Source organism: Oncorhynchus masou, chromosome 24 (genome assembly GCF_036934945.1).
Source record: "Oncorhynchus masou masou isolate Uvic2021 chromosome 24, UVic_Omas_1.1, whole genome shotgun sequence".
Classification (NCBI taxonomy): domain Eukaryota; kingdom Metazoa; phylum Chordata; class Actinopteri; order Salmoniformes; family Salmonidae; genus Oncorhynchus; species Oncorhynchus masou.
The window spans coordinates 36,485,749-36,557,837 of NC_088235.1; the positions used below are offsets into that span (position 1 = coordinate 36,485,749).

Sequence of the window (72,089 nt, forward strand, 5' to 3'; positions counted from 1 at the left end):
ATGTTTAAGCGGTGAGGTACCATCACCAAAAGCGACATTCTGAAATCAACCCAAACGAGCGATGGAGAGGTACCAAAATCACTGCCCAGCCATCCCTATGTCATCGGGCCAGTCAATTTGGCATTCCTGCATGATTTTTATGGCATGACAAATTGGTGATGGTGAATGCCCAGTTAACCATATGGCAAATGCACAGTGACTTTGAAAGAGTGAGAAAAATCACCAAATGGACATTCTGGAATCAACCCTAACGAGTGATGGAGAGGTACCAGAATCACTGCCAAGCCATCCCGAGTTCATCGGGCCAGTCAATTTGGCATTCCTGCACAAATTTTCAGTGACTTTGCAAAAGTAAGGAACATTTGCAATATGTTTTAACAGTGAGGTACCATCACCAAAAGCGACATTCTGAAATCAACCCAAACGAGCGATGGAGAGGTACCAGTATCACTGCCCAGCCATCCCGAGGTCATCGGGCCAGTCAATTTGACATTCCTGCATGATTTTTATAGCATGACAAATTGGTAATGGTGACTGCCCAGTTAACCATATGGCAAATGCACAGTGACTTTGAAAGAGTGAGAAAAATCACCAAATGGACATTCTGGAATCAACCCTAACGAGTGATGGAGAGGTACCAGAATCACTGCCAAGCCATCCCGAGTTCATCGGGCCAGTCAATTTGGCATTCCTGCACAAATTTTCAGTGACTTTGCAAAAGTGAGAAACATTAGCAATATGTTTTAACAGTGAGGTACCATCACCAAAAGCGACATTCTGAAATCAACCCAAACGAGCGATGGAGAGGTACCAAAATCACTGCCCAGCCATCCCTATGTCATCGGGCCAGTCAATTTGGCATTCCTGCATGATTTTTATGGCATGACAAATTGGTGATGGTGACTGCCCAGTTAACCATATGGCAAATGCACAGTGACTTTGCAAAAGTGAGAAAACATGACCAAATGGACATTCTGAAATCAACACAAACAATGGCATGACCATAGTGTCCAGACTGTGCCGAGTCCAACGAGGTGCCCCGCTTGACCGTAGCTCGCTCGGTCTGAGCGCAGCGACCATGAGAAAAATAGGCCCAATATGAAGCCTGCACCAGTACGTCATTTGATTTTGGGTGACAGCGGCGGAACCGTTAGGTTTAGAAAGACAATTCAACCACAGGACTGTTCCTAAGGTCCTCCTGATCTGTCCAAGCCTATCCTTGACCGTGTGACATTAACCCTTCACAGTCAAAAGAAGGTGTTTACATAAAAACAGTGTTCATTGACTTCTCTCCCCATAGGAATACATTGGCTGCTCCACTAAATACAACCTGGAGTCTATATGGGTTATGAATGTTGTATGAACCTGTCTTCGGTACCAGTCCATCAGACCACTATAAGGTCTACCTGTGTCGATTCTAGGCTTCCTGGGCCAACCGGAAGTGCTTAAAATCACCCTAAAAGTGTATATCCATACACTGCCTGCAATTTGATGGACATAGTGCATTGAACCCTGTGTAAATCAGTCAATTCTTAACGTAAAGACTTAAAACTCAGGATTCTGTAATAGAATACCCCAATGAGGATGTGTGTTGAGTTATAGCTTCCTGTGCCAACCGGAAGTGCAATAATTGGTGTCTCATGTGCTGTTTGGAGGGGTTAAAAAAATCAGATCTTTCCAAAACTTCATATATATGATTAGGCAACCCCCATGAACTGTAAATCAGTCATTTTTCCCATAAAAATTCAAAGGAAAACTAAATCACTCAGATTCACAACTTGGATGGAGGGACGTATTGGGGTGTGTAGAGACTGAGAGTGCCTCCAATAGTTAGCTTTGTTTGAGCTAAAAAAGAACCGTCAGACCTAGAGTTCCGAAACTTTAGAATCCTGTTCTAGACCTCAGGTAGATAGTGCGTGGTGAGTTACGGCGCTCTAGAATGTTCTCGGACCGAGAAACAGCGTCGAACATTTGCAATGACTTCAATTCATTTTGACCATTACGAAAATGGCGACATTTAGAAATGTCCCAGAGACACAAGACCAGGTGCATTGTGACCGTCTCGGCCCATAGAGAGAGAACCCAACATCTCGGTCCGATAGCTCATTCAAGGACCCCGTAGCAAGGCATTGAAAAAAGTGGATTTTCAGCACCAATTAGGCTTTTACTCGGACACCAAATGACCTATCGAGCCGAAACTCGGGATTCGGGGTCGCCTCACATAGGACTACACATAATGTCCGAACTGGCCCCGCAGCTAGAAAGTAACTGTGTTTTATGGTTTTTTTAATGTTTTGTACCGAAGGCCTTGTGAATTTTGGGCCAGCTCTGAAGTATGTTATACTTGGCTCCTAAACGAGTTGGGAAAAGTGGGTTTGGTGTCAGTTTGTATCAGTTTGGTGTCAGAATGATATCAAATTGACTGATGGACGGTGACTTGCAGGTGACTCTTGTCCATTAGCAATATGTTTAAGCGGTGAGGTACCATCACCAAAAGCGACATTCTGAAATCAACCCTAACGAGCAATGGAGAGGTACCAGTATCACTGCCCAGCCATCCTGAGGTCATCGGGCCAGTCAATTTGGCATTCCTGCATGATTTTTATGGCATGACAAATTGGTGATGGTGACTGCCCAGTTAACCATATGGCAAATGCACAGTGACTTTGAAAGAGTGAGAAAAATCACCAAATGGACATTCTGGAATCAACCCTAACGAGTGATGGAGAGGTACCAGAATCACTGCCAAGCCATCCCGAGTTCATCGGGCTAGTCAATTTGGCATTCCTGCACAAATTTTCAGTGACTTTGCAAAAGTCAGAAAACATTTGCAATATGTTTTAACAGTGAGGTACCATCACCAAAAGTGACATTCTGAAATCAACCCAAACGAGCGATGGAGAGGTACCAGAATCACTGCCCAACCATCCCGAGTTCATCGGGCCAGTCAATTTGGCATTCCTGCATGATTTTTATAGCATGACAAATTGGTGATGGTGACTGCCCAGTTAACCGTATGGCAAATGCACAGTGACTTTGCAAAAGTGAGACAACATTTGCAATATGTTTTAACAGTGAGGTACCATCACCAAAAGCGACATTCTGAAATCAACCCAAACGAGCGATGGAGAGGTACCAGAATCACTGCCAAGCCATCCCGAGTTCATCGGTTCAGTCAATTTGGCATTCCTGCATGATTTTTATGGCATGACAAATTGGTGATGGTGAATGCCCAGTTAACCATATGGCAAATGCACAGTGACTTTGAAAGAGTGAGAAAAATCACCAAATGGACATTCTGGAATCAACCCAAACGAGTGATGGAGAGGTACCAGAATCACTGCCAAGCCATCCCGAGTTCATCGGGCCAGTCAATTTGGCATTCCTGCACAAATTTTCAGTGACTTTGCAAAAGTAAGGAACATTTGCAATATGTTTTAACAGTGAGGTACCATCACCAAAAGTGACATTCTGAAATCAACCCAAACGAGCGATGGAGAGGTACCAGAATCACTGCCCAGACATCCCGAGGTCATCGGGCCAGTCAATTTGGCATTCCTGCATGATTTTTATGGCATGACAAATTGGTGATGGTGAATGCCCAGTTAACCATATGGCAAATGCACAGTGACTTTGCAAAAGTGAGAAAACATAAACAAATGGACATGATGAAATCAACACCACGAGTGATTGAAAGGAACAACAATCACTGCCCGGCCATCCCGAGTTCATCAGGCCAGTCAATTTTGCATTTCTGAAGGATTTTTGAGCATGTCAAATTTCTTATGACATTTGGCCCCCACAAAACATATGCCTTATGCACAAGCAAAAAAAACAAAAAACATTATGATAATAAAATATGACTAAAGTATGTTGATACAGTTCTTATACGTGTGTAACTGACGCAAAATTATTTCGAAAAACGGTCCAGAAAGCACTTTTTTAGGGGTGTGTGAAGTTTATGAAATTTAATAATTTTTGACTTTTGACTTCTGACTTCCTATGAAATCATATTGCAGATGGACAAAACATATGCAATAATGCGCAAGTAAAAAAATTATGATAATAAAATTGGACAAAAGTATTTTCATACAGTTCTTATACATGTGTAATTGTCAAAAAAAGCGAAAGAATTTCGAAAAACGGTCCAGAAAGCACTTTTTTAAGGGGTGATAAGTTTTTTTCAAAAAATTCATTTTTTCAAAATTTGGCTTTTGGATGTTGACTTGGAGTCCAATATCAATATGAAAAACCATGGTGGAGCGCAATCGCCACCTGTTGGATTTTTGAAGTGTTACAACTGGCAATAGCCATATGGCAATTGAAGTAAACTTTGCATGAATCAACGCCGCTTTGGGTGGTATTGGCCAATGTGTACATGGTTTGTCCTATGCCAATAATTTGCCATTCATTTTTGTCCACTACGGGGGTGAATTCCCTTACAGAGGTCAAACGTTTTCTGTAAGTCTTCACAAGGTTTTCACACACTGTTGCTGGTATTTTGGCCCATTCCTCCACGCAGAACTCCTCTAGAGCAGTGATGTTTTGGGGCTGTTGCTGGGCAACAGACTTTCAACTCCCTCCAAAGATTTTCTATGGGGTTGAGATCTGGAAACTGGCTTGGCCACTCCAGGACCTTGAAATGCTTCTTACGAAGCCACTCCTTCGTTGCCCGGGCGGTGTGTTTGGGATCATTGTCATGCTGAACGACCCAGCCACGTTTCATCTTCAATGCCCTTGCTGGTGGAACGAGGTTTTCACTCAAAATCTCACGATACATGGCCCCATTCATTCTTTCCTTTACACGGATCAGTCGTCCTGGTCCCTTTGCAGAAAAACAGCCCCAAATCATGATGTTTCCACCCCCATGCTTCACAGTAGGTATGGTGTTCTTTGGATGCATTTCAGCATTCTTTGTCCTCCAAACACGACGAGTTGAGTTTTAACCAAAAAGTTATATTTTGGTTTCATCTGACCATATGACATTCTCTCAATCTTCTTCTGGATTGGGAGAATGTCATATGGTCAGATGAAACCAAAATATAACATTTACTAGGTGCCCGCTTGGTGTCCTCCGTCAAAATTATTGCGTAATCTCCAGCTGCATGCATGTTTCCATTTTCTTCAGAGGAGAAACACAACTGCCACGAATGATTTATCATCGAATAGATATGTGAAAAACACCTTGAGGATTGATTCTAAACAACGTTTGCCATGTTTCTGTAGATATTATGGAGTTAATTTGGAAAAAGGTTTGGCGTTGTAATGACTGAATTTTCGGGGTTTTTTCTTAGCGAAACGTGATGAACAAAACGGAGCGATTTGTCCTGCACAAATAATCCTTTTGGAAAAACTGAACATTTGCTATCTAACTGAGAGTCTCCTCATTGAAAACATCCAAAGTTCTTCAAAGGTAAATTATTTTATTTGAATGCTTTTCTTGTTTTTGTGAAAATGTTGCCTGCTATATAAGTTCTGTTATAGTCAGACATTATTTTAACAGTTTTATAAACTTCAGTGTTTTCTATCCAATTCTACCAATTATATGCATATCCTAGCTTCTGGCCTGAGTAACAGGCAGTTTACTTTAGGCACGTCAGACAGGCGGAAATTCAGGAAACTAGCATTACTCGCAGAGAGGTTAACATGCATGAAACCAAGTCTTTTTCGGTTACAGAAGTCAACAAATGAGAGTGCCTGGGGACACGCGGGGCGTGAGTTAACCTCCACATCACCTGCGGAACAGAGGAGGAGTAGGATGAGGGTATGGCTGAAGGCTATCAGAACTGGAGTCTAGTGTGTTGGGGACAGAGAATAAAATGAGCAGATTTCTGGGTGTAGTAGAATAGATTCAAGGCATGATGCACAGACAGGGGTATGGTGGGGTGCGGGTACTGTGGAGGTAAGCCCAGGCACCGAGTGATGATGAGAGGTTGCATCTCTGGATGGGCTAGTTATGCTGGGTGAAGTCACCGCATGTGTGGGAGGTGGGACAAAGGAGGTATCTGAGGCAAGTTGAGTGGGACTAGGGGCTCCGCAGTAAACTAAAACAATGATAACTATCTTAAACAGTGTACAAGGCATTTTGACATTTGAGAGAGACATAAAGCGAGGCATAAAGCAATCACAGGTGTTGATTGGGAGAGCTAGCTAAGACAACAGGTAAGACAACAGATAATCAAATCAAATTTATTTATATAGCCCTTCTTACATCAGCTGATATATCAAAGTGCTGTACAGAAACCCAGCCTAAAACCCCAAACAGCAAGCAATGCAGGTGTAGAAGCTCAGTGGCTAGGAAAAACTCCCTAGAAAGGCCAAAACCTAGGAAGAAACCTAGAGAGGAACCAGGCTATGAGGGGTGGCCAGTCCTCTTCTGGCTGTGCCGGGTGGAGATTATAACATGGCCAATATGTTAAAATGTTCATAAATGACCAGCATGGTCTAATAACAGTAATCACAGTGAACAGGTACGGGTTCCATAGCTGCAGGCAGAACAGTTGAAACTGGATCAGCAGCACGGCCAGGTGGAATGAGGACTACAAGTAGTCATCATGCCAGGTAGTCCTGAGGCATGATCCTAGGGCCCGACACAAACTGCTGCAGCATAAATACTGGAGGCTGAGACAGGAGGGGTCAGGAGAAAGTGGCCCCATCCTATGATACCCCCGGACAGGGCCAAACAGGCAGGATATAACCTCACCCACTTTGCCAAAGCACAGCCCCCACAACACTAGAGGGATATCTTCAACCACCAATTTACCATCCTGAGACAAGGCCAAGTATAGCCCACAAAGCTCTCCGCCACAGCACAACCCAAGGAGGAGGGGGTGCCAACCCAGACAGGAAGACCACGTCAGTGACTCAACCTGCTCAAGTGACGCACCCCTCCTAGGGACGGCATGGAAGAGCACCAGTAAGCCAGTGACTCAGCCCCTGTAATAGGGTTAGAGGCAGAGAATCCCAGTGGAGCGAGTGGAACCTGCCAGGCAGAGACAGCACGGGCGGTTCCGTTCACCTTCACACTCCTGGGCCAGACTACACTCAATCATAGGACCTACTGAAGACTCATCTCTTCAGTAAAGACTTAAAGGTTGAGACCAAGTCTGCGTCTCTCACATGGGTAGGCAGACCATTCCATAAAAAATGGAGGTCTATAGGAGAAAGCCCTGCCTCCAGGTGTCTGCATAGAAATTCTAGGGACAATTAGGAGGCCTGCGTCTTGTTACCGTAGCGTACGTGTAGGTATGTATGGCAGGACCAAATCGGAAAGATAAGTAGGAGCAAGCCCATGTAACGCTTTGTAGGTTAGCAGTAAAACCTTGAAATGAGCCCTGCAGCATTATGTTGTAGGGGTGCTTTGCTGCAGGAAGGACTGGTGCACTTCACAAAATAGATGGCATCACGAGGAAAGAAAATTATGTGGATATATTGAAGAAACATCTCAAGACATCGGTCAGGAAGTTAAAACTTGGCCCGAAAAATGGGTCTTCCAAATGGACAATGACCCCAAGCACACTTCCGAAGTTGTGGCAAAAGGGCTTAAGGACAACAAAGTCAAGGTCTTAGAGTGGCCTTCACAAAGCCCTGACCTCAATCCTATAGAACATTTATGGGCAGAACTGAAAAAGCTTGTGCAAGCAAGGAGGCCTACACACCTGATTCAGTTACACCAGCTCTATCAGGAGGAATGGGCCAAAATTCACCCAACTTATTGTGGAAAGCTGGTGGAAGGCTACACAAAACATTTGACCCAAGTTAAACAACTTAATGGCAATGCTACCAAATACTAATTGAGTGCATGTAAACTTCTGACCCACTGGGAATGTGATGAAAGAAAACCTTTGCAAGTCAAGTCATAACCGCTACACACAGCCTACATAATTGTCCCCATATTAGCTGAAGTAACATCCTAGTCAACATAGCTAATATAACTAATGTGTTAGTAAACCCACTACAATCATGCAGTAACGTTACAGTGTATAGCCAGTAAGCAGTTACACTGTTGAGCCCTGGTGGCAATACATCAATAAAACCAAAAGCTTACCTTGACTTGGAAGAGTTCCAGTATTGTGTTGGATAGTCATAGCATCCCTCTGGATGTCGATTAAGGCTGTCCCCCGCACCTCTAGGATTCTGAGGAGTTGGGTTAAATGCATTACACACATTTCAGTTGAAGGCATTGTTGTACAACTGACTAGGTGTCCCCTTTCTGTTTAAGCCAGCTGCATTTGCTAGCTAAGGTAAGTGAAATAAAAAAAACTTTACACATTTTTCTCCATTTTTGAAATGAATTTGTTAACTGTTCAACTATGCTCTGAGTCAACTACTCACATTTTATGCACTGCAGTGCTAGCTAGCTGTAGCTTATGCTTTCAGTACTAGATTCATTCTCTGATCCTTTGACTGGGTGGACATGTCAGTTCATGCTGCAAGAGCTCTGATAGAGGACGTCCTCCAACATGGTAGATGTCATAATTACTGGGTAAATCTATGGAAAGGGGGTGAGAACCAACAGACGGAAGCTAGGTTGTCCTCTGGCTACACCATGGAGCTACTCTACAGAGTGCTGTTGAGGCAAGTGTAGACCATTGCAAAACAGTGTGTTTTAATCAAATATTTGGTGGCATGAATATATTAGTATAGTTAAAAGAGAAAAAAATGCAATGTTTTACAATTTATGAAATTCACTGAGGATGATCCTCCCCTTTTTCCGATGGGCCGCCATGGCTAAAAACACATTCACTTTTAGGTTACAAAGATAGTCATACACCCACACATGGTCCAGTTCAGTTTATGGGGTAACTCAGTGTATGAGCTGGTTAGAGTAGTAAACACTAAAACTTCAGTTCGCCTCTCAATTGTCCTTCAAGGGAAAATCCACTTAAAAACTATCTTTAGGTATTTTTTCATTAGTCCACTGTTGATATGGTCCCAAAATGTTCTGCATGTCAGCAGTCAAGTTTTCAAGAAGCAAAGTGTCACCAGCCACATCATGAAGAAAAATATATTTAAGTGGATTTTCACTTTAAGGCTCCTCCAGGGATCGCAACACTCCACACACACACACACACACACACACACACACACACACGTGTATTCAATTTCAGACACACCTGGCAATTTACAGTCACAGACTCATGTACCAGATTCCACTCTGTCAATTCAGAACTAAGTTTATTGAATGTAAAAAACATCCTGTGCTACAGTTCCTCCTGTTGGTCTATATATAGCGAATGTTTATAGTTCAATGAAAACATAGTAGTAAAAACTCAGTACTATATCTCAGGCATTGGTAAACTAAGGGATCTGTTTGTACAGCACTGTAGACACACACAATGTGGCGATGTCACAGGGGATGGAGTGATGACAAATGTTTCTATGTTTAGAGTTCAACCCTTTATACAGTGTGTGTGTGGGGTAGTGTGTGTGCAGTGGCGCACTGGGACACCCAGACGGGGATGATAGTGGACGCTCGTCTGAAGGAGCTGACACCCAACATGCCGATCTTCATCAAGGCGGAACCGGTCAAAACATCAGGAGACCAAGAATGTGTACGAGGAGTGTCCCATCAACAAGACCTGTATGAGTGGCCCCACCATCTGGACCTTCAACCTCAAGACCAAGGAGAAGCCTGCCAAGTGGGTATTGGCTGCAGTCTGCTTCCTGAGAGAAAAAAAAGGAGAAAAAAAGACTAAAGTACTTTTATCTGAAATACTTTAAAATAACAATGTTTCTAAAAAAAACCCTTGTCATCAATGTCTATTGGAGGGATATGATGCTGATTACAGTGAGGTAAGAGGATGTGTGTGGGAGAAGGATGTGTCACAGTACATCTTATTCACGGTCCCACGGTTCCTACTCAATCATCAAGTTTGCAAACGACACTACAGTGGTAGGCTTGATTACCAACAACGACGAGACGGCCTACAGGGAGGAGGTGAGGGCCCTCGGAGTGTGGTGTCAGGAAAATAACCTCACACTCAACAAAACAAAAGGAGATGATTGTGGACTTAGGGAAACAGAGGGAGCACCCCACTATCCACATCGACGGGACAGTAGTGGAGAGGGTAGTAAGGTAAGTTCCTCAGCGAACACAACACAGACAAACTGAATTGGTCCACCAACACAGACAGCGTTGTGAAGAAGGCGCAGCAGCGCCTCTTCAACCTCAGGAGGCTGAAGAAATTTGGCTTGTCACCAAAAGCATTCACAAACTTCTACAGATGCACAAGAGAGCATCCTGTCGGGCTGTATCACCGCCTGGTATGGCAGCTGCTCTCCAGAGGGTGGTGAGGTCTGCACAACGCATCACCGGGGGCAAACTACCTGCCCTCCAGGACACCTACACCACCCGATGTCACAGGAAGGCCATAAAGATCATCAAGGACAACAACCACCCGAGCCACTGCCTGTTCACCCTGCTATCATCCAGAAGGCGAGGTCAGTACAGGTGCATCAAAGCAGGGGCCGAGAGACAGAAGCTGTTTTTCAATCTCAAGGCCATCAGACTGTTAAACAGCCATCACTAACATTGAGTGGCTGCTGCCAACATACTGACTCAACTCCAGCTCACTTTAATATTTTTATTTTACCTTTATTTAACCAGGCAAGTCAGTTAAGAACAAATTCTTATTTTCAATGACGGCCTGGGAACAGTGGGTTAACTGCCTGTTCAGGGGCAGAACGACAGATTTGTACCTTGTCAGCTCGGGGGTTTGAACTCGCAACCTTCCGGTTACTAGTCCAACGCTCTAACCACTAGGCTACCCTGCCGCCCCAATGGAAATTGATGTAAAAAAAGTGTATCACTAGCCACTTTAAACAATGCCACTTTTGTTTACATACCCTACATTACTCATCTCATATGTATATACTGTAATCGATACCATTTACTGCATCTTGCCTATGTCGTTCTGTACCATCACGCATTCATATATCTTTATGTACATATTCTTTATAAGGTAGTAGTTGTGGAATTCTTAGGTTAGATTACTCGTTGGTTATTACTGCATTGTCGGAACTAGAAGCACAAGCATTTCGCTACACTCGCATTAACATTTGCTAACCATGTGTATGTGACAAATAAAATGTGACTTGATGTTGATTTAGGAAGCTCAGAGGGCAACCTGTACCATCATGGCTAGCACACACACCTCAGTGATAACCCTTTGAATGGGAAAGTGAGGTTTGTTTATTGGCGAGCTTCCAGCCTACTGTTACACTATGCTAACAATAGATTTTCTTATCTTCAGGAGTTCTATCTTTAACGCCTCAGCTATTGTTAGAGTGAGGCTTGTTTTTTCCTCTGCCAGATCACCAGATAGCAGTTAAATACTTCAACCACAGACTTACAGTGCCTTCAGAAAGTTCACACCTGGACCTTTTCCACATTATGTTGTGTTACATACTGAATTCAAAATGGATTATTTTTTGTCACTGCCCCCCCCCATATAATATTGAAATATAATTATTGTTTGTCGTTTTACAAATTAATTAACAATGAAATGTCTTGAGTCAATAAGTTATGTCAAGCCTAAATAAGTTCAGGAGTAAATATTTGCTTAACAAGTCAGTGAGTTCACGGAGCTTGTGTGTGCAATACATGTTCAACAGGATTTTTGAATTACTACCTCATCTCTGTATCCCACATATTCAGCTAATTGTAAGGTCCCTCAGTCGGGCAGGGCATTTTGAACACAGCTTCAACAACAAAGACCAGGGAGATTTTCCAATGCCTCGCAAAGGGCAACCATTGGTAAATGGGTAAAAAAAGAAGACATCGAATATCCCTTTGAGCATGGTGAAGTTATTAATTATACTTTGGATGGTATATCAATACACCCAGTCACCACAAAGATTCAGATGTCCTTCCTAACGCAGTTGCCAGAGAGGAAGGAAACCGTTCAGGGATTTCACCATGAAGCCAATGGTGACTTTAAAAACAGAGTTTAATGGCTGTGATGGGATAAAACTGAGGATAGATCAAAAAAACGTAGTTACTTCACAATACTAACCTAATTGACAGAGTGAAATGAAGGAAGCCTGTACAGAATAAAAATGTTCAAAAATATGCATCCTGTTTGCAACAAGGAACTAAAGTAATACTGCAAAAAATGTGGCAAAGCAATTAACACTTAATATTCAGGACAAACAGATATGTTTGCAGCAAATCCAATACAATACAGAGTACCACTACACATTTTTCAAGCATAGTGATGGGTGCATCATGTTATCGGTATGCTTGTAACCATTAAGGACTGGTGAGTTTTACAGGATAAAAAAAAATATTTAAAAACTGAACAGAGCTGAGCACAGGCAACAATCCTAGAGGAAAACCTGGTCGTGTCAGCTTTCTAACAGACACTGGGCGATGAATTCACCTTTATGCAGGACAATAACCTAAAACAAGGCCAAATCTACATTGGAGTTGCTTACACGACAGCGAGTGGCAGTTAGAGAGTTAGTTGACTTAAATCTACTTGAAAATCTATGGCAAGACCGGAAACAAATGATTTATTCAATTTTGAATTCCATCTGTAACACAAAAAAAGTGGAATAAGTCTAGGGTAATGAATACTTCCTAAAGGCACTTACCAGATACCACAGTGGGGTTGGGATTGCCAGGGACCTCACAATACGACACGATATGTATTATGATTTTATATGCATTGCAAGCCCATACTGTGATTTTACTGCGATGCGATGTTTCAAACCATATGTCCGCTGCAGCTGGACAAGAGAGAGCCATGAGAAAACTAAAGTTTTGATCAGTTAAGAAAAACATTTTTTTTGAAAGTGCTGAATACAAAATTGGCATCCTATTAACAAAGATGGGAAACAAGCTATGAAGGAAAAATACTGGCATTTTGGTGCAAGTACAGTCAGTAATGCAAAAATATTGTGATGTCAAAACGATACGATCAGTGCTAATTTGTACATCTGGAGGTCCCGGGTCACATAGTGAGTGCAAAACGGGCGCTGTTATCCAGGTGGCTCATGAGGAGACGTGACAAACACACACGGAGCAGAACAGCAGACAGTCCTCTCTACTTGGCTGTTTACGCTGTCTATGGTGGTGAAATTGACAGTGAGCTACAAGGTGGGGATTAATTCAAAGCATTGCAGACATCACTGCAGAACACCCACCATTTGCATAAAATACTATTTTAATTGGTCGCATTCACATATTCAGCAGATGTTTTTGCAGGTGTTGCGAAATGCTTGTATCTGGTTGAAATTCTAGTGAGTTACCGCCGCTCTGATGCCCAAAACATTTTTGCGACTAATAATGTGAAAAATAACCAATAAAAAAATAAATATCATAATAATAATTTAAAAAAGGTTGCTTAGGAGCTAGAAAACAGGGTGGCCATCTTAATTGGCTCCATCTTGAAACTGACCCATAGCCTATAGTTTGCCCACATACTTGTGTAAGCCCCACTGCAATACTCAAGTCAGAATTTCTTATTTGAAGACATCAATATTTTGATGTCACAGACACTGGGCAATGCATACAGAGCATTCGGAAACTATTCAGACCACTTCACTTTTCCCCACATTTTGTTACGTTACAGCCTTATTCTAAAAGGAATTAAATAGCCCCCCCAAATCTACACACAATACCCTATGACAGTAAAAACAGAAACATTTTTGCAAATGTACTACAGTAACAATAAAATTCAGGAATATTACATATGTATACAGGATCTTTACTCAGTACTTTGATGAAGCACCTTTGGCAGCAACTACAGCCTCGAGTCTTCTTGGATATAACGCTACAAGCTTGACACACCTGTATTTGGGAAGTTTGTCCCATTCTTCTCTGCAGATCCTCTCAAGGTCTGTCGGGTTGGATGTGGAGCCTCGCTGCACAGCCATTTTCAGGTCTCAGAGGATGCTCGATTGGGTTCAAGCACGGGCTATGGCTGGGTGTCGTTGTCCTTTTGGAAGGTGAACCTTCACCCCAGTCTGAGGAGTGCTCTGGAGCAGGTTTTTAATCAAAGGATCTGTCTATTCATCTTTCCCTCGATCCAGACTAGTCTCCCAGTCCCTGCCGCTGAAAAACACCACCCACAGCATGCTGCCACCACGATGCTTCATTGTCAGGATGATGCCAGGTTTCCTCCAGACGTGAAGCTTGGCATTCAGGCCAAAGAGTTCAATCTTGGCTTCATCAGACCAGAGAATCTTGTTTCTCATGGTCTGAGTTCCTTAGGCACCTTTTGGCAAACTCCAAGCTGGCCATCATGTGCCTTTTGCTGAGGAATAGCTTCTGTCTGGCCACGACCATAAAGGCCTGATTGGTGGCATGCTGCAGAGATGGTTGTCCTTCTGAAAGATTCTCCCATCCCCACAGAGGAACTCTGGAGTTCTGACAGAGTGACGATCATGTTTTTGGTCACCTCCCTGACCAAGGCCCTTTTCCCCCAATTGCTCAGTTTGGCTGGGAGGCAAGCTCTAGGAAAAGTATTGTTGGTTCCAAACTTCTTCCATTTAAGAATAATGGAGGCCACTGTTCTTGGTGACCTTCAATGCTGCCGAATTGTTTTGGTACCCTTCCCCAGATCTGTACCTTGACACAATCCTGTCTCGGAGCTAAGTACAATTTCTCCGACCTCATGGCTTGGTTTTCGCTCAGACATGCACTGTCAACTGTGGGACCACGCTCGTGCGTGCGTGTGCGTGCATACATACATACGCACGCACCTTTCCAAAACATGTTCAATCAAGTTGTAGAGACATCAATGATGATCAATGGAAACACGATGCACTGGAGCTCAATTTTGAGTCTCATAGCAAAGGGTCTGAATTCTTAAGTAAATGTGATTTGTTTTTTATTTTTAATACATTTGTAAAAAATATGGTTTTCACTTTGTCATTACGGGGTATTGTGGGTAGATTAAACATCAATCTTAGAATAAGGCTGCAAAGTAACAAAATGCCAAACGGCAGTCAGTTCAAGACCCTGGTGAAGATGACGAGTATGCAGATGAGCTTCCCTGAGACATTGACAGTTTGTGCAGAAATTCTTCGGTTGTGCAAACCCATAGTTTCATCAGCTGGTCTCAGACAATTCTGCAGGTGAAGAAGCCGGATGTGGAGGTCCTGGGCTGGAATGGCTTCTAGTGGCCTGTACATATTTGCACATGGAACATGTCTGGGATCTTTCATTTCCGCTAATGAAACATAGGACCAATTTACTTTATATTTGACTTTTATTTTTTTGTTAAGTGTAATTTAAGATACCAATGTAGCAGTAGACCAGATATCACAATATTGAAATATAACTTAAAATAAATGTAGGCTACAGCAAAAAAAACCACATGAGAATATATAGTCCTTCACCGTGATAATATGAAATGCATATTCAGAATAACTTCCCAGTAAAGACACTTGTGAATGAAAAATGTGTTCCTACCTTAGTTTCCTAAACCTCCCACAATGACTCTTTCCATGTCAAGTCCATGTAAATCCTGACAGTAATATCTTGCTCAAAGTCATGTGGCTGTGACATAAGGCAAATCTACACAAATCAGGTCAACCTCTTATCCTCCCTCTGACCCCACTGTCTCGTACACTGCATACGCCATCTGTCAAATCATCACCACAATGAGAGGGGATTTAACTAGTGGGAGGAGGGAAACACGCTGTCACATTCCTTCCTCACTCACTCTTGCACAGCTGAATGGGTCCAGATGCTAACTGCAGAATGTTGATGCACTCAGCGGAGGGATCAGAGGCCAGAGAGTTTCTCAGAGCATTGAGGAGGGAGTGTCCTCTAGATGTACAATGGATAAAGATCTGTGTGGTAAGGGCAGTGGGGGTAGGATTCAAGCAGGGGTAGCTCGGTTTAGATTCTGAGGTTGATGTGGCTTAGGGCAGGGCTAGATTGGAAGCTAGGATTGGAGTTTGGGTTGAGGGCTGGTACACAGAGCAGTAACTGATGACATTTTGCCATTCTAGACAGCGTCTACTTCTGTGCGTGACTAAGAGATGATCGTTCAGTGGGAGTGTACACTGTGTGGTTAGTGGTTAAGTACACTGTGTGCCTGTGCACTCTTGTCTGCGTGTGTTACCTGTGTTAGGCAGTGTCTCTCAGAAGAAGTTCTTGATGAGAGGAGTAAGCAGTTTGACCCACAGTTTCACATGGCGGTCTGGCTGCTGGAACGTAGAGCTGGACACCTCTGTAGACCTCTGGTACAACAGCTCCTGCTCCTGTGTGGGTGATGGAGAGACAGCGATCGAGATGTAGAGAAGCAGAAAGATAAATAAATAATGTGTGTATGAAGGAAGGGGAGTGGCAGGTAAACCCAGCACATTAAAATTGAAGGCCATAGTATAGCCATACATCAGCTCCCACTGTCTCACATACAGGCATTAAGCACAAGTTGCTGAACAAGTTTTCCTCCAAGCTCGATCTCAGTCTGCATTGCATATGCCAGCTCAGCATAGCTTATTATACCAGGAACTATCAGACGAGTTGAATTTTGTAGACAGGCCTTTCGTTGAGAGCTGTATAAAGCAGAGCCACAGTATCGAGCCATCAAGTCTGTTTAAATAAAGTTCTCAGTTTGAATGGCCTACCTCCTGCAGCTGGGCCTGTAGTACCTGGTTCTCTGTTACTATGGCGATCTGGGCCTCCAGGTCCCGGTGCACAGAGCGATAGCCAAAGTTAGGAGACCCAATCAGTGTCAGGCATGGCCGCACTTGCCCCCGTAGGTAGTACCACAACCCTGCGTGCACACACACACACACACACACACGAGAGAGAGATATTGGTGTAGGAAGGAAAGAGGAGTAGTTTCCCCACATCAGTGATTTGTTCTGCAGCTGGGGGTCAGGGTCTGCTCTACTCTAATGGTCATTGATTCTCTCCCAGCTGGGTGCTGTGTGTGTTCCCCCCCACTGTTATCGCTCCTGCAGTGCTTGCTGTGCTTACGGGAAACCGCCGGCCCGCCCTGCTTCATCTAATAAAAGGGACTTCTCTTCACTGTGTGTGTTCATTTCCCGCTCTCCCTCTCCCCTACATTTTTTTCAAAGATGGGTCTTTTGAAGAATAAAAAACAACTTACCTAGCTACTAATGCATCACTAACATTTCAGTCGAATATTATTTATTTTGGACACATTGCCTTTTTATTCTATAAGTATCAGCGAAAGAGAAGTGCATGTTGGCAGTAGTTTAGATATCATTTGTCAGAGCATTGTTTATAAGCTGGTTCCTGTTTGCCACGCCCACAAATATAAAGAACACACTAAAGCACAGAAACCCCCGAAGTCCATCAAACCCAGAAATGACTGTGTGTGTTTCTTTGGCCCGGGGCTAAGGGTGAACGACTTGACAAGCACTCCCACAACATGTCTAGCTTACCACAGGGACAGAACATCAGAGCCAGAGAATAAAACAGTAGAACGTGGTCCAGCTAATCTGTCTGTTAGGCTGGAATAGACACTTTGTGCGAGTCCCTAAGGGCACCCTATTCCCTAAATAGTGTACTACTTTTGACCAGGGCCCATAGAGCTATATAGGAAATAGGGTGCCATTTGGGACGCACCCTCGGCTTCCCAGCAGCTCACTGTCTGACCGTGGCACATCATAGCAACAACAATCACATCACTACCTGGTATAACTCACAGCCAAACAGAACTAATCACATTGGAGTAGAATCAATCTAGGCTCTCAGGCCAAGGGTTATATTGTGTGTGTCGTCTACTTTCTCTGCACTCTGTGTGCGTGTCACCCACCCTTGGCGTGGAAGGTCCATTGTGCTCTGTGGTACTCGTGGAGGTGAACCCTCTCCTGCTGTCCCAGCTGACACACTATGCTGTAGAACTGTCTGGCAATGTGGATGTAGGCGGCTGGGATCTCTCCGGCAATGCCCTTGGCGCCAAAAAACCCGTTGACCTCCGGGGAGGCGGTGAGGATCCGGTAGTCGGCACCCAGCCCGAGAACCAGCGACATGCAGGCCCTGGTCAGGTTGAAATACCCCGACGTCAGAAACACCGTCACACCGGGACCTGCATCAGTCAGCAAACGCTGTAAGGAAAATAGTTGAAGTTCAGATGTAGTGGCCACATTTAAATTTTTAAGTCACACATGAACAAAAAAGATTCCAAGATAACATGTGCAATGGGAGTTATTTGTCTGATATTAGTTGGTGAGGGTAGTGGTATCCCGGTGCATGTCTGTGTACCCACCTGTGTGACCTGCTCATCCACCTGTATTCCCAGAGGTTTCATCTGAACCAGAGGAAAAACCCAAGTATCCTCCTTCCCTCCTTCCTCCCCCTCACTCTCCCGCACTAAACGTTCTGATTCGGCAATGTGTTGCCGCACGTGAGCAGTGTTGACCACCTCCATGATGTGTTGCCGAGCCGACGCCGAAAAATCATCCCTGTTGCCTAATGACAAAAGAATGCAGTGATCTAATAGAAGAGGAAACAGACCGACCTGGTTAAAGCTAGAATCCATTCTAGGACTTCTAAATTAATGATTGATTGATTGAGATGTGTGTATATATATATATATATATATATACACACACACACACATACACCAATTCATTCATGAAGAACATGACTTATAAATGCCTCATGACCTTAGTTGAACAAAAAAACATGGTGAAAATATCATGGTCAGTCCTTGCAACCATAGCGATGTCTATGAATTTAAGGGTGTCAACTTTCTCCAGGCCCATCCCTAAGCTTTTACCAAAGCACATGAGGAGTGACCCCTTTATTACTGTTTCGATGAAGGATTCTAGCTTTAACCATAGGGGCGTAAACGTTAAACAACATCTTTCACACACAGTGTGCAGTAGAGCAGGTGAGTGCATAAAGTACAGTAGGTAATTTAGTTCTTGGCATGACAGCTGTGGGTCAATATCTGGACTACGCCTGGCGGCTGGGCCCACGCACAGACATGACTCAGAGAGTAAGGGAGGGGAGAGGGGTACCTGTAAGTTCAGCATTTGAGTTCATTCTAAAGACGTGCTTTAACTGTAAAGTTAACGCTCCCTTTCAGCTGGGGAACTTCATTCACTAATGATTAGAGTGTGTGTGTCTTCCCACTCCGTATTGCTTACCAGCAACTCTGACATCACTGCTCTATTTCTGGTCTCCGTGCCAACTGCAGTCCAGTTCTGCAGACATGTCATTTAGCTCTCTCACCTGCCTCCCACTCTCATTCACACACATGCCAGTTCGCTGATTTCACCGTCTGTCTGAACTGGAACCAGACTATATTTGCAGCCAATCTGATTCCATTAACCTTTCCAACACCACCACATTACACTATATTATGAGAGTGTGCGGGCAGAACTGAGCAAGGAGTTATGCACTTAGGGTCTGTGTGTGTTACTTCTGTGTTATGTGTGCGTTTTATACCTCTGTAGGGGTGCACCATGCCATTCATCATGCTCACAGAGTTGTCGGTCTGTAGCTGTAACGACACGTCACCCACGGCGCCCACCAGATCAGAGAAGAAGTCGGCCACCTCCCCACAGTTCTTAAGGAGCACGTAGCGGTCCTGTCTGTTGGTGAAGTACGAGTCACTCAGGTTGGCCCTGCGGAAGGAGGGAGAAGAGACGGAGAGTGAAGGACAGAGAGACAAGGTTGAACGAGACGCCAAAAAAACATCAGCTACTGTATGAGAAAAACACCGTTTTTTTGTGAGCGTGTACCCGCTGATGATGAGGTCGTCATCAAACAGGTAAGCTTTAATGTGCTGTACCCCGATGGTCTCGTTGAAGCGCTGTGGGACCAGGAGCCGGAGCAGCCCTCTCAGGTCAGGGGTATGGTACAAAGATACACGCATCTGACTGCTGTACTGCTTCAGCAACGGCAGCAACATGGTCCTAGAGTTAGTCTTACCTAGACCGACAGAGAGAAGGGTTACAGACAGACAACTTTGTAAGAGTAATATGGTATTCTCCCTCACACACACTCCTACCTCGTGAGCCACGCGTGTAGTCAAGTAGAATGGAGACCTGCAGGTCGGGGTTGTCACCCTCCTGTGAGCGCTCCAGAGCTTCCTGCATACAGTCCACCAGCTCCTGTTCCAGCGGCCCTGTACCCAGATACAGGGAGGCCATCACAACCCGCCTCTTAGCAGTCTTGATACGGGCCTGAACAGAAAAAAACAATGCATTACAGGAAAAAAACTAGAGGGCTTCATCAGGGGGCTTGAACTCCCTCCAAATAAAATTCAAAGACGTCAAACACACAGAACCTGATATTCTTCCAGCCTTGTCATTATTTCTCAATCAGGTGAGTCACATGCACTGTTTCCTAATGTTCCCACACAGCCAAATAAACAGCTTTTTTTGTTTGTTGATGTGCCCGAAAGGGTTGATGCCGGTGACTCAAGCATTATCAAACTCACACATCCTGTACGCAATTCAAACTAATAGTCAACCACGGAAAGAAACAAACACACACGGTTGGGCGCCACTGTGGTATAAAGAGCACACTGTGTTGGAGGGAACAATCAATTATTTCCTTAACTCATTTTTTGTTTATTACACCCTCTTTTTTAGTACATCACATGATTTAGAGAGCTTCCTCCACACACACCTTACCTTCATGGTGTGGTAGAATTGGTCAGGGGATGTGAGGATGTGGATGTGTGTGCCGGGCACCCTGAAGGCGGGCACGTGTTCTGCCATCCAGCGGAAGCGGGCACGGAGGCCATTGGTGCCCTGAACTTCAGCCGACCCAGGGGACCTGACGACAGGAAGGGGAGAGGGGCCTGCCTCCGCTAGGAGAGGGGCTAAGAGCAACACGGATGACCTGGAAGAGAAAGAGGTAGGGGGTGGGGAGACGTGGAGGGAAAGAGAACGAGAGAAATGAGTCTATAGCTGGAGTGGTGATTGCCTCCCATTGATAAAAAACAAAGCCAACCCCCCCCCCACTATCACTGTGACTTATCACACTAAGGCTAAGTGCAGGCGATGGCAAATCTTCTCCAATACTCCTTTCTGGTGGAGAAGCAGAGCAGGTGTGTGTGTGCGTACGCACATGATGGAGCAGTGAAGAGGAATGGGCCATCTTACTGAAGTGAGCTAGGTTATAGGCCTACATCATGGGCTGGATAGATGCAGTCTACAGTCTTCACAACTGAATAATACATTTATTTTATTTTTTCTTTAGAAAAATGTATAATATTGTTCGTACTATCCTTCAAAGCTGTGAATGAGAATAGTCTAGGCTTAAGCTATAGACTTTCATTTGTTAATTTTGAAAGCCACAACAACTAGGACACCTTCATAGACTAGAATATTTGGGAAACAAGCTACTGTTCATAACTTTGTCTTTCATGATAGGCCTAGGAGGAGGATAGATTGACAATTTGGTTTTCAAACTCGCATTGAGGGATTTTTCCGGCTATGGATATTGTTTGCTTATAAATGAGTCCTCTGGCTACCTTAAGGTTTTAGGCTATTCAAATAACTGAGGTGAAACATTCATTGTTTGATCGGGGAAAAGCCATGCATAAAAATGATGAGGCATAGCCTTCCGTCATATTCATAGCCTATCAAATGGAGAGACAAGGGAATATAGGCTTCTTTAAAATAAAAAAAACAGGTAAACAAGCTATTTAAGGAGTGTCCGTTATAAAAATAAGTTTAGTCTGTTGCCTAATACCCATGCACCTGACAGATCAATTTCTCTGACAGGACATTTTGCACTCCTTTGGTAGAATTCCGTCTGGCCTAGGTTCCACTCTTGCATTCTGTAAGCTATATAAAAAGGTATCTCTTCAAATAAGCTAGTGCAAATAGGAATAGGCAAAATTACACTGAATGTCACTTGTGTGCTGCAATATTTTTTTTACTGCGCTGCACCAGTCAAGTTCAATAGGCTTAACCATAGTCTGTCACATCAATAATAGCTGACAACCATTGTTGATGCTATCGTAATATTGCCCAACCCTACGTAGTGTCACCCTTTACCCTATGGGTCATGGTCAAAAGTAGTGCACTATTAAGGGAATATAGTGCCATTTGGGATGCAGGCCCAGAGTTCATTCAGGACAGAGAGTTGGGGAGGAACAATAGCAGGGGGGGGAATTACAGTGTGGGTTCAACCCACAGGAGACAAAACAATCAACATAAACACCAAACAGCCGAGTCACATAGAGATGTGGCTCCACTGTTGTTCTGAACCAATAGCTATAAAGCCTACGGGTTGAACCATCCTTTTAAGATAAAGCAAGGGGGGGGGGGTTCCTTATGAAGTACTATCTAACAACTCTGTGTCCTATCCATATAGGCTAAGTATACAATACTAGACCCCTGTTTTACCACCAGACAAAGGTTGGATGGGTGTAAGTACACTGGAATACAGTGTCTATAGAGAGAACACACTAGATTCACTCTTCGTAGAACAGTGGGAATATCATGAGGAAAGATCTTAGAGAGCTGAGATATGTGCTGAGGAAATGTATGAAGAAAAAAAAGTTAGTGCAATAGGGGTACACTGGTGACAGCTAGAAGAAAGCCAGTTTAGTTGTGAGTACATGTGGCTGCCATTGTATGCGTTTGTCCCGGGGGTTCATTTAGATCATGTGTCTTCAATCCAAACAGTTTCATATTACTGCTAACAGGCAACACAATCCTCCTCTCTTCCCTCCCTCCTTTACCACACAGTCAAGAGGTCATTGGCAGACAAATGTGTCATTCATTCCCATCAAAAGGAAGAAAACGGACTAAAACATGGAGTGACCACTTGAACAATAATGCTCATTTTTGTTTTTCTCTTCTAAACGTTTTGCTACGTGTGCCCAAATTAATATGACCATAACACGGTTGAAATCGGTTCACATACACCTTGCCAAATACATTTAAACTCAGTTTCACAATTCCTGACACTTAATCCTAGTAAGAATGCCCTGTCTTTAGTCAGTTAGGATTGCCACTGTCAGAATAATAAAGTCAGCAAAAAAAAGAAACGTCCTCTCACTGTCAGCTGCGTTTATTTTCAGCAAACTTAATGTGTTAACATTTGTAAGAATATAACAAGATTCAACAACTGAGAAACTGAACAAGTTCCACAAGTTCCACAGACATGTGACATATATGGGATAAAGTGTCCCTGAACAGGGGGGGGGGGGGGGGTTCAAACTCAAAAGTAACAGTCAGTATATCAGGTGTGGCCACCAGCTGCATTAAGTACTGCAGTGTACCTCCTCCCCATGGACTGCACCAGATTTGCCAGTTCTTGCTGTGAGATGTTACCCCACTCTTCCACCAAGGTACCTGCAAGTTCCTGGACATTTCTGGAGGGGGGACATTTCTGGCCTTACAACAGGCCTACAAGCCCTCAGCCCAGCCTCTCTCAGCCTATTGTGGACAGTCTGAGCACTGATGGAGGGATTGTGCGCTCCTGGTGTAACTCGGGCTGTTGTTGTTGCCATCCTGTGCCGGTCTCCCAGTTGTGATGTTCGGATGTACCGATCCTGTGAAGGTGTTGTTACACGTGGTCTGCCACTGCGAGGACGATCAGCTGTCCGTCCTGTAGTGCTGTCTTAGGCGTCTCACAATACGGGACATTGCAATTTATTGCTCTGGTCACATCTGCAGTCCTCATGCCTCCTTGCAGCATGCCTAAGGCACGTTCACACAGATGTGAACCCTGGGCATCTTTCTTTTGGTGTTTGTCAGAGTCAGTAGAAAGGCCTCTTAGGTGTCCTAAGTATTCATAACCTAATTGCCTACCGTCTGTAAGCTGTTAGTGTCTTAACGACAATTCCACAGGTGCATGTTAATTAATTGTTTATGGTTCATTGAGCAAGCATAGGAAACCGTGTTTAAACCCTTTACAATGAAGATCTGTGAAGTTAATTGGATTTTTACGAATTATCGTTGAATGACAGGGACCTAAAAAAGGGACGTTTCTTTTATTGCTGAGTTTAGTAGAGAGAATGATTCCAGCTTCTATTTCTTTCATCATTCTCAGTGGGTCAGAAGTTTACATGCTACCAACTACTAATTGAGTGTATTGCCTTCAAATTGTTTAACTTGGGTCAAACGTGTCAGGTAGCCTTCCACAATCTTCCTACAATAAGTTGGGTGAATTTTGGCCCATTCCTCCTGACAGAGCTGGTGTAACCAAGTCAGGTTTGTCGACCTCCTTGCTCGCACACACTTTTTCAGTTCTGCCCACAAAATTTCTACTTGATTGAGGTCAGGGCTTTGTGACGGCCACTCCAATACCTGGACTTTGTTGTCCTTAAGCCATTTTGCCACAACTTCGAAAGTATGCTTGGGGTCATTGTTCATTTGGAAGACCCATTTGCGACCAAGCTTTAACTTCCTGACTGATGTCTTGAGATGTTGCTTCAACATATCCACAACATTTCTTCTTCCTCATGAGCCATCTATTTTGTGTAGTGCACCAGTCCCTCCTGCAGCAACACAACCCTACAACATGATGCTGCCACCCCCGTGCTTCACGGTTGGGATGGTGTTCTTCGGCTTGCAAGCCTCCCCTTTTTCCTCCAAACATAACGATGGTCATTATGGCCAAACAGTTCGATTTTTATTTCATCAGACCAGAGGACATTTCTCCAAAAAGTACAATCTTTGTCCCCATGTGCAAGTTGCAAACCGTCGTCTGGCTTTTTTAATGGCGGTTTTGGAGCAGTGGCTTCTTCCTTGCTGAGTGGCCATTCAGGTTTTTACTGTGGATATAGATACTTTTGTACCAGTTTCCTCCAGCATCTTCACAAGGTCCTTTGCTGTTGTTCTAGGATTGATGAGCACTTTTCACACCAAAGTACATTAATCTCTAGGAGACAGAACGTGTCTCCTTCCTATGCGTTAAGACGGCTGCGTGGTTCCATGGTGTTTATACTTGCGTTCTATTGTTTGTACAGATGAACGTGGTACCTTCAGGCATTTGGAAATTGCTCCCAAGGATGAACCAGACTTGTGGAGGTCTACTATATTTTTTCTGAAGTCTTGGCTGATTTCTTTTGATCTTCCCATGATGCCAAGCAAAGAGGCACTGAGTTTGAAGGTAGGCCTTGAAATACATCCACAGGTACACCTCCAATCGACAGAATATTCCAGAATTTTCCAAGCTGTTTAAAAGGCAGTCAACTTTAGTGTATGTAAACTTCTGACCCACTGGAATTGTGATACAGTGAATTATAAGTGAAATAATGTCTATAAACAGTTGTTGGAAAAAATACTTATGCCATGCACAAAGTAGATGTCTTAACCGACTTGCCAAAACTATGGTTTGTTAACACGAAATTTGTGGAGTGGTTTAAAAACTAGTTAATGGACTCCAACCTAAGTGTATGTAAACTTCCAACTTCAACTGGACATGCAAGTGCCTCCATCATCTGTCACTCAGCTGCAGTGAATAGAGATGTGATAGTGTTTAGCCAAATCAAGCCTCTAGGGTGCCATGAATATTGAGATAAAACTGTTCTGTCTATGGCCATAAGCGTGCTATACTGGTCCTTGAAAACTATATAAATACCACATATTTTTATTATTAAGAGTCACATGTAGCCTAGCTAGTCTAGGTGCCATGATAGCCACCTCAGGTTATAGGATTGACGATAAAGCTCAGTTCTGTCCCAAATCACACTCTATGCACTACTTGCCCTGGTCAAAAGTAGTACACTAAATAGGGAATTTGGTGCCATTTGGGATGCAACCCCTAGGCTGGATGAGGAGTCGTTTTGACCGCCCAGGGTTGATCTCACTCCTGCATGACAGTCTACAACCCTGACCTTGGTACTCACAGCTATGCCTAGGCCAGACAGACTGTCTGTGAGACATTATGGTATTAGCTACTTAAGATGATGTAAAACGGACACATACTATATGCAGTTGTGGACAGACATCTGACAGTCGTTGTTACTTTAGGTTTTCAGGAAAACACAAAAAGACCTTAGATATGTCCTCATTCGGAGAATTTCTGAGTCACTCTTACTCTACACGCAAAGACTTAACAACACAAGGAGGAAGAGGCGAATTCACAGATAAGGGCTAAAGAAACTGGAAAGGAAGTCTCATATCGCGCCTACAAAGAATATTTTGCAAAGTTTATATCTACTGGCTGAACTTGACTTGGTCGTGCGTTTATTATGTAACCTTGACGTGAGCATGTAGCTATGTTGTAAGATGTAAACTATTTGCACACAACAGTAATGACAATCAGATCAACGAATGCAACATAAAAAAATATGTTTCAATAATATTTGACGCAAGATATCAAATTGACATTGCGAAAAAAAAAACATCAGGAAACACTGTGCACGTAAAGACAGGCAGCACGCACACGTCGCTGGCAAGACATGAGAGCTCTGTCATTACGTCTGACGAAGGAAAAGTGTCTGTCTTTTTTTATCCATGTCTACAACAGTCTTATATTACCCTTTCCTCCGATCCCGTGTGCGGAACAATCGGTCTGATATTCGGGTGAAAACCCCGGTGAGGACCGGTGAGTACACAAGCTTCCTCCACGACATGGGAGCCGCCATCATGACAGCCGTTTCAATCAACCCAACTTTATCAGCAAATTGAAACGAAACAAGGACATCCGCACCTCACATGCACAAAATGTTCTGCACACAACGTTCAACGTCTGTGCATCGGGGTACAGCTGGATTATAAATCCAAATTTAGTCGAGGGCAGAATCTGGATTAAAGAAATCTATGTATCCACATTATTTCAGTGTAACTGAATGCGCCACACACACACGTACATGACTTATTTGTCTGTATTAATAAATACAATTCCAGTTCTAGTGGGCCCTCTAGCGGTCGAGTTGTGAACTACAGAGCCAGGTGGTTCTGTCCGGGACCTGACTTTGAGGGTACTTTATGGGCACCTTGAAATCGCACCTCTGCTATAGGCTACACATTTAGCTATCAGGGGTAGATCAATATTCTAAGGCGACAAATATTTACTTGCATGATAGCCTACCTAATTCAAGTGGCCTTACAGGCAGAAGGCTTTGGAAATGGCAAAGATAAACTACACTAACTCGGGTTCCTTATAGCAGTGTTTCCCAAACTCGGTCATGGGCCCCTCTGGGTGCAAGTTTTTTGTTTTGTTGCCCTAGCACTACACTACTGATTCAAATAATCAACTCATCATCATGCTTTGGTTATTTGATTTAGCTGTGATGTTCTAGGGCAAAAAACAAAACGTGTGCCCATGACCGAGTTTGGAAAACCCTACTTTCTAACCTGTACCCTCACGCATTGAGTACCTGTATATAGCCTCAGTATTATTTTGTTACTTTTTATTTTTTTACTTTAGTGTATTTAGTAAATAATTTCTTAACTACATTTTTTAAACTGCATTATAAGTAAGCATTTCACGGTAAGGTCCAGGCTGTATCACAACCGGTCGTGATTGTAAATAAGAATTTGTTCTTAACTGACTTGCCTAGTTAAAAAAAAAAAAAAAACGTTATTTTACAAGGCAAGTCCGTTAAGAACAAATTCTTATTTTCAATGACGGCCTAGGAACAGTGGGTTAACTGCCAGTTCAGGGGCAAAACGACAGATTTGTACATTGTGAGCTCGGGGATTCGAAGTTGCAACCTTTCGGTTCCTAGTCCAACGCTGTAACCACTAGGCTACCCTGCCGCCCTAAATAAAGGTTAAATAAATAAAAGGTATACACCAGTTGTATTGATCTGGATTTGATTTTTGGAGTACATTTTTGGACAGGCTATACAACTTACCATACGAGGTCCGGAGCCTGCTGTTTTTCTGTTCTACATGATAATTAGTTGCACCCACCTGGTGTCCCAGAAATAAATCAGTACCTTAGACGGTAACAATGAAAAAACGCAGTGTGACTGGCGTCGATTCCAGAGTTGAGTTTGAGGGGCCTACAGTATACTGTGGAAGCTTGAGTTTAAATTGTGTGTTGTGTAACACTTTGTTTATAAGTGCAGTAGGCTAGTCGTCAGTCATGCTTGAATTGTGGTTTTTATCAAGGGTAGTCTAAGCAAACGGCTTCAACTGTTTCACCTTGTCAGAGGAGTGGATGGGAAGGGAGGACTCACCAGCCAATAACTACGGGAATCTTCCCGTAAAAGGTCACGCACTGATTATTCATTGGCAATCTGCCAAAGCGCGCGCATATGTGTGTGTGTGTTTACTGGAAGAACCTCAGAGCTGAGGAGGTGGAGCCTTCCTCTACTCGTAGACCGCGGTAACACAGCTACCTCCGTTTGCTGGAGAGAGAGAGAGAGAGAGAGAGAGAAAGAGAGACAGAGAGAGAGAGAGAGAGAGAGAGTGAGAGAGTGAGTGCGTGCGAGAGAGAGGACACCGACGTCTTTACCGATACATTCCTCCGTCGGTTAGAAGAGGCCGTCTATTCAGAGTTAATGACAAAGTTAATAAATGATTTAACACATAGACATTCGGGGACTTTGGATATTTTCTCCCTGGAGAGGAACGCTGGAGCCCGGGACAGGAACAATCTCCAAGGTAAATAAACAGGCTCCATACCCGGGGCATAGAGTGCTGCTGTTGCTGTACATGGTGCATAAAATAGCATACTGCATATGTGTGGAACAGTGCACATGTTAAGCAAGACGTTGCAATTGCGCAAAAACATGATTATCATAACGGCGAAATGGGAAGCCATTTGTGCCTCCAAAAACATCACAGGGAACCAGCTATACTACAGGCAGCTTAATGGCGCAATGCAGAACAGGACTTTGCTTTTGGGATGTATTATACTCATTCTCCTTATTCCAGATAGACAGTGCTATGTTGTACACTCTTGGCAGGAAATATGCCTCAAATAACCTTTTGGTGTTCAACAGATTGCCACATACCTTTTTTTTCAGGTCAAAACTGTTCCTTGAGGAACCGCTCTGAAAAAGTTCTTCCAGGAACCCCTGTGTAAAGCATATAACAGTAACAATTTTGTGATGCAAGGGGTTCAATTTTGAACCTATTCCATAATATATTGTAGTGGCAATAGCCTATCAGAATATCGGAGGCATGACTTTTAGTTATTTTTTCCCCCCTGTAAGAGTAAATGTTATTCATGTTCATCATGTTAACCCTTTGCTATATTGAAACATTAAAGGTTGTTCCAAGAATCCCTCAACAAACCGAAGGTGCAAATGTGAACCCATTGACTGCAATGGCTCCTTGAGGAACTCCAGGTTTCCTCGAGTCAGCCTACACTCTTAGAATTAGGGGGTAAGTCACATTTCTATTTTGTGGCTGGAAGGGGCCCCAGCTCAGCTCAGACAGACACCATGTTTAGCAGCTGCAGAGCGGGCAGTTATGGCATCTCTTGCCACTTCAAGTAACAACTAGCATCGGTCCTTGGTGAATGGAGATCTATTCAATATGGAGCTGGGCCCATTGCATCTTGCTCCAAATGCACTGATCAGCAGCACAGTGAGACGGCCAGACCCGCCCACCTGGGGGTAGCCTATTTACCATGAAACCCAAATGCACTGATCAGCAGCACAGTGAGACGGCCAGACCCACCCACCCGGGGGTAGCCTATTTACCATGAAACCGGAGAACCATAGAGCTCTGCTGGTGAAAGCAGCAGGCTGCATGGGAATGAGGTTATTTATTCAGAATGAACCTGGACTCATTCATAATAACCCCCCCCCCCCCAGTGGTAAAAGAGAGTTTGAGTGTGTGTGTGTGTGTGTGTGTGTGTGTGTGTGTGTGTGTGTGTGTGTGTGTGTGTGTGTGTGTGTGTGTGTGTGTGTGTGTGTGTGTGTGTGTGTGTGTGTGTGTGTGTGTGTGTGTGTGTGTGTGTGTGTGTGTGTGTGTGAACACAGGTATTTAGACCTTAACGTCAGAGATGATAATGACCTGACTGACAACAGGGATCAAGGTTCAAACCTCTAGCTGAATGTTTGTGGGTGTGTAGCTATGTGTGTTTTTATGAATGTGTTTTATATACAGATGATTTACTCCACCATGTGTTGGCCTCCATATAGAATCAGTGGAAAAAGACTACTTCACACCTTTGAAGTGTTCACGAGAAAATGTATGATAACACATTTCTGCCCCCTGCTCTCTCTCTCTCGCCTATCTCTCTGCAGCTGTCTGCAGTGGGTGGTCTCTCTGAGGTCCTCTTTGGACTGCTCCTCAGTGTCATCGCTCTGGGAAACGTGTGTGCACACCTCTCCCCCCTCCTTCCTCACGCCCTCACCCTTTCCCCACATCGCAAACCCTCTTCATCCCTTCTTCTCTCTCTCCCTCCTGCCCCCTACTCTTCCTCGCCCCTCCCTGCTCTGGACCCCCCACCCATCGGTCAACGAGCCGAACGTGGGGGTCAGGGCGCCATGGTAACCCACAGCAGGCGCGACCCCCCCACCATGAGCAGCATGACCCCCCCAGAGCCCAGAGGTCAGGGGTCTCATGTGCACCCCCTGCGCTATAAGCCCTTCAGCTCACATGCACACTACCAACAGGTCAGTTAAATACGTCATGACTGTGTCAGTCAGCTCCACATGTACTCAAGGTAAACTAGCTAGCCTTTTACTGAATGCAAACCCATCATTATTCCTCCCCCAGTCTCTTGGTTTGTCCAATTTGTTGTCTTTACAACATAGTATAATATGGTTCCTCTTGTTGATAAATCAATCCACTTTTATTGGTCGCATACACATATTTAGCAGATGTTATTGCGGGTGTAGCGAAATGCGTGTGTTCCTAGCTCCAGCAGTGAAGTAATCTCTAACAATACAGACATCTAAAAATTTAAATATAGAATTAATAAATATAGAAACATTAGGATACATATACATTGTCCTCGGAAAGTATTCCGATCCCTTGACTTATTCCACATTTTGTTATGTTACAGACTTATTCTAAAATGTATTAAATAAAACAATTTCCTCAGCAATCTACACACAACACCCCATAATGACAAAGCAAAAACAGGTTTTTAGAATCTTTAGAAAAACAGAAATTACTTTGCTATGAGACTCGAAATTGAGCTCAGGTGCATACTGTTTCTATTGATCATCCTTGAGATGCTTCTACAACTTCATTGGAGTCCACCTGTGGTAAATTCAATTGGTTGGACATGATTTGGAAAGGCGCACACCTGTACATATAAGGTCCCACAGTTGGGATTTTTATATATATATATATATATATATATATATATATATATATATATATATATATATATATATATATATATATATATATATATAACAAAACACACATCACAACAAGAGAGACAACACTACATAAAGAGAGACCTAAGACGACAACATAGCATTGTCGCAACACAACATAACAACAACATGGTACCAGCACAAAACATGGTACAAACATTATTGGGCACAGACAATAGCACAACAGCACAAAGGGCAAGAAGGTAGAGACAACAATACGTCACACAAAGCAGCCACAACTGTCAGTAAGAGTGTCCATGATTGAGTCTTTGAATGAAGAGATGGAGACAATGTTCCAGTTTGAGTGTTTGTTGGAGCTTGTTCCAGTCGCTAGCTGCAGCGAACTGAAAAGAGGAGCGACCCAGAAATGTGTGTGCTTTGGGGACCTTTAACAGAATATGACTGGCGGAACGGGGGTTGTATGTGGAGGATGAGGGTTGCAGTAGATATTGCAGATAAAGGGGAGTGAGGCGTAAGAGGGTCTTTCAAATAAGCATCAACCAGTGGGTCTTGCGATGGGTATACAGAGATGATCAGTTTACAGAGCAGAGCAGATCACTGAGTGCAGTGATGTGTCCTATAAGGAGCAGTGGTGACAAATCTGATGTCCTAATGGTAGTCATACCTTGTGGATTGGTAATAATCTGAGAAACATTTAGGGAGTCCCATTGCTTTAGGACTTGGTCAGGTGGTTTAAGCATGTCCCAGTTTAGGTCACCAAGCAGGCCAAATTCAAACTTAGAATAAGGGGCCAGGAGAGTGCTTAGGGCAGGTAGGGTACAGGCCGGTGCTGATGGAGGACGATAGCACCCAGCAACAGTCAACAAAGAGCTATTTGAAAGTTTAATGCTTAAAACCAGCAAATTAAATTGTTTGGGGACAGACTTGGTGGAGACAACCGAGCACTGAAGGTGATTCTTGGTAAAGATTTCAATTTCTCCACCTTTGGAAGATCTGTCTTGCCGAAAAAGGTTATTACCAGAAAGGTTAACATCAGTATTCAAAACACACTTCCTTAATTAACCACGTCTCAATAATGACAAACACATCTGGATTGGAGCTGTGAACCAACACTTTCAATTGATACATTTAGGTAATAAGCTTCTAGTGTTAACGTGCAGAAAACACGGGCTTTTACGAGAGCAGAAATCAGTGAAGCAGATATCTGAGCACAAGTCAGAATTGGGACTAGCAACAGTAGATGGGCCAGGATGTACATGCACATTTCCAGATATCATCAACAGTAATACAATCAAGGCACAGCATAGTGAAAGGCACATGACAGCATGCTTTGAGTTTGCCAATAGGCTTCTAAGAAACAAGATTCTCTGGTTTGATGAAACCAAGATTGAACTCTTTGGCCTGAATGCCAAGCGGAATGTCTGGAGGAACCCTGGCACCATCCCTACGGTGAAGCATGGTGGTGGCAGCATCATGCTGTGGTTACGTTTTTCAGCGGCAGGAATTGGGAGACTGGTCAGGATGGAGGGAAAGATGAGCGGAGCAAAGTACAGAGAGATCCTTGTTGAAAACATGCTCCAGAGCACTCAGACTGGGGTGCTAAGGTTCACCTTCCAATAGGACAATGACCCTAAGCACAAAGCCAAGACAACGCAGGAGTGGCTTCGTACAAGTCTCAATGTCCTTGAGTGGCCCAGCCAGAGCTTGGACTTGTACCCGATCAAACATCTCTGGAGAGGCCTGAAAATAGCTGTTCAGGTCTCTCCAGAGATGGATCTGCAGTGAAGAATGGGAGAAACTCTCCACATACAGGTGTGCTAAACTTGTAGGGTCATACCCAAGAAGAAGCTAAGCTGTAGTTGGTGCCAAATGTGCTTCAACAAAGTACTGAGTAAAGGGTCGTAATACTTATGTAAATGTTATTTCAGTTTTTGCAAAAATGTCAGAACCTGTTCTTGCTGTAACTTAACAAAATGTGGAAAAAGTCAAGGAGTCTGAATACTTTCTGAATGTACTGTGTGTGTGTGTATGATGGGATGTACAGACATTATGGAGAGAGTATGGTTAGAGTATGTAGTATATCTGAAGAATAGTATATGTACAGCAATAGTTAAATAGGATAGGCCTTGACTAAAATACATTATAGATGTATGAATTGGGTAAAAAATTGTATGTAAACATTATTAAAGTGACCAGTGTTCTATGCCTATAGGGCAGCAGTCTCTAAGGTGCAGGTTTGAGAAACCGGAGGGTAGCCGGCTAGTGACAGTGACTAAAGTTCAGGGCAGGGTACTGGGCAGATCCCGGCAAGTAGTGACTATTTAGCGATCTGATGGCCTTGAGTGAGAAGCTGTTTTCCAGTCTCTCTGTGCCAGCTTTGATGCACCTATACTGACCTCACCTTCTGGACGGTAGCGGGTTGAACAAGCTGTGGCTCATGTGGCTGAGGTCCTTGACGATCTTCGTGGCCTTCCTGTGACACCGGATGCTGTAGATGTCCTAGAGGGCAGGCAGTGTGCCCCTGGTGATGCCAACATTGGGCAGACCTCACCAACCTCTGGACTGTGCAGTTGCCATCCCAGACGGTGATACAGCTCGACAGGATGCTCTCAATGGTGCATCTGTTAATGTTTATGAGGGTCTTAGGGGCCAAGATTAATTTCTTCAGACACCTGAGGTTGAAGGGGGGCTGTTGCACTTCTTCACCACACTGTCTGTGTGGGTGAACCATTTCAGTTTGTCAGTGATGTGTACTCTGAGGAAACTTGAAGCTTTTCACCTTCTCCACAGTGGACCTGTCAATGTGGATGGGAGCATGCTCCCTCTGGTATCTCCTGAAGTCCACGATCAGCTCCTTCGTCTTTTTAACGTTGAGGAAGAGGTTCTTTTCTAGCACCACTCAGCCAGATGCCTCACCACCTCTCTGCCGGCTGTCTCGACATTGTTGGTAATCAGGACGACCACTGTTGTTGTATTCAAACTTGATGATTGAGTTGGAGACGTCCGTGGCCACTCTGTCATGGATGAACCGGGAGTGCAGTGAGGGTTGCGCACACACCCTTGTGGAGCCCCCATGTTGAGGATCAGCGTAGTGGTGTTGTTGCCTACCTTCATCTCCTGGGGGCAGCCCGCCATGAAGCCCAGGACACTAATTTAGTTTATTGTGTACAGGAACAATGGTGGACATCTTGAGGCAAGTGGGGACAGCAGATAGGAAGAGATTGAATATACGACAGTGTATGTATACGACAGTGTATGTATCGTAGTTATTGTCATCAACTATTTTTAAGCAATAAAGCACGAGTGGGTGGGGTATATGGCCAATGTACCGTAGCTAAGGGCTGTTCTTATGCACGAGGCAATGTGGAGTGCCTGGATACAGCCCTTAGCCATGGTATATTGGCCATATACCACAACCCCCCGAGGTGCCTTATTGCTATTATAAATTGCTTACCAATGTAATTAGAGCAGTAAAAAGAAAGGTTTTGTCCCGTGGTATACCTGTGGTATACAGTCTGATATACCATGGCTTTCAGCCAATCAGCATTCAGAGCTCGAACCACCCAGTTTATAATATACAGTAAGTAACCTATTCTTCTCCTTGCTCCAGGTGCTGTGTGCGGTGCGTAAGCTACAAGAGAGTGGGTTCTACTGGGGTGCGGTGGGGGGTCGTGAGGCTAGCTCTCTGCTCCGCTCCCAGCCCCCCGGAACCTTCCTGGTTCGAGACTCATCCGATCACCACTACTTCTTCACACTGTCGGTCCAGACGGCCCGCGGGACCAAGAACCTCCGTATCCACAGCCAGGGGGGAAGCTTTTACCTGCAACCCGACTCGTGCTGCACACACATGCCCCCGCGCTTCGACTGTGTGCTCAAACTGATTGGACACTACATGGGGAAAGAGGGGCGAGGTGGAGAAGCAGCAGGAGGAGAGGAGGCTGGGGTAAGGGCGGGGGGAAGCACGGCTGCGGCGGCAGGGGAGACTGTGGGGTCGGGGACTGGGAGTGTGTATCTGATACACTCAGGGGGAGAGAAGGTTCCGTTGGAGCTGCGTCGACCCCTCCCCTCCTCCCTGTCCTCCCTCCAACACCTGTGTAGGAGGACCCTGAATGGACACCTTGGGGGCTCAGCCAGCCCCGACACACACCAGCTCCCTCACACACTCAGGAACTTCTTGGAGGAGTACGATGCCCCTATCTAACACACACATACACACAAAAACACACACACACACACCGTTCAGGTTTGGGGTTTTCCCCTCTAACGGTTGAGGATAGGATTTGGAAAGGGTAAGCTGTTCCAAATCGATGCCACTGCTTTCTTACCAAGGGGACCCTATGATAGGTAACCATTGATACTCCTGGACAGACCGTTAATGGGAGTTAAGATGAGACGGGGGGTTAAAAGTCATTGCCCTCTCAGCCAGTGACCCAATCTTCCAGCGGGTGCTGTGATTGGGTAGTCAAAAAGATTGATAGGTCGATAATGCAGACCGTGGACATGCCACACGTGCATGCAAACACACACACAGTGACGTGTGTGGCTTTAGGAGTATAGCCAGAAGGTTGTCTGGGGTTTGTTGTGCTGCTGTGGCTGAGGTATATCTCCTTCTATTGATCAATAGAGGCTTTCATCTCCTCCCTTTTTTCTCCTGTTTGACATGTAGAATGGGCTCAATGGACTGTGAGAGGGAGGGAAAGGAAGCGAGAGACAAGGAGAGAGGCGTAATGAGAGTGTCTGGAGAACAGCAGTGTGTCAAACGAAGGGGCCAAAAGCAGAGTGAAAGTGTTTGTGGTGTCGTACACATTTCCACTGCTGTATGCCAACTAGCATAGCCTCATAGGAGGGTGTGGAGGATCATGGCTGAAGACAGCCACGAGCCTCACAAACATACACAAGACACCACGTACATACAGCTTACAGTGCTGTGAAAAAGTATTTCAAATTTTCTCTACTTTTGCATATTGTTTTTATTTTTTTCTCCCCAATTTCATGATATCCAATTGTTTTTTAGTAGCTACTATCTTGTCTCATCGCTACCACTCCCGTATGGGCTCGGAAGAGACAAAGGTTGAAAGTCATGCGTCCTCCGATACACAACCCAACCAAGCTGCACTGCTTCTTAATACAGCGCATCCAATCCGGAAGCCACCCGTACCAATGTGTCGGAGGAAACACCGTGCACCTGGCAACCTTGGTTAGCGCGCACTGCACCCGGCACGCCACAGGAGTCGCTGGTGCACAATGAGACAAGGATATCCCTACCGGCCAAGCCCTCCCTAACCCGGACGACGCTAGGCCAATTGTGCATCGCCCCACGAACCTCCTGGTCGCGGTCGGTTACGACAGAGCCTGGGCACGAACCCAGAGTCTCTGATGGCACAGCTGGCCCTTAACCACTGCGCCACCCGGGAGGCCTACTTTTGCATATTATTGATACTAAATTATCATATCTTCAACCCAAACTTAATATTAAATACAGGGAACCTGAGTGAACAAATAACAGTTATATACTTATTTCATAAACACAGTTAGGCAACACCCAATGCCCCTGTGTGTGAAAGTAATTGCCCCCTTACACTCAATAACTGGTTGTGCCATCTTTACCTGCAATGACTGCAACCAAATGCTTCCTGTAGTTCTTGATCCGTCTCTCACGTCGCTGTGAAGGAATTTTGGCCCACTCATGCATGCAGAACTGCTTTAAGTCAGTGACATAGGTTTTCAAGCATGAACTGTTCGTTTCAAGTCCTGTCACATCTCAATTGGGATTAGGTCCGTACTTTGACAAGGCTTCAAATTTGTTTCTTTTGAGACATTTTCATGTAGAATTTGTTTGTTTTGCATCATTGTCTACCTGCGTGACCCAGCTGCGCTTCAGCTCACAGACGGATGGCCTGATATTCTCCTGTAGATTTCTCTGATACAGAGTAGAATTCATGGTTCTGTCTATTAAGGCAAGTGGTCCAGGTCCTGAGGCAGCTGTCATGCAGCAAGACAATGATCCAAAACACACAATCATGTCTATATGAAAATTGTTAAAAAGCAACACATTTTAAGTTTTGGAATGGCCTCAAAGTCCAGACCTAATCCAAATTGAGATGTTGTTGGAGGACTTGAAACAAGCAGTTTATGCATGAAATCCCACAAATGTGGCTGAGTTAAATCAGTTCTCCATGCAAGAGTGGGCCTAAATTCCACAAAAGCAATGTTGGAAAAAATATGCAAAAATAGAGAATCCAAAATGGGGCAAATTATTTTTCACAGCACTGTAACTGCAGCTTTGGTAGCTCTTTCTTCTGTTAGAATGTGATGGAGATGCCTCTGTGTCTTTGTCTTTCTTCCCATCTCTCCATCCATCTACTCGGATGTATGATAACACTAACACCACTCGGTCACTTATTTATATAAATAGATAGATCTCTCTCTCACTCAACCCCAAAGCTAACAGTGGATATTATTTTAGTTCCTGGCAGGCAGGAACATGTGTCCCAAATGCCACCTTATTCCCTTTAAAGTGCACTAGCCCTGGTCAAAAGTTGTGCACTATATAAAATTGGGTGCCATTTGGGACACATTCAGAAACAAAAACTGAAGCCGAACATAGTCAGTAGTCCGGATGGGGGGGGGGGGGGGGGGGGGTTGTAGGGTGAGGGAAGAGTGCTGAAGACAAGTATGGCTGAGGCTGGATGAGGGGGGGGGCATGCAAGGATGATTGGGGGGAAGCGGTGATAGTGAGTGAGTGGTGAGGGATGAAGTGGATGAGTAGGAAAGATTGTTTTCACACTGGGCCACAGAGACAACAAATCCTTCATTTGAAGATGATGATGATGTTGTGTTTAGCTAAATCTATGTCTTCCTGATAGGAGCCTAGTTAGTAGAAGAGCAACGGTTGTAATTTTTAACATCTATTATCGTCATATCAACCTAATGTGTCGCACCAGCTCAGCTACATGTGTGTGTCAGAAGTATTTGTCTTTTATAAAGACTGCTCATAACCTCGCCACTAGACTGGCAGACAGTGCAAGCCCAACTATCTGGAACAACAAAAAACTAAAAGCATTTCAGAAGAGAAATTAAAGATTGAACTTTGCACATATTTATATTTCTAAGATATTTCAACAATGTATATTAAAGAGCACTATTTTTACAAAATTTAACTGATTCTCCTTGTGCCTTCATTTGTCTGTTGGATACACACATTTCTTGTCTCTCTGCTTTTTGAGTATCACACTTACACGGTGTAATCAGAAAACAAGTGCTATGGTTTAAACACATACAATGAGGTTTCCTGTACTGAGAATGTACACAGATGAAAAAACACAATCACACTTACACAGAACATCTTGCAGATTTCTCACACCATAAAGGAAAAAACACACCTACACAGTTTCATTTCTACATTGTGGTTTCTACCTCAAGTTTTTTAACTCGAAGGTACAGCTTCTTTAGAGCTCTCATGCAACTAGCCAAAATCACACAACCACACGCATGCATGCACACACACACAAACAAACCCTCACACACACCTTTACCGATACTGCCTCCCCTTCTCCATGAACAGATTAGATTACATAATTGACCATTTGTTTATGTTTTTCTACTTCACAAACGTAACACAAAACAAAATGCCATGTAGGGGCAGCGATAGCTTAGCTTTAGGCTGTATGGTAGACGGGCATCACTCTAACAAACACAGATTCCAAAACCAAATTACTTTATTCCGCAGGTTTCCAGTGTGTACAGGTATCCACAGATCTTCAAGTAAGTAACAATACCAAAGGTAAGTATCTTCAAGTACGCACAATTATTTCCACAGGGATAACAATTAGGATGTGGTAAGAAAACCGTATGACAACAGCTGAAAAGTGTCAGTTCCAACTCGAGATCTAAAATGTAAATAAACCCACAAGCCCAAATAGAGTGGACATGAGCCACTGCATTGTCTCTTAAGGCAGTATCCCACAACAAAAAACAATGAGACGTCTCAAACAAAAACCTTTTTTACTTTTTAATTTATTTTTTTACCCCTTTTTCTCCCCAATTTATCCAATTGTTTAGTAGCTACTATCTTGTGTCATCGCTACAACTCCCGTACGGGCTCGGGAGAGACGAAGGTTGAAAGTCATGCGTCCTCCGATACACAACCCAACCAAGCTGCACTGCTTCTTAACACAGCGCGCATCCAACCCGGAAGCCAGCCGCACCAATGTGTCGGAGGAAACACCGTAAACCTGGCAACCTTGGTTAGTGTGCACTGCACCCGGCCCACCACAGGAGTCACTGGTGCGCGATGAGACAAGGATATCCCTACCGGCCAACCCCTCCCTAACCCAGACGACACTAGGCCAATTGTGCGTCGCCCCACGGACCTCCCGGTTGCGGCCGTTTACGACAGAGCCTGGGCGTGAACCCAGAGTCTCTGGTGGCACAGCTGGCGCTGGTCTTAAACAATTTAACATGAAGTAAACCAAGAAATGTATTTTATACTAATGTTGACGATCCTAAATTGGCTCCCACATTACCGGCACCTAATTGTTATCTTAAACAAGAAACAATTACTCAAAACTACATACAGAGCCATGTTTGTGATGTTCTTCAGTATGGCTGTACTATCCGTCCACAAAACGGAATCTTCAAGCTGCAGCTCTCTTTTCAGAATCTTGTCCATGCATCCTGCCATGGTGGCTGCTGTGAGCTCCATAAGGGGAATTATGGTATGTTTGAGCAGAGCAACTCTAGCCTTCACAATGATGAAGGCACAATGTACTTCATTGTGGCTGTTCTGTTGCAGCAGGTAGCTCACTGTACTGTAGCCTTCTTCACTTGCATCTGAGAAGTGAACGAACGGTGACTCTCCAGCTGAACGAACGGTGACTCTCCAAAGCCTGAGGGTCTAACCTCTTGAACCTCTGGGGGCAGTATTTCATTTTTGGATGAAAAACGTTCTCGTTTTAAACAACATATTTTGTCACGAAAAGATGCTCGACTATGCATATAATTGACAGCTTTGGGAAGAAAACACTCTGACATTTCCAAAACTGCAAAGATAATGTCTGTGAGTGCCCCAGAACTAATGCTACAGGCGAAACCAAGATGAAATTTCATACAGGTAGTGAACCAGATTTTGGAGGCGCTGTGTTCCAATGTCTCCTTATATGGCTGTGAATGCGCAAGGAATGAGCTTACACTTTCTGTCGTTTCCCCAAGGTGTTTGCAGCATTGTGACGTATTTGTAGGCATATCATTGGAAAATTGACCATAAGAGACTACATTTACCAGGTGTCCGCTCGGTGTCCTCCGTCGGAACTATTGCGTAATCTCCAGGTGCATGCACGTTTCCATTTGGTTCAGAAGAGAAAGTCAACTACCCTCTGAATGATTTATCATCGAAGGATATGTGAAAAACACCTTGAGGATTGATTCTAAACAACGTTTGCCATGTTTCTGTCGATATTATGGAGTTAATTTGGAAAAAAGTTGGCGTTGTAATGACTGAATTTTCGTTTTTTTTTTTCTTAGCCAAACGTGATGAACAAAACGGAGCGATTTCTCCTACACAAATAATCTTTTTGGAAAAACTGAACATTTGCTATCTAACTGAGAGTCTCCTCATTGAAAACATCCGAAGTTCTTCAAAGGTAAATGATTTTATTTGAATGCTTTTCTTGTTTTTGTGAAAATGTTGCCTGCTGAATGCTAGGCTTAATGCTACGCTAGCTATCAATACTCTTACACAAATGCTTGTGTAGCTATGGTTGAAAAGCATTTTTTGAAAATCTGAGATGACAGTGTTGTTAACAAAAGGCTAAGCTTGTGAGCCAATATATGTATTTCATTAATTAGCAATTTTCATGAATAGTTAACGTTGCATTATTGTAATGAGCTTGAGGCTATAATTACGCTCCCGGATACGGGATTGCTCGTCGCAACAGGTTAAAGCACTGACCAACTTAAGTCTTTCTATTGATGGAGCACCTTCATCCGGTCAACCATTCCTGATCAAGCTGATCTGGCACGAAGTCATCCCAACCTAGGGTCAATCAGCACAGCTCTTGCAGGATCTTCTTCACTGGCAGAACCACTGGAGCCATGATCCCCAATGGATTGTAGATCAAGCTCATGATGGATCCCTCTTCTGGTGAGGGTCTTGGATGACAACTCTGAACTTGAAGGTGTCAGACTGGACATTCAGTCACTGTAGTAGCTGACGTGTATAGTGTTGAATCATCCGCATACTTAGACACACTGGCTTTACTCAAAGATTGAAAAAGGTAAGGGGCCTAGACAGTTGCCCTGGGGAATTCCTGATTTTACTTGGATTATGTTGGACGGCTTCCATTATAGAACACCCTCTGTGTTCTGTTAGACATGTAACTCTTTATACACAATATAGTAGGGGTGTAAAACCATAACATACGTTTTTTCAGCAGCAGATTATGATTGATAATGTAAAAAGCTGCACTGAAGTCTACCAAAAGAGACCCCACAATCTTTTTATCATCAATTTCTCCCAGCCAATCATCAGTCATTTGTGTAAATGCTGTGCTTGTTGAATGTCCTACCCTATCAGTGTGCTGAACAGCTGTTGTCAATTTGTTTATTGTAAAATAGCATTGTATCTGGTCAAACACCCTTTTTTCCAAAAGTGTACTAATGGTTGGTAACATGACTCAGTTATTTGAGTCAGTTAAGGGGACTTTACTATTCCTAGGTAGCGGAATTACTTTTGCTTCCCTCCAGGCCTGGGGGCACACACGTTCTATTAGGCTAATTTGAAAATATGTAAAATAGGAGTGGCAATATCATCTGCTATAATTCATTTTCCATCCAAGTTGTCAGCCCCCAGTGGCTTGTCATTGTTGAAAGACAATATTTTTTTTCACCTCTTCCACACTCACTTTTCAAAATTACAATGCTTGTTTTTCATAATTTGGTTAGATATCCTTGGATGTATAGTGTCAGCTATGTGAAATTTTAAAAAATAAAAATAAAAGGATGCCACCTCAAGCCTATAATCCTCTGCAAGCAAACAATTTCCATATTGGAACTTCAGTTTGTCCCGAAACAAAGTGTAGTACATACAACTCCTACAGCTCCTATTTCTCCAGACAAAGAGCGCTCCATTGCAAAACTCATCTGTGAATAACTTTGTTAGCTTGATGGCTAACTGAAGTTCACAAGCGAAGGAAAAAAGTGAGAGGTGGAGAGCGCGTAGATGCGAGAAGGAATTCTACACCGATCAAAGGCTGCTATTAAAGTGAACTGTGTTTACGTGTGATCAGGGGTGCATTCATTCCACCGATTCTGTTGAAAAAACACTTCTAAAACAGAAGACAATGGAAAAAAACAGGGATAAACATACTTTTTTAGTCCAACGTTTGCAACTGTTGGACTAATGATTACACCCTTAAAGAAACCTCATGACTAATGTTGGGAAAACATGAGAATCATGTAGTAGCCTAAACTTACTGAGCAGGGTGAATGGAATATGAATGACAGTCATTCAATACGCTGTAATAGAATAAGGCCATGCTCATAAAAGAAATATCCTTTAGATTTCCCATTTTTTTCCTAATGGTTCTGAACCATCAATCAACCCTTGATAAAACTTGGCAATCGGCTTCTTTCAGATATTCCTCCGTTCAGTTGTGCAGCCCATTAATATATCTTAATATGATGTAGTCCAAGACCTCCAGCTTCACAGGGTAAGTGTAAAACAATCAATTTGACTTGAGGTCTTTCCATGCCAAAACAAGTTGGAGAGCAGGCCATTTACAGTGGGGCAAAAAAGTATTTTGTCAGCCACCAATCGTGCAAGTTCTTCCACTTAAAAAGGATGAGAGAGGCCGGTAATTTTCATCATAGGTACACTTCAACTATGACAGACCAAATGAGAAGAAATAAAAATCAGAAAATCACATTGTAGGATTTTAAATGAATTTATTTGCAAATTATTGTGGAAAATAAGTATTTGGTAACCTACAAACAAGCAAGATTTCTGGTTCTCACAGACCTGTAACTTCTTCTTCAAGAGGCTCCTCTGTCCTCCACTCGTTATTTACATTTACATTACATTTGTCATTTAGCAGACGCTCTTATCCAGAGCGACTTACAAATTGGTGAATTCACCTTCTGACATCCAGTGGAACAGCCACTTTACAATAGTGCATCTAAATCATTTAAGGGGGGGGGGGTGAGAAGGATTACTTATCCTATCCTAGGTATTCCTTGAAGAGGTGGGGTTTCAGGTGTCTCCGGAAGGTGGTGATTGACTCCGCTGTCCTGGCGTCGTGAGGGAGTTTGTTCCACCATTGGGGGGCCAGAGCAGCGAACAGTTTTGACTGGGCTGAGCGGGAACTGTACTTCCTCAGTGGTAGGGAGGCGAGCAGGCCAGAGGTGGATGAACGCAGTGCCCTTGTTTGGGTGTAGGGCCTGATCAGAGCCTGGAGGTACTGCGGTGCCGTTCCCCTCACAGCTCCGTAGGCAAGCACCATGGTCTTGTAGCGGATGCGAGCTTCAACTGGAAGCCAGTGGAGAGAGCGGAGGAGCGGGGTGACGTGAGAGAACTTGGGAAGGTTGAACACCAGACGGGCTGCGGCGTTCTGGATGAGTTGTAGGGGTTTAATGGCACAGGCAGGGAGCCCAGCCAACAGCGAGTTGCAGTAATCCAGACGGGAGATGGCAAGTGTCTGGATTAGGACCTGCGCCGCTTCCTGTGTGAGGCAGGGTCGTACTCTGCGGATGTTGTAGAGCATGAACCTACAGGAACGGGCCACCGCCATGATGTTAGTTGAGAACGACAGGGTGTTGTCCAGGATCACGCCAAGGTTCTTAGCGCTCTGGGAGGAGGACACAATGGAGTTGTCAACCGTGATGGCGAGATCATGGAACGGGCAGTCCTTCCCCGGGAGGAAGAGCAGCTCCGTCTTGCCGAGGTTCAGCTTGAGGTGGTGATCCGTCATCCACACTGATATGTCTGCCAGACATGCAGAGATGCGATTCGCCACCTGGTCATCAGAAGGGGGAAAGGAGAAGATTAATTGTGTGTCGTCTGCATAGCAATGATAGGAGAGACCATGTGAGGTTATGACAGAGCCAAGTGACTTGGTGTATAGCGAGAATAGGAGAGGGCCTAGAACAGAGCCCTGGGGGACACCAGTGGTGAGAGCGCGTGGCGAGGAGACAGATTCTCGCCACGCCACCTGGTAGGAACGACCTGTCAGGTAGGACGCAATCCAAGCGTGGGCCGCGCCGGAGATGCCCAACTCGGAGAGGGTGGAGAGGAGGATCTGATGGTTCACAGTATCGAAGGCAGCCGATAGGTCTAGAAGGATGAGAGCAGAGGAGAGAGAGTTAGCTTTAGCAGTGCGGAGCGCCTCCGTGATACAGAGAAGAGCAGTCTCAGTTGAATGACTAGTCTTGAAACCTGACTGATTTGGATCAAGAAGGTCATTCTGAGAGAGATAGCGGGAGAGCTGGCCAAGGACGGCACGTTCAAGAGTTTTGGAGAGAAAAGAAAGAAGGGATACTGGTCTGTAGTTGTTGACATCGGAGGGATCGAGTGTAGGTTTTTTCAGAAGGGGTGCAACTCTCGCTCTCTTGAAGACGGAAGGGACGTAGCCAGCGGTCAGGGATGAGTTGATGAGCGAGGTGAGGTAAGGGAGAAGGTCTCCGGAAATGGTCTGGAGAAGAGAGGAGGGGATAGGGTCAAGCGGGCAGGTTGTTGGGCGGCCGGCCATCACAAGAAGCGAGATTTCATCTGGGAGAGAGGGGAGAAAGAGGTCAGAGCACAGGGTAGGGCAGTGTGAGCAGAACCAGCGGTGTCGTTTGACTTAGCAAACGAGGATCGGATGTCGTCGACCTTCTTTCCAAAATGGTTGACGAAGTCATCTGCAGAGAGGGAGGAGGGGGGGGGAGGATTCAGGAGGGAGGAGAAGGTGGCAAAGAGCTTCCTAGGGTTAGAGGCAGATGCTTGGAATTTAGAGTGGTAGAAAGTGGCTTTAGCAGCAGAGACAGAGGAGGAAAATGTAGAGAGGAGGGAGTGAAAGGATGCCAGGTCCGCAGGGAGGCGAGTTTTCCTCCATTTCCGCTCAGCTGCCCGGAGCTCTGTTAGCTGTATTAATGGCACCTGTTTGAACTTGTTATCAGTATAAACGACACCTGTCCACAACCTCAAACAGTCACACTCCAAACTCCACTATGGCCAAGACCAAAGAGCTCTCAAAGGACACCAGAAACAAAATTGTATACCTGCACCAGGCTGGGAAGACTGAATCTGCAATAGGTAAGCAGCTTGGTTTGAAGAAATCAACTGTGGGGGCAATTATTAGGAAATGAAAGACATACAAGACCACTGATAGTCTCCCTCGATCTGGGGCTCCACGCAAGATCTCACCCCGTGGGGTCAAAATGATCACAAGAACGGTGAGCAAAAATCCCAGAACCGAGTGAATGACTTGCAGAGAGCTGGGACCAAAGTAACAAAGCCTACCATCAGTAACACACTACGCCGCCAGGGACTCAAATCCTGCAGTGCCAGACGTGTCCCCCTGCTTAAGCCAGTACATGTCCAGGCCCGTCTGAAGTTTGCTAGAGAGCATTTGGATGATCCAGAAGAAGATTGAGAGAATGTTGTATGGTCAGATGAAACCAAAATATAACTTTTTGGTAAAAACTCAACTCGTCGTGTTTGGAAGACAAAGAATGCTGAGTTGCAACCAAAGAACACCATACCTACTGTGAAGCATGGGGGTGGAAACATCATGATTTGGGGTTGTTTTTCTGCAAAGGGACCAGGACGACTGATCCGTGTAAAGGAAAGAATGAATGGGGCCATGTATCGTGAGATTGTGAGTGAAAACCTCCTTCCATCAGCAAGGGCATTGAAGATGAAACGTGGCTGGGTCTTTCAGCATCCCAAACACACCGCCCGGGCAACGAAGGAGTTACTTCGTAAGAAGCATTTCAAGGTCCTGGAGTGGCCTAGCCAGTCTCCAGATCTCAACCCCATAGAAAATCTTTGGAGGGAGTTGAAAGTCTGTGTTGCCCAGCAACAGCCCCAAAACATCACTGCTCTAGAGGAGATCTGCATGGAGGAATGGGCCAAAATACCAGTAACAGTGTGTGGAAACCTTGTGAAGACTTACAGAAAACGTTTGACCCCTGTCATTGCCAACAAAGCGTATATAACAAAGTATTGAGATCAACTTTTGTTATTGACCAAATACTTATTTTCAACCATAATTTGTCTGTCATAGTTGAAGTGTACCTATGATGAAAATTACAGGCCTCTCTCATCTTTTTAAGTGGGAGAACTTGCACAATTGGTGGCTGACTAAATACTTTTTTTGCCCCACTGTATTTTATTTTAAAAGTTGGATGGAATTTCAACTGGCAGGGCCAAGAATAAATACATCAACCTTGGTAAGATTTTAATTTTGATTATGTTGAGCCTACCTAACTAGAAATAGGGAGAGATCTCCATCTCTGAACATCAGATTCAATATTATCTATGAAAGGGAAAGTAATTGATTTTATATGCCTCCTCCAGAATGCATGGTATCAGAACACTCAGGTATTTCATGTGTCTATTTCCACTTAAATTTACTTTAAGCTGGAAAAGTCATAATTAAAAAAGGGCATTGTAAAAAAAATCCCAATTCACTTTGAATCCTGATAAGTAAAATAAATGTCACAATATTCATCTCCACCAATCTCTATGCCTGGATTGAGCCATGGGTTCCAATTATTGATGCTAGGGGTTCAGTGGCTCAAGAAAATAAATAGCTAGACAGAGGGCATCCAAGTCTCTCTTGATAACTTGAATGATTCAGAGATCTGTGCATTTGTTCATATAGATTTAAAAATATATATTTAACCAGGCAAGTAAATTAAGAACACATTTTTACTTACAATGGGGGATTTGTACAATAGCTCAATCCAGGAAATAAATATCGGACCAAAACATGTTTGTTTTTTAAACAGCCACCAAATGTCTCCAATCCCCTCTAACAAATGCTTTGAAGGCACTTTTGGAGCATTCTTGGTACATATTGAAAAAAGTCAGATTGTCTGAAGACATCCTGTTCCATATAAAACCTGTTTGAGCGAATCAACTTTTGTATTACTGTTTCTATGTGAAAAGCTAATGCCTTAGCAATGATTTTAGAAGCCACTTTCAAGAGTGATATTGGGCGGAAGGATCCGCACGACAATGTATCCATATCTTTCTTTTTAAGTAAAATGACTGCAGCCAAACATAGTGACTGGGGAAGTTAATTTCTTAGAGCTGCTGTGAGCATACTGTATGTAACATAGGCTTTAGAAGTTTGGGATGCAAGTGTCTATAAAATTACACTGAGAATCCATCATTACCAAGAGATTACCCATTTTGTAAATGATTGATGGGCTAATGTTTCTATTAATAATCTATCTCTGGTTCACTTATACTTGGTAAGATTAGAATGCCGACGGAGGGCATAGCCGGCGTTTTATGGGCTCCAAACCAACTATGCTATTTTGTTCGTTTTTTTCGCATTGTTTGTTACTCATTTTGTATATAATGTTGCTGCTAACTCTCTGACCGAAAAGAGCTTCTGGACATCAGAACAGCAATTACTCACCTCAAACTGGACAAAGGTTTTTTCTTTAATGAGTCCGACGCGAAGACCAACATGTCAAATGTGCAACCAGAGGGGTAAGAAACTCTAGACCACCATTACTCCACACACAGAGACGTATACAAAGCTCTCCCTCACCCTCCATTTGGCAAATCTGACCATAATTCTATATTCCTGATTCCAAGCAAAAACTAAAGCAGGAAGTATCAGTGACTCGCTCAATACAGAAGTGATCAGATGACACGGATGCTACGCTGCAGGACTGTTTTGCTAGCACAGACTGGAAAATGTTCAGGGAATCATCCAATGGCATTAAGGAGTATACCACCACAGTCACCAGCTTCATCAATAAGTGCATCGACGGCCTCCCGGGTGGCGCAGCTGTGCCATCAGAGACTCTGGGTTCGCGCCCAGGCTTGCCGTAACCGGCCGCGACCGGGAGGTCCGTGGGGCGACGCACAATTGGCCTAGTGTCGTCCGGGTTAGGGAGGGCTTGGCCGGTAGGGATGTCCTTGTCTCATCGCGCACCAGCGACTCCTGTGGCGGGCCGGGCGCAGTGCGCGCTAACCAAGGTTGCCAGGTTTACAGTGTTTCCTCCGACACATTGGTGCGGCTGGCTTCCGGGTTGGATGCACGTTGTGTTAAGAAGCAGTGCGGCTTGGTTGGGTTGTGTATCGGAGGACGCATGACTTTCAACCTTCGTCTCTCCCGAGCCCGTACGGGAGTTGTAGCGATGAGACAAGATAGTAGCTACTAAAAACAATTGGATACTACGAAATTGGGGAGAAAAAGGGGTAAAATAAGTGCATCGACAACGTCATCCCCATAGTGACCGTAAGTACATAACCGAACCAGAAACTATGGAACACTGGCAACATCTGCACCGAGCTAAAGGCTAGAGCTGCCGCTTTCAAGGAGTAGGACAATAATCGGGACATTTAGAAGAACCCCCGCTATGTCCTCAGACAAACCATCAAAGAGGTAATGTTTCAATGCAAGACTAAGACTGAATCCTACTTCACTGGCTATGACACTCTTCGGATGTGGCAGGTCTTGCAAACTATTACGGACTACAAAGGGAAACCCAGCGTCGAGCTGCCCAGTGACGCGAGCCTACCAGACGAGCTAAATGCTTTTTATGCTCGCTTTGAGGCAAGCAACACTGAAGCATGCATGAGAGCACCAGCTGTTCCGGAGGACTCATCACGCTCTCCGTAGCCGATGTGAGAAAAACCTTTAAACAGGTTAACCTTCATAAAACCGCTGGGCCAGACGGATTACCAGGACGTGTACTCAAATCATGCTCACATCAACTGGCAAGTGTTTTCACTGACATTTTCATCCTCTCCTTGACCTGTAATACCTACATGTTTCAAACAGACCTCCATTGTCTCTGTGCCCAAGAAAGTGAAGGTAACCTGCCTAAATGATTATCAAACGTAACACTCATGTCGGTCGCCATGAAGTGCTAGTCATAGCTCACATCAACACCATCATGCTGGAAACGCTAGACCCATTCCAATTCACATACCGCCGCAACAGATCCACAGATGGCAATCTAAAATCGCACTTCATACTGTCCTTTCCCACCTGGACAAAAGGAACACCTGTGTGAGAATGCAGTTCATTGATTTTTGCTCAGCGTTCAACACCATAGTGCCCTCAAAGCTCATCACTAAGCTAAGGACTCTGGGACTAAACACCGACCCTCTGTAATTGGATCTTGGACTTCCTGAAGGGCTGCCCCCTGGTGGTAAGGGTAGGCAACAACACATCTGCCATGCTGATTTGGTTTGGCTTTTTCAAGAGAGGCTTTATTACTGCACCTTTTAGTGAGTTTAGTACACATCTGGTGGATAGAGAGCCGTTTATTATGTTCAACATAGGAGTGCCAAGCACAGGAGGCAGCTCTTTCAGTAGTTTAGTTGGAATAGGGTCCAGTATGCAGCTTGAAGGTTTAGAGGCCATGATTATTTTCATCATTGTGTCAAGAGATATAGGGGACGCTGTCCCCATTAAACGTTTTTATTGTCTCATTGGAGAAGCTACGTCATTTGGATTCAGCGATTAAGTACATGCTAGTTAATGATATCGCTGTACCATCATTCTCCAGTTTGGCCTCCCTGTGTCTCTTGATGAGCAAGCCAGATGGTTCTTAGATTTTGCACTGACTACCGAAAGGTTAATAGTGTGACAACCTGACTGTTACCCACTCCCACGGATGGAAGATTGTGTTGACCAGGTTGATGCTGCCAGGTTTGATTTGCTGAAGTTACTGGCAGGTGCCTTTGTCATCAAGAGCTTGTGAAATATCTGCTTTTATTACTCATTCAGAGTACGGTCATGAGTTTTGGCCTACGCCACGCTCCTGCTACGTTTCAACGTCTTCTGAATGGGGTGTTCTCTGGTCTTGAAAGCTGTGCTGTTTATCTTTTTTTATTTTACCTTTATTTAATCAGGTAGAGCAGTTGAGAAAAAGTTCTCATTTACAACTGCGACCTGGCCAAGATAAAGCAAAGCAGTGCGACAAAACCAACAGCACAGAGTTATACCAACAAACATACAGTCAATAACACAAAAGAAAATAAATGAAAAATAGACAAATCTATGTAGTGTGTGCAAATGTAGAGTAGGGAGGTTGGCAATAAATAGGCCATAGATGTGAAAATAGTTACAATTTAGCATTAATACTGGAGTGATAGATGTGCATATGATGAATGTGCAAGTAGAGATACTGGGTTGCAAAAGAGCAAGAGGGTAAGTAATAATATAGGGATGAGGTAGTCAGGTGTGCTATTTACAGATTGGATTTGTACAGGTGCAGTGATCGGTAAGCAGCTCATACAGCTGATGTTTAAAGTTAGGGAGGGAGATATGAGGCTTCAGAGATTTTTGCAATTCGATCCAGTCATTGGCAGCATTGAACTGGAAAGAAAAGCGGCCAAAGGAAGTGTTGGCTTTGGGGATGACCAGTGCAATATATCTGCTGGAGCGCGTGCTACGGGTGGGTGTTGCTATGGTGACCAGTGTGCTTAAATAAGGCGGGGCTTTACCTAGCAAAGACTTATAGATGACCTGGAGCCAGTGGGTTTGGTGACGGATATGTAGTGTGTCAGGACCCGGTTACGAACCCAGGTCTCCGGAGTGAGAAACAGTCACTTATCCAACTGAGCCACGAATAGTCGGCAGAACCCAGAAGATGAGGCAGACACAGCAGTACTTGAGACGGTGTATTTAATGAAGTAAAAAAGGAAAGTCCTTCAGGCAAACATATAACCCCACAACGTCAAAAGGAATTCCACGAGAACAAAGGTAATCCTCCAAGACAAAAAGTTAAATCCACAAGGTGATAGGTATAGCATGAAAAAGCCTCAAAAGATACTCAAAAATAAATAAACAATAACAAAAACAGAATTCCACAAGCGAGTCCAACGGGAGCAACAAAAGTTCACAGCATACTAGGGCTGGGTGTGAACATACAAACACAGAGCAAAGAACTGAGGAAAACTAAGGGTTTAAGGGGGAAACGAGGCACAGGTGCAAATAATAACAGGGAACAAGGGAAAACAAAAGGGTCAAAAAGCACAATGGGGGCATCTAGTGACCAAAAATCGGAACAACCCTGGCTAAATCCTGACGTAGTGAAGGGCAGCCAACGAGAGCATACAGGTCGCAGTGGTGGGTAGTATATGGGGCTTTGGTGATAAAACGGATTGCACTGTGATAGACTACATTCAGTTTGCTGAGCAGTGTTGGGGGCTATTTTGTAAATGACATCACCGAAGTCAAGGATTGGTAGGATAGTCAGTTTTACGAGGGTATGTTTGGCAGCATGAGTGAAGGATGCTTTGTTGCAAAATAGGAAGCCGATTTCTAGATTTAATTTTGGATTGGAGATGCTTAATGTGAGTCTGGAAGGAGAGTTTACAGTCTAACCAGACACCTAGGTATTTGTAGTTGTCCACATATTCTAAGTCAGGACCATCCAGAGTAGTGATGCTGGATGGGTGGACAGGTGTCGGCAGCGATCGGTTGAAGAGCATGCATTTAGATTTACTTGCATTTAAGAGCAGTTGGAGGCCATGGAAGGAGAGTTGTATGGCATTGAAGTTTGTCTGAAGGTTAGTTAACAGTGTCCAAAGAAGTGTCAGAAGTAAACAGAATGGTGTCGTCTGCGTAGAGGTGGATCAGAGAATCACCAGCAGCAACAGCGACATCATTGATGTATACAGAGAAGAGAGTCGGCCTGAGAATTGAACCCTCTGGCACCCACATAGAGACTGCCAGAGGTCCGGACAACAAGCCCACCGATTTGACACACTGAACCCTATCTGAGAAGTATTTGGTGAACCAGGAGCCTATGTGAAGTCATCCTGCCCCAGTAGTTGTGGCATTACACTTTCCAGAAATTCTTCTTTCGGGGAAATGTTTTGAAAAACTACGAAAAGAAGATTTGACAGGCAACTGAAGTGCTCCATCCCATAAAATGTTTCAATAAGCCCTATATTTGTTTTATTTATTTTTTATTTTCACCTTTATTTAACCAGGTAGGCTAGTTGAGAACAAGTTCTCATTTACAACTGCGACCTGGCCAAGATAAAGCATAGCAGTGTGAACAGACAACAACACAGAGTTACATATGGAGTAAACAATAAACAAGTCAATAACACAGTAGAAAAAAATAAAGTCTATATACATTGTGTGCAAAAGGCATGAGGAGGTAGGCGAATAATTCAAATTTAGCAGATTAATACTGGAGTGATAAATGATCAGATGGTCATGTGCAGGTAGAGATACTTGTGTGCAAAAGAGCAGAAAAGTAAATAAATAAAAACAGTATGGGGATGAGGTAGGTAAATTGGGTGGGCTATTTACCGATGGACTATGTACAGCTGCAGCTATCGGTTAGCTGCTCAGATAGCAGATGTTTAAAGTTGGTGAGGGAGATAAAAGTCTCCAACTTCAACAATTTTTGCAATTCGTTCCAGTCACAGGCAGCTGAAAACTGGAAGGAAAGGCGGCCAAATGAGGTGTTGGCTTTTGATTTTGATTTTGGATTGGAGATGTTTGATATGAGTCTGGAAGGAGAGTTTACAGTCTAGCCAGACACCTCGGTACTTATAGATGTCCACATATTCTAGGTCGGAACCATCCAGGGTTGTGACGCTAGTCGGGCGTGCGGGTGCAGGCAGCGAACGGTTGAAAAGCATGCATTTGGTTTTACTAGTGTTTAAGAGCAGTTGGAGGCCACGGGAGGAGTGTTGTATGGCATTAAAGCTCGTTTGGAGGTTAGATAGCACAGTGTCCAAGGAAGGGCCAGAAGTATACAGAATGGTGTCGTCTGCGTAGAGGTGGATCAGGGAATCGCCCACAGCAAGAGCAACATCATTAATATATACAGAGAAGAGAGTTGGCCCGAGAATTGAACCCTGTGGCACCCCCATAGAGACTGCCAGAGAACCGGACAACATGCCCTACGATTTGACACACTGAACTCTGTCTGCAAAGTAGTTGGTGAACCAGGCACGGCAGTCATCAGAAAAACCGAGGCTACTGAGTCTGCCGATAAGAATATGGTGATTGACAGAGTCGAAAGCCTTGGCCAGGTCGATGAAGATGGCTGCACAGTACTGTCTTTTATCAATGGCGGTTTTGATATCGTTTAGTACCTTGAGCGTGGCTGAGGTGCACCCGTGACCGGCTCAGAAACCAGATTGCACAGCGGAGAAGGTACGGTGGGATTCGAGATGGTCAGTGATCTGTTTGTTGACTTGGCTTTCGAAGACCTTAGATTGGTAGAGCAGGATGGATATAGGTCTGTAACAGTTTGTGTCCAGGGTGTCTCCCCCTTTGAAGAGGGGGAAGACCGCGGCAGCTTTCCAGTCCATGTGATCTCAGACGATATGAAAGAGAGGTTGAACAGGCTGGTAATAGGGGTTATGACAATGGCGGCGGATAGTTTCAGAAATAGAGGGTCCAGATTGTCAAGCCCAGCTGATTTGTACGGGTCCAGGTTTTGCAGCTCTTTCAGAACATCTGCTATCTGGATTTGGGTAAAGGAGAAGCTGGTGAGGCTTGGACGAATAGCTGGGGGTGGTGGGGGGGGGGTGGAGCTGTTGGCCGAGATTGGAGTAGCCAGGAGGAAGGCATGGCCAGCCATTGAGAAATGCTTGTTGAAGTTTTCGATTATCATGGATTTATCGGTGGTGACCGTGTTACCTAGCCTCAGTGCAGTGGGCAGCTGGGAGGAGGTGCTCTTGTTCTCCATGGACTTTACAGTGTCCCAGAACGTTTTGGAGTTAGAGCTACAGGATGCAAATTTCTGCTTGAAAAAGCTGGCCTTTGCTTTCCTGACTGACTGCGTGTATTGGTTCCTGACTTCCCTGAACAGTTGCACATCGCGGGGACTATTCGATGCTATTGCAGTCTGCCACAGGATGTTTTTGTGCTGGTCGAGGGCAGTCAGGTTTGGAGTGAACCAAGGGCTATATCTGTTCTTAGTTCTGCATTTTTTGACGGAGCATGCTTATCTAAGATGGTGAGGATGTTACTTTTAAAGAATGACCAGGCATCCTCAACTGACGGGATGAGGTCAATATCCTTCCAGGATACCCGGGCCAGGTCGATTAGAAAGGCCTGCTTGCAGAAGTGTTTTAGGGAGCGTTTGACAGTGATTAGGGGTGGTCGTTTGACTGCGGACTCGTAGCGGATACAGACAACGAGGCAGTGATCGCTGAGATCCTGTTTGAAGACAGCGGAGGTGTATTTGGAGGGCCAGTTGGTCAGGATAATGTCTATGAGGGTGCCTTTGTTTACAGATTTAGGGTTGTACCTGGTGGATTCCTTGATGATTTGTGTGAGATTGAGGGCATCTAACTTAGATTGTAGGACTGCCAGGGTGTTAAGCATATCCCAGTTTAGGTCACCTAACAGAACAAACTCTGAAGCTAGATGGGGGCGATCAATTCACAAATGATGTTCAGGGCACAGCTGGGAGCTGAGGGGGGTCGGTAGCAGGCGGCAACAGTGAGAGACTTATTTCTGGAGAGATTAATTAAAAAAATTAGAAGTTCGAACTGTTTGGGTATGGACCTGGAAAGTATGACATTACTTTGCAGGCTATCTCTGCAGTAGACTGCAACTCCTCCCCCTTTGGCAGTTCTATCTTGATGGAAAATGTTATAGTTGGGTATGGAAATCTCAGAATTTTCGATTATGTATTTTCTAAGGCTTTTCTTGTGTGATTTCCTCCAGAGTGTAACGCTTCTCCTCTTCGTCTGAGGAGGAGTAGGAAGGATCGGACCAATATGCAGCGTGGTAAGTGTCCATGTTAATTTATTAGAACTGAACACACAAAACAAAATAACAAAGTGAATGAAAGAAACAAAACAGTCCAGTCAGAAAAAATCATAGTGGGAAAACGGGCTGCCTAAGTATGGTTCTCAATCAGAGACAACGATTGACAGCTGCCTCTGATTGGGAACCATACCAGGCCAAAAGCAGAAATACAAAACATAGAACAAAAACATAGAATGCCCACCTCAACTCACGCCCTGACCAACCTAAAACAGAGACCTAAAAAAGGAACTAAGGTCAGGACGTGACACAGAGTTAACCCATTTTCAGCCCTCTCCAAACGTTTGTCCAGTTCAGTCATATTAGCTTTTATATTTTCTGATATTTTCTTCATCTGCTTAGACAGTTTCTCATTATCATTGCAAATTTCTGTTAGTGGTGTCTCTAAACTCACTTTAGTCGATTTGTCAACTACTTGGTCCATGGTCACATTGTTTCGCTGTGTTTGTTTGTCCCTATTTCTAGATCTAGTATTTGCCATAGTATGCACACTGAACCAAAATATAAAACGCAACATGTAACAATTTGAAAGATTTGACTGAGTAACAATTCATATACGGAAATCAGTCAAATGAAATCAATTCATTAGGCCCTAAATATATGGATTTCACGACTGGGAATAATAATATGGGTCTGTTGGTCATAGATATAGTACCTAAAAAAAAAGATGTGTGAATCAGAAAACCAGTCAGAAAACCAGTCAGTATCTGATGTGACCACCATTTGCGTCATACAGCACGACACATTTCCTTCGCACAGATTGGATCAGGCTGTTGATTGTGGCCTGTGGAATGTTGTCTCACTCCTCTTCAATGGCTAGCCCGAAGTTGCTGGATTTTGGTGGGGACTGGAACACACTGTCAACACATCGATCCAGAGCATCCCAAATATGCTCAATGGGTGACATGTCTGGAGAGTATGCAGGCCATGGAAGAACTGGAACATTTTCAGGGCCCAGGGCCCAGGAAAAGATCCTTGCGACATTGGGCCGTGCATTATCATGCAGAAACATGAGGTGTGATGGGGGCGGATGTATGGCACGGCAATGGAACTTAGGATCTCATCATTGTATCTCTGTGGATTCAAATTTCCATCGATAAAATGTAATTGTGTTAGTTGTCCATGACTTACTCCTGCCCACACCATAACGCCACCATGGGGCACTCTGTTCACAATGTTGACATCAGCAAAACACTCGCCCACACAACGCCATACACGCTGCCTGACATCTGCCCGATACGGTTTAAACTGGGATCAATGAAGAGTACACTTCTCCAGCTTGGCAGTGGCAAGAGTGTGCAAAGCTGTCATCAAGGTGAAGGATGGCTACTTTGAAGAATCTAAAATCTAAAATATATTTTAATTTGTTTAACACTTTTTTGTTACTACATGATTCCATATGTGCTATTACATAGTATTAGTGTCTTCACTATTATTCTACAATGTAGAAAATACATAGTAAGAAAAAAGAAAAACCCTTGAATGACTAGATGTGCCCAAACTTTTGACTGGTACTGTGTATTTGTTCAGTCAAGTTATTTCCTATTTCAGAGGCATGTTTACATAAAGAAAGGGAATGCCAAACGGATCACCTTCACCTGACTACCTCCCAGTCACCATACTTGGAATCCTGATTACATAATAGATTGACAGAGTCAGCAACATTGATGGGAATAGGGTAATACACTATTACAGTAATGTTTAGTATTTGGCGCCCATCAGGAGGACTCCACTTCCTGGTTTCCAACAAATACAAAGACCCCACTGGTTTAGGCAATTCCCAGAAGCCTGCATGATAACAATATCCAGAGCACTACTGTAGATGATAGCAACAGCCTTGTAGCTGATGCATTATGCCTGAGACCAAAAGTTTTTCATGACCACATGACTAGTCAAACCTCTGGACCATAACTTCAAACATGAGATATAAAGAAATGTGTTGTTGCCCAGGGGATATTTAGAATAACACAACTCATATGTATAACAAGCACACAGCCGTAAGTAAGTGGGGTCCAGTCTGACAGTAAATGCACTCTTGTTTTCATTTTCTTGCATTGCATTCAATACTCATTAGGGACATTCAGAGGGAGAGAGAGTTATAATTGGTTATAATGCACACACACATACCCTAGCACCAAAACAGGAAGGTCAAAGTGTCACACCCTGATCTGTTTCACCTGTCCTCGTTATTGTCTCCACCCCCTCCAGGTGTCACTTGTTTTCTCCAGTGTATTTATCCCTGTGTTTCCTGTCTCTCTGTGCCAGTTCGTCTTGTATGTCCAAGCCCACCAGCGGTTTTTCCCGTTTTCCTGCTTTGCCTTTTCTCCTTTATCTAGTCCTCCCGGTTTTGACCCTTGCCTGTTCTGGACTCATTACCCAGCTGCCTGTCCATTCTGCCTGCCCTGACCTCGAGCCTGTCTGTCACTCTATATCTCCTGGACTCCTATCTGGTTATGACCTTTTGCCTGTCCACGACCATTCTCTTGCCTATTCCCTTTGGATTTATTCAACATCTTAAACTCGAACTATCTGTCTCCTGTGTCTGCATTTGGGTCTTGCCTAGTGTCATGATACAAAGAAACAAAGACGGGTTCCCAGATGCATTCAGTTGTTTCATGCAACCCCTCCCACAAAACACACACACATCAGTATGCTATAGGCCTGCTCTAGGGTGTACCTAACAGCAATGGAATGCAGTGAGCTTTTACACATCCGGCCTGAGGGGATGGTAATGTGTACTGTACTGAGCTGAACTGTACCATAGTGTGTGTGTGTGTGTGTTTGTGTGTGTGTGTATGTGAAGGTCTGGGAGAGAGAGAGAGAAAGAGGGGGGTCAGGTCAGAGAGAATTTGTGTATGTGAGATCAGAGAGGTGAAAGGTTCCATGTGGGAGAGATTCATGATGAGCTGTGATTAACAGTGTATAGAGTGTGTGTGTGCGTGAGGATCTGGGTGGATTGCTGGCATTGGTATCAAACTGGGGGAGAATTTCTTCACCCTCCCCCCATCCCCCTCTCTTTCTTTCACACGCACGCACATATGCGCACAAGCACGTACACAGTCTGTCTGGCCTAGGTTTGTTTTACTATCCTTATGTGGACCAAACGATTTATTCCCATTCAAAATAAAAACATTTACCTAACCTCTAACCCTAACCCTAACCCTAAACCTCCCATACCTAACCCCTAACCCTAATTGTAACCATTAACCTAACTAAAATATATTTTTTCCTTATGGTGACGAGCTAAATGTCCCAACTTGTCAGAATTTTCCTCGTTTTACTATCCTTGTGAGGACTTCTGGTCCCCACAATGATAGTAAAACCAAACACACACAAGGTTCCCATTCCCTATACGCCTTATGTTTAGTCTGGGGCTCGATTCCAGGAAAGAGGTGCTTTAATTTAGTAGAATTTTTATGACGTGACTGTGTGTGTGTGTGTGTGTGTGTGTGTGTATGTGTGCCTGTGTTTGTGAGAGAGAGAGAGAGAGAGAGAGAGAGGAAAGATGAGAGAGCAGAAACAACAACAACACACTGTGCCCGTGTAATTTATTTGTGTCATTCTGTCTTCTCTTTTTTCTAGTTTCGGTTCCCATTTCCTGTCTTCTTCCCAGTAACCGATGATGAGGAATGTGTGTGTCTGATGAGCAACACAGGCACTACTGACGCACACAGACTACCAAACAATCAGCCTTCCTTCCTAAAACACCCCAAAATAACCCTGAAGCGAGAATACACACACACATGCACGCAGGCACGCACAAACAATCTCACGCTCTCTACACAGGCCGGTTAATAGTGACTAACTTTATATTTCCCTAAAGTATCTGGATAATGGTGATGGACTCTAGGTTATAGTCTATAGCTGAGAGAATTTCTACTTCTCTCTTCCCCTCACAACTACTGGACTGGAACAAAACCCTGCAGGAGGTTAGCACTCCAGGAGGAGGGTTTGGACACCCTACCATTTTACACATTCCACCATGCAGCTGCATGGATATATACAGTAATGTATCCCTAACATCCGGTGCTTGACTCGGACTGAAATACAGTGCCTTGCGAAAGTATTCGGCACCCTTGAACTTTGCGACCTTTTGCCACATTTCAGGCTTCAAACATAAAGATATAAAACTGTATTTTTTTGTGAAGAATCAACAACAAGTGGGACACAATCATGAAGTGGAACGACATTTATTGGATATTACAAACTTTTTTAACAAATCAAAAACTGAAAAATTGGGCGTGCAAAATTATTCAGCCCCCTTAAGTTAATACTTTGTAGCGCCACCTTTTGATGCGATTACAGCTGTAAGTCGCTTGGGGTATGTCTCTATCAGATTTGCAAATCGAGAGACTGAAATTTTTCCCATTCCTCCTTGCAAAACAGCTCGAGCTCAGTGAGGTTGGATGGAGAGCATTTGTGAACAGCAGTTTTCAGTTCTTTCCACAGATTCTCGATTGGATTCAGGTCTGGACTTTGACTTGGCCATTCTAACACCTGGATATGTTTATTTTTGAATCATTCCATTGTAGATTTTGTTTTATGTTTTGGATCATTGTCTTGTTGGAAGACAAATCTCCGTCCCAGTCTCAGGTCTTTTGCAGACTCCATCAGGTTTTCTTCCAGAATGGTCCTGTATTTGGCCCCATCCATCTTCCCATCAATTTTAACCATCTTCCCTGTCCCTGCTGAAGAAAAGCAGGCACAAACCACGATGCTGTCACCACCATGTTTGACAGTGGGGATGGTGTGGTCAGGGTGATGAGCTGTGTTGCTTTTACGCCAAATATAACATTTTGCATTGTTGCCAAAAAGTTCAATTTTGGTTTCATCTGACCAGAGCACCTTCTTCCACATGTTTGGTGTGTCTCCCAGGTGGCTTGTGGCAAACTTTAAACAACACTTTTTATGGATATCTTTATGAAATGGCTTTCTTCTTGCCACTCTTCCATAAAGGCCAGATTTGTGCAATATACGACTGATTGTTGTCCTATGGACAGAGTCTCCCACCTCAGCTGTAGATCTCTGCAGTTCATCCAGAGTGATCATGGGCCTCTTGGCTGCATCTCTGATCAGTCTTCTCCTTGTATGAGCTGAAAGTTTAGAGGGACGGCCAGGTCTTGGTAGATTTGCAGTGGTCTGATACTCCTTCCATTTCAATATTATCGCTTGCACAGTGCTCCTTGGGATGTTTAAAGCTTGGAAAATCTTTTTGTATCCAAATCCGGCTTTAAACTTCTTCACAACAGTATCTCGGACCTGCCTGGTGTGTTCCTTGTTCTTCATGATGCTCTCTGCGCTTTTAACGGACCTCTGAGACTATCACAGTGCAGGTGCATTTATACGGAGACTTGATTACACACAGGTGGATTGTGTTTATCATCATTAGTCATTTAGGTCAACATTGGATCATTCAGAGATCCTCATCAAACTTCTGAAGAGAGTTTGCTGCACTGAAAGTAAAGGGGCTGAATAATTTTGCACGCCCAATTTTTCAGTTTTTGATTTGTTAAAAAAGTTTGAAATATCCAATTAATGTCGTTCCACTTCATGATTGTGTCCCACTTGTTGTTGATTCTTCACAAAAAATACAGTTTTATATCTTTATGTTTGAAGCCTGAAATGTGGCAAAAGGTTGCAAAGTTCAAGGGGGCCGAATACTTTCGCAAGGCACTGTAGGTGCTGGTACTTCATTTGGGTGCCTGTACTGTTTATATTTAGGTGCAGGAGCTCCTCAATACTTTTGAAGCAATATTCTATAAGAGGAACAGAAGCTAAAGCAGTAGAAAATTTGAGGTGTCGGTACCAAAGTCAACAACTGCTAACATCTTGTGTCCTTCCTACAATATCAATACATGGCTGACTCCTTTACATGCCTATACTGTAGCATGTAACAGAGTCCTTATTCAGCTGACCAGGGACTCAAACCCAAATTCAAAACACATCAACTGTGTTTCTATGCTGGCATGCCCAGGAATATGGGGGCCGGTAGGATGAATCCCCCATTTAACTATGAATCTGGACCTCACTATGGGGTTCCAGTAAAGAGTCTTAGTTAGCCGATCAGTTCTGACGGGAAAGCCGTTACGGGAAAGCCGTTTGATTTGCCAATAATCAGTCTCTCAGTTACAGCTGGTTCTGAGAAAGTTGGAGAGGGATTCCAGGAATCTGGACTTACCGTCCGCAACATTCCATCACTCACAGCACAACATCAGCAGAGAGAGAGAGGGAGGGAGAGGGGAGTGGAAGGGGGATGGAGAGAGAGAGGGGATAGAGAGAGTGAGGAGAGAGAGAGGGGTGTACAAAGAGACAGATCAATGTAGACCAAATGGGAAGCATATTCAGTTGGTCATATGCATGCTTTGGTATGCTCCAACAGACATGTAGAGGACTGTACAGCATTTCCATATATAGTGAACAAAAATATAAACACAACATGCAAAAATTTCCAGTTACAGTTCATATAAGGAAATCAGTCAATTGACAAAAATTCATTAGGCCCTAATCTATGGATTTCGATTGACTTGGTAGGGGCGCAGCCATGGGTGGACCTGGGAGGGCATAGGCCCACCCACTGGGGAGCCAGGCCCAGCCAATCAGAATGAGTTTTCCCTCACAAAAAGGCTTTAACACAGACAGAAATACTCCTCAATTTCATCAGCTGTCTCTGGCAGCAGCTTTGGTGGACATTCCTGCAGTCAGCATGCCAATTGTATGCTTCCTCAACTTGAGACATCTGTGGCATTGTGTTTTGTGACAAAACTGCACATTTTAGAGTGGCCTTTTATTGTCCCCAGCACAAGGTGCACCTCTGCAATTATCATGCTGTTTAATCAGCTTCTTGATATGCCAGACCTGTCAGGTGGATGGATTATCTTGGCAAAGAAGAAATGCCCACTAATAGGGATGTAAACAAATATGTGCACCAAATTTGCTAGAAATACGTTTTTTGTGCTTGTGGAAAATTACTGGGATCTTTTGTTTCAGCTCATGAAACATGGAACCAATACGTTACATGTTGTGTTTATATGTTTGTTCAGTTTAGTGTCATTATCAAATGAGACAATCTAACTACTGGTACTGAAATTAGTTTCTCCACCAGTATGTTGGTTTATCACTTATGGTACGCCTGTGGAATGTGTGTGTGTGTGTGTGTGTGTGTGTATTAACCTTCCTATAAGGGTAAATGGTCTGTTCCCCCACACCCTCCTCTTTACTGCGAGGGATGTCATTCATTTCCCTCTCCCCCTAACACACGCACACACACGCACACACACATTGCTGTGGGATGTCATTTGCTCCCAGGACGAGAAACACAGGGTCTGTTTCCAGCAGAGGAGAGAACATCACCTGACCCTCTGAGAGCCAATCAGGGAGCAGTATGGAGACTGAGCCCCCAGTACAGCTGGTTTATAGGTCTCCACTTCAGAGAAGTCACATGACTTACCAGAGAAAGAGAGAGAGTGAGAGAATTGAGAGAGAGAGAGGGGAGGGGGAGAGAGAGGGTGCTAGCTATAGAGAGAGGAGGATTGAAAATGTGTTAAATGGGGGAAAAGGGGACAAGGGGAGAAGAGAGAAAGAGGGGGAGGAAATAGGGAAAGAGGGGGAGAAACAGGGGGTAGATGCTGGAATGTAGAAATGGGTATTTGAAATGACTTTTGTATTCAAATAATATCATGATATTTCTTCAGATATCCGGATAGTTGAAATACATGTGTTTTAAAGATATATATTTGTACTTCAATTGAGACTCGAGAAAGAGAATCGGTGCGCTGCGCTCTGACAGGCTGTGTGTGGCATGGAGGGAGAGAAAGTAGCCAAACTGACTCATGCTAGTTAGAAAAACTTGTTGCTGCCATATATTGTCTATCATACCACCTAGTAGTGCCAACTCAGTGGCCTTCTGGCTAGTGTGTCCATCCTGAGATTGGAAGGTAGTGAGTTCAATCCCTGGCCGAGTCGCACCAAAGACTGTCAAAACAGGACCTGATGAGTCTGCTTGGCTCTCAGCAATAAGGAGATAGATTTGGGGAAAAGGCCCTTTGATAGGCTTGTGTCCTGTCCAGGGGGTGTACTTGTACATCAAGCTGCCTCATACTATAGAAACAGGAGATAGGTTCCTGCCCTATGAGCTATTCTGGCTCGTGCAAGGATACTTACATCTAGCAGTGCCTGTTTTGACTGCATCAAATTGTTGTAAAGAAGCTAGCTAATTGAGACTATTATGCTGCAATCCCTGTCCATTGTCTAGAATTCAAGGTACACTAAACAAGCATGGCTACCACAGCATTCTGCAGCGATACGCCATCCCATCTGGTTTGCGCTTAGTGGGACTATCATTTGTTTTTCAACAGGACAATGACACAACACACCTCCAGGCTGTGTAAGGGCTATTTGACTAAGAAGGAGAGTGATGGAGTGCTGCATCAGGTAACCTGGCCTCCACAATCACCCGACCTCAATCCAATTGAGATGGTTTGGGATAAGTTGGACCGCAGAGTGAAGGAAAAGCAGCCAACAAGTGCTCAGCATAATATGTGGGAACTCCTTCAAGACAGTTGGAAAAGCATTATAGGTGAAGCAGGTTGAGAGAATGCCAAGAGTGTGCAATATTGTATTATATTTATTGAGGAAATGGAATGGGTATGACAAAATAGGGGATTCCGGAGGGGAATGAGAATGGACCGGATCTGTTGGGGTGGTATGCGAATTGGAGTGGGTCTAGGGTTTACAGGATGATGGTGTTGATGTGAGCCATGCTTTTCAAAGCACTTCATGGCTACTGAGGTGAGTGCTACGGGGCGGTAGTCATTTAGGCAAGTTACCTTCACTTTCTTTGGCACAGAGACTATGGTGGTCTGCTTGAAACATGAAGGTATTACAGACTCGGTCAGGGAAAGGTTGAAAATGTCAATGAGGACACTTACAAGTTGGCCCATGCCTGCTCTGAGTGCATGTCTTGGTAATCCATCTGGCCCCACAGCCTTGTTAATGTTGACCTGTTTGAAGGTCTTGCTCACATCGGCTACGGAGAGCTTGATCACACATTCATCCGGAACAGCTGGTGCTCTCATGCATTCTTCAGTGTTGCTTGCCTCGAAGCGAGCATAAAAAGGCATTTAGCTCATCTGATAAGCTTGCGTCACTGGGCAGAGGCTGGGTTTCCCTTGGTAGTCCGTAATAGTTTGCAAGCCCTGCCACATCCGACTAGCATCGGAGCCAGTGTAGTACGATTCAATCTTAGTCCTGTATTAAAAGCTTTGCCTGTTTTATGGTTCGTCTGAGGGCATTGCAGGATTTCTAATAAGAGTCCGGATTAGTGTCCCGCTCTTTGAAAGTGGCAGCTCCTACCCTTAGCTCGGTGCGGATGTTCTCTGTAATTCATGGCTTCTGGTTGAGATTTGTACGTACGGTCACTGTGGGGACGACACCGTCAATGCACTTATTGATGAAGCCGGTGACTGAGGTGGTATACCTCTCAATGCCATTGGATGAATGCCGGAACATATTCCAGCCTATGCAAGCAAAACAATCCTGAAGGTCCACAGACGATGCAATCTCAACCACACTGCACACTGCCCTAACACATCTGGACAAGAGGAATACCTATGTGAGAATGCTGTTCATCGACTACAGCTCGGCATTCAACACCATAGTACCCTCCAAGCTCGTCATCAAGCTCGAGACCCTGGGTCTCGACCCCGCCCTGTGCAACTGGGTACTGGACTTCCTGACGGGCCGCCCCCAGGTGGTGAGGGTAGGTAACAACATCCCCTCCCCGCTGATCCTCAACACTGGGGCCCCACAAGGGTGCGTTCTGAGCCCTCTCCTGTACTCCCTGTTCACCCACGACTGCGTGGCCACGCACGCCTCCAACTCAATCATCAAGTTTGCGGACGACACAACAGTGGTAGGCTTGATTACCAACAACGACGAGACGGCCTACAGGGAGGAGGTGAGGGCCCTCGGAGTGTGGTGTCAGGAAAATAACCTCACACTCAACGTCAACAAAACTAAGGAGATGATTGTGGACTTCAGGAAACAGCAGAGGGAACACCCCCCTATCCACATCGATGGAACAGTAGTGGAGAGAGTAGCAAGTTTTAAGTTCCTCGGCATACACATCACAGACAAACTGAATTGGTCCACTCACACAGACAGCATCGTGAAGAAGGCGCAGCAGCGCCTCTTCAACCTCAGGAGGCTGAAGAAATTCGGCTTGTCACCAAAAGCACTCACAAACTTCTACAGAGGCACAATCGAGAGCATCCTGGCGGGCTGTATCACCGCCTGGTACGGCAACTGCTCCGCCCTCAACCGTAAGGCTCTCCAGAGGGTAGTGAGGTCTGCACAACGCATCATCGGGGGCAAACTACCTGCCCTCCAGGACACCTACACCACCCGATGTTACAGGAAGGCCATAAAGATCATCAAGGACATCTACCACCCGAGCCACTGCCTGTTCACCCCGCTATCATCCAGAAGGCGAGGTCAGTACAGGTGCATCAAAGCTGGGACCGAGAGGCTGAAAAACAGCTTCTATCTCAAGGCCATCAGACTGTTAAACAGCCACCACTAACATTGAGTGGCTGCTGCCTACACACTGACACTGACTCAACTCCAGCCACTTTAATAATGGGAACTGATGGGAAATGTTGTAAATATATCACTAGCCACTTTAAACAATGCTACCTTATATAATGTTACTTACCCTACATTATTTATCTCATATGCATACCTATATACTGTACTCTATATCATCGACTGCATCCTTATGTAATACATGTATCACTAGCCACTTTAACTATGCCACTTTGTTTACATATTCATCTCACATGTATATACTGTACTCGATACCATCTACTGTATCTTGCCTATGCTGCTCTGTACCATCACTCACTCATATATCCTTATGTACATATTCTTTATCCCCTTACACTGTGTATAAAACAGTAGATTAGGAATTGTTAGTTAGATTACTCGTTGGTTATTACTGCATTGTCGGAACTAGAAGCACAAGCATTTCGCTACACTCGCATTAACATCTGCTAACCATGTGTATGTGACAAATAATAAAATTTGATTTGATTTTGATTTGATTTTGATTTGAAGCGTAGCATCCACGTCATCTGACCATATATACTGTATGTTTATATAAATGTACATTCTGCCAGTGTCGGTGTGTGCTAAGTTGAGGGTCTTCAGTTTGAGTGATAGAACCAACGTGAAGCACTAAGAAATGTCATTCTAAATTTGGGTTGGATAAATTATCAATAGTTCTAATTATAATTTGGAAAGGTGAGGCTTCTAGAGACAGAGTGATGCCCCTAAAATGTGAGGGGAGCCACTAGATTGTAGCTTGGGCTAACCTTGCCACAATCTCATTCTTATCAAGGTTGGTGTGAAACTGTTATAAAATGTGTTCTCTATCTTGTGTTCTCTACCTGTGAAAGTCAATATGGTTTCTAGGTGGGGTGGAACACGTGAGAGATTATTGTTCCAGATGAGGGATTGTGGAAACGGACATGTGTTTTGTAACTGATTTGAGCAAGTTTTTAGTATGTTTATAACTGTATAAGTGGGGCAGTTAATGTGTTATGGGTTAGATGGAATGATTTCTGTGCAAATTATTGCAATTATGTATGTGCACTCGTGCAATCATTGGCGACGAATGTTGTACTTTTGTCCCAGATCACTCTTCTAATATGACTAATCTCGCCGAATACATAGCCACTGTTGCTAAGAATAATTCTCCACAACCAGAGTGTACGCTTGCAACTTGGTTGGAATCCCTGTTTGGAAGTTGGGGATCCCAAATTGCCAAATGGGCTGCAGCGTGTGTCTTTTGCTTAGTTGGCCTAATTGTGTACTGTATGTGTGTGTATAAAGGTATAACCTTTATTATGATTACATTATTACTATACTAATTTGATTGTATAACACAGAATTAAAGGTTTGAAAGTGTCTATCTCATTACATTTTTAACAATTATTATCATAGAAGTAATAAACGTTGGTAATGTGGAGGGAAAATGTATGGTCTGGAGGGACAGCCTTGAATTTTACATCTTGTCTCACACAATCATTAGTTACTGAAGATGCTGGATAGAGATATGAGGGGGAGATATCTTGGCAGAATGCCCAGAATAAGTTCTATAAGTTAAGATAGGAGACGTGCCAGTCACATGCAGGAACCAACCTTATGTAGCTTGTCTGTGTAAGCAGTATATAAGATAACTAACAAGACTGCACTGGTAGAGCTCACTTCAGACCGGAACTTTATTTATCTAAGTTTGACTGTGAACTCTCCAGCTTGCTGTTAATAAAGAATGATTCATTTCAGATTGACTTCAGGTGTCCCTGCGGTAATTTCCATGACAGCTTTCAGTTTTTGAAATATTTAGTTCTAGCCTATTACTAGCCACCCATTCTCAAACTGACTGCAGCTCTTTAATACGTGTTGCAGTGATTTCACTTGCTGTGGTAGCTGCATGTATAATGTTCAGTCAACAGCATACAGTCGGAAGTTTACATACACTTAGGTTGGAGTCATTAAAACTAGTTTTTCAAGCACTCCACAAATTCCTTGTTAACAAACTATAGTTTTGGAAAGTCGGATAGGACATCTACTTTGTGCATGACACAAGTACTTTTTCCAACAATTGTTTACAGACTAATTGTTTCACTTATAATTCACTGTATCACAATTTCAGTGGGTCAGAAGTTTACATACACTAAGTTGACTGTGCCTTTAAACAGCTTGGAAAATTCCAGAAAATGATGTCATGGCTTTAGAAGCTTCTGATAGGCTAATTGACACCATTTGAGTCAATTGGAGGTGTACCTGTGGATGTATTTCAAGGCCTACCTTCAAACTCAGTGCATCTCTGCTTCACATCATGGGAAAATCAAGACCCCAGAAGAAAAGTTGGAGACCTCCACAAGTCTGGTTCATCCTTGGGAGCAATTTCCAAACGCCTGAAGGTACCACATTCATCTGTACAAACAATAGTATGCAAGTATAAACACCATGGGTGTCACGTTCGTTGTATGGAGGAGACCAAGGCGCAGCGTGAAAAAAATACATTCTTCTTTTAATTAAACGAAGAACACTTAACAAACTAATAAAATAACAAAACGAATCTGGGTGGGCATCTAACCTCGGTTGCGGCTCTGGTTCTGGACGCCGCCCCCTTCTTTACACTGAGTCCTCGCCGTAGGCCCCGGTCTGGGGACCCTCGCTGCGTGGATCATCACCGGATGTTCCGGACTGGGCACCGTCACTGGAGACCCCGGACTGTGGCCCGTCGTTGGAGGCCCCGGACTGTGGCCCGTCGTTGGAGGTTCCGGACTGTGGCCCATCGTTGGAGGTTCCGGACTGTGGCCCGTCGTCGGAGGTTCCGGACTGTGGCCAGTCGTTGGAGTTTCCGGACTGTGAGCCGTCGTTGGAGGTTCCGGACTGTGGCCCGTCGTTGGAGGTTCCGGACTGTGGCCCGTCGTTGGAGGTCCCGGACTGTGGCCCGTCGATGGAGGTTCCGGTCAGTGAACTGTTGCCGGATGCTCTGGACGGGGTACTGTCGCCAGACGCTCTGGACTGGGTACTGTCGCCGGACGCTCTGGACCCCCAAGGCGCACTGTAGGCCTGGTGCCGGCACTGGTGGTACCGGGCTGGGGACATGCACCTCAGGATGAGTGCGAGGAGCAGGAACAGGGCGTACTGGACTGCTGAGGCGCACTATAGGTCTGGTGCATGGTGCCGGCACTGGTGGTACCTTGCTGGGGACACGCACCTCAGGGCGAGTGCGAGGAGCAGGAACAGGGCGTACTGGACCCTGGAGGTGCACTGGAGGCCTGGTGCGTGGTGCCGGAACTGGTGGTACCGGGCTGGTGACACGCACCCCAGGGTGAGTGCGGGGAGGAGGAACAGGGCGTACTGGACCCTGGAGGTGCACTGGAGGCTTGGTGCGTGGTGCCGGAACTGGTGATAACCGGTCTGGGGACACGCACCTCAGGGCGAGTGCAGGGAGGAGGAACAGGGCATACTGGGCTCTGGAGGCGCACAGGAAGCCTGGTGCGTGGTGTTGGCACTGGTGGTACTGAGGGCAAGTGCGGGAGGAGTCACAGGATACACTGGACCGTGGAGACGCATTGGAGATCCAGAATATAGAGCTGGCTCAATACGTCCTGACTGGATGCCCATTCTAGCCCAGCAAATGCGAGGAGTTGGAATAGAGCGCACCGGGCTAGAATAGTGCACTGGAGACACCTTGCGCTCTACCGCATAACACGGTGCCTGACCAGCAACATGCTCCCCACAGAAAGCACGAGGAGTTAGCTCAGGTCTCCTACCTGACTCAGCCAATCTCCTCATGTGCCCCCCCCTAAAAAATAATATTGGGGATGCCTCTCGGGCTTCCGTGCTTGCCGTGTACCTTCATATCGTCGCCGTTCCTCTATTCTCTGGTATTTTTCCTCGTAGTATCACCGTTCCGCTTTTGCTGCCTCTAACTCCTCCTTAGGACAGCGATACTCCCCCGGCTGTGTCCAGGGTCCTGCTCCATCTAATATCTCCTCCCAGGTCCATCTCCCCATTAAGCGCTGTTCCTCCTTTTCACGCTGCTTGGTCCTGGTTTGGTGGGTTATTCTGTCACGTTCGTTGTAATGATGAGACCAAGGCGCAGCATGATAAGAATACATTCTTCTTTAAATTAAGCGAACAACACTTAACAAACTAACAAAATAACAAAATGAACTTGAAGCTACAATAACAAGTGCTGACAGGCAACTACACATAGACAATAACCCACATAATAACCAAGGAATATGGCGACCTAAATATGGTCCCCAATCAGAGACAACAATAAACAGCTGCCTCTGATTGGGAACCAAGGCAACCATAGACATATAAACACCTAGATATACAACAACCCCAAGACATACAAAACCCCTAGCCAATACAAAACTACACAAACCACCCTCGTCACACCCTGACCTAACCAAAATAATAAGAAAACAAAGATAACTAAGGGCAGGGCGTGACAATGGGACCACGCAGCCATCATACGCTCAGGAAGTAGACGCGTTCTGTCTCCTGGAGAATGAACGTACTTTGGTGCGAAAAGTGCAAATCAATCCCAGAACAACAGCAAAGGATCTTGTGAAGATGCTGGAGGAAACAGGTACAAAAGTATCTACAGTGGGGCAAAAAAGTATTTAGTCAGCCACCAATTGTGCAAGTTCTCCCACTTAAAAAGATGAGAGGCCTGTAATTTTCATCATAGGTACACTTCAACTATGACAGACAAAATGAGAAAAAAAATCCAGAAAATCACATTGTAGGATTTTTAATGAATTTATTTTCAGATTATGGTGGAAAATAAGTATTTCACATTTCTGACATTTCACATTCTTAAAATAAAGTGGTGATCCTAACTGAGTTTACATGTTTTTGGCTAAGGTGTATGTAAACTTCCAAATTCAACTGTACATAGACACAGGCTTTACTCAGTGCCAGTGGCAGGTCATTAGTAAAGATTTTAAAATGTAAGGGGCCTAGACAACTGCCCTGAATGCCCGATTCTACCTGGATTATGTTGGAGAGGCTTAAATTAAAGAAACACCCTCTGTGTTCTATTAGACAGGTATATCGCGATCCACGATACAGCAGAGGATGTAAAGCCATAACACATACATTTTTTCCAGCAGCAGATTATGGTTGATAATGTCAAAAGCAAAACCATACATGTTGAATGCCCTTCCCTGTAAGCATGCTGAAAGTCAGTTGTTAATTTATTTTCTGTGAAATACTCAGGTGAAAAAAAAAATTCTCCAAAGGTTTACTAAGGGTTGGTAGCAGGCTTATTGGTCGGCTGCTTGAGCCTGTAAAGGGTGCTTTGGTGTTCTTGGGTAGCTGACACAACTCCCACCGAAGGTGGCTCCCCTGCCTGTTCGGGCGCCGTTCGGCGGTCGCCGTCACCGGTCTACTAGCTGCCACCGATCCCCTTTTCCTTTTCTGTTTGTTATATCTTATTGGTTGCACCTGTCTCTTATTTTGTTTTGATTCAGGACTATTTAAGCCTTTTAGGCCTGCCTGTTTTTATGCGGGCTTGTTTTCAGTCAGTCGAGGTTGTTGTGTGTCGTGTTCCTGTCTGTTTGGGCCCTGTGTTGGGTAGGACAATTTTGATTATTTCCCTGTAGCTATGGAGTCAGCAGGAGCAGCTGCACCCCCTCTCCCATCCATGGAGGAGCGAGTCCTCCATCATACGGCCATTCTCCACCGAATTGGGTCATCAATGGACCAAATGATGGAGAGAATGGACCGATGGGAGAGGAGTGGCCTCCCTACCTCACCTCCAGCTCCTCCCCCACCAGCATCACCTACCCCTCCTGCGGCGTCCGGATCCAGTGCTCTGCGTCTGGCGCTCCCCAAGGAGTACGATGGAACGGCGGCTAGGTGTCAGGGGTTCTTACTATAGCTTGAGCTGTATCTGGCTACCATTCGTCCGACTCCCTCGGGGGAGGAGAGCGTGAGCGTCCTCGTCTCCTGTCTGACGGGTCGAGCCCTGGAGTGGGCCAACGCAGTGTGGAATGGCCCAGACTCGGTGAGGGACCACTACCCCGAGTTCACCCACCGGTTCCGGGCAGTGTTCGACCACCCACCAGAAGGCCGAGCGGCGGGTGAACGGCTTTTTCACCTGCAACAGGAGACGAGGAGTACCCAGGACTTTGCACTGGAGTTCCAGACCTTGGCCGCTGGAGCGGGGTGGAACGACAGGGCCCTGATGGACCACTATCGTTGTAGCCTCCGGGAGGACGTCCGCAGGGAACTAGCTTGACGGAACACCACCCTTTCCCTCGACGAACTCATTGATATGTTGATACGACTGGACAACCTGCTGGCTGCCCGCGGGTGTCCAGAACGGGCCCTGTTAGTTCCACCTCCTGGCCCTCCCGCTCCAATCCCTATGGATTTCAGGCGCAGCTGGGAACTTTATGGATCG

At 44.6% G+C, this 72,089-nt stretch overlaps 2 protein-coding genes across 6 annotated transcripts; one reads left to right on the forward strand and one right to left on the reverse strand.

Moving 5' to 3' along the window:
* Positions 1-9,158: 9,158 nt before the first annotated feature.
* Positions 9,159-26,729, reverse strand: LOC135512108 (CDP-diacylglycerol--glycerol-3-phosphate 3-phosphatidyltransferase, mitochondrial-like). Of its 2 annotated transcripts, none has more exons than XM_064933777.1 (10): positions 26,395-26,729; positions 20,581-20,791; positions 19,953-20,127; positions 19,684-19,873; positions 19,388-19,566; positions 18,201-18,427; positions 17,748-18,039; positions 16,588-16,736; positions 16,080-16,218; positions 9,159-9,666 (listed from the first exon to the last, which is right to left on the reverse strand). In XM_064933777.1, exons 1-9 carry the CDS (start codon positions 26,502-26,504, stop codon positions 16,099-16,101), a joined length of 1,653 nt encoding a protein of 550 aa, XP_064789849.1. In that variant the 5' UTR covers positions 26,505-26,729; the 3' UTR covers positions 9,159-9,666; positions 16,080-16,098. The 2 variants fall into 2 exon arrangements, with proteins under 2 accessions (XP_064789849.1, XP_064789850.1); XM_064933778.1 differs by having other exon boundaries at positions 18,201-18,403; positions 26,395-26,727.
* Positions 26,730-28,018: 1,289 nt separating this feature from the next.
* On the forward strand, positions 28,019-37,735 carry LOC135512110 (suppressor of cytokine signaling 3-like). 4 transcript variants are annotated; one of them, XM_064933782.1, is made up of 4 exons: positions 28,019-28,470; positions 29,081-29,196; positions 30,066-30,437; positions 34,723-37,735. In XM_064933782.1, exons 3-4 carry the CDS (start codon positions 30,309-30,311, stop codon positions 35,311-35,313), a joined length of 720 nt encoding a protein of 239 aa, XP_064789854.1. In that variant the 5' UTR covers positions 28,019-28,470; positions 29,081-29,196; positions 30,066-30,308; the 3' UTR covers positions 35,314-37,735. The 4 variants fall into 4 exon arrangements, with proteins under 4 accessions (XP_064789854.1, XP_064789853.1, XP_064789855.1 ...); XM_064933781.1 differs by having other exon boundaries at positions 29,081-30,437; XM_064933783.1 differs by lacking the exon at positions 29,081-29,196.
* Positions 37,736-72,089: the final 34,354 nt, after the last annotated feature.

Bases quoted from the DNA above. Each gene is read 5' to 3' on its own strand.
- LOC135512108 (XM_064933777.1), bottom strand. From the start codon at position 26,504: ATGATGGCGGCTCCCATGTCGTGGAGGAAGCTTGTGTACTCACCGGTC. The intron at 19,874-19,952 runs GTAGGAGTGTGT...CTGTCGGTCTAG, and splicing joins CTACACGCGTGGCTCACGAG to GTAAGACTAACTCTAGGACC. The intron at 19,567-19,683 runs GTACACGCTCAC...CTCCTTCCGCAG, and splicing joins GACGACCTCATCATCAGCGG to GGCCAACCTGAGTGACTCGT.
- LOC135512110 (XM_064933780.1), top strand. From the start codon at position 30,009: ATGTATGATAACACATTTCTGCCCCCTGCTCTCTCTCTCTCGCCTATC. The intron at 30,438-34,722 runs GTCAGTTAAATA...TCCTTGCTCCAG, and splicing joins CACATGCACACTACCAACAG to GTGCTGTGTGCGGTGCGTAA.